Source organism: Mesitornis unicolor, unplaced genomic scaffold (assembly GCF_000695765.1).
Source record: "Mesitornis unicolor isolate BGI_N332 unplaced genomic scaffold, ASM69576v1 scaffold19732, whole genome shotgun sequence".
NCBI lineage: Eukaryota > Metazoa > Chordata > Aves > Mesitornithiformes > Mesitornithidae > Mesitornis > Mesitornis unicolor.
This window is the reverse complement of record NW_010167360.1, coordinates 1-71,396: the sequence shown is the minus strand read 5'-3', so window position 1 is coordinate 71,396 and position 71,396 is coordinate 1. Positions and strand designations below refer to the sequence as shown.

Here is a 71,396-nt window from a genome sequence, read left to right as displayed (position 1 = left end):
TTTCTTTTGTTCCCTGCACAATGAGCCCGCCGCCGCCTCCCCCCCCCACCCGGCGCTGCGGGGCGGCCCTGGGCCGCGCTGTCCCGGCCGGCTGCCTTTGCCCCCGGCAGGGCTCTTCCCCCGGTCCCCAGAGCCGGACTCAGGCACGGAGGCGGCCCGGGAAAGTTTTCTCTAAAGCCTTTTCGGCGCGGAGCCCCCGGGGGCGGGACCGCGCTTCTCCTGCGGGGGGCAGCGGCCCGGGGGCTCGGCGGGGCGGAGGGAGAGGCGCGGTTGTTTTGCAAGTTGGGAAAGGGGAGGGGGGTGAAAATATTCTTAAAACAGCCTGAAGTGAGGAGAAGGGGGCAGGCATCTGCGGCGATTTTGGTCCAAGAGATAGAAAGGCGTTAGGGGTCTGTCTGTAAAGAAAATATTTTGTTGGTTTTGTTATTTCCCCCAAAATGCAACACTTTGTTATGGTCACTTGATTTCATAAAGGGTATGGTAGTTATTAGTGGTTATTGGAATACCCTGGTATAGTGCAGTTAATAGCTTTAAAAAAGTGATGACTAAGAGCAAGTGGGGTAAAAGATACTCAAAACAATATACAGACCACAGAGGCAGGGAAATAAGAACTTTTTACTCCCACCTTGAAATGTAAAGAACAATAAAGAAATTCAGATTGGAAAGCCAGGAATTCTAAGGACACAGAAACAATGTTTGGATTATTATTTTTTTCTGTGCATAGCAGGTAGCTGCTATAATAGTAATAATTATCATAAAAAGCAAATAGGCTGAAAGTCTGCTAAGATTTCCCAAAAAAAGAGCATTCTGCATTCTGTGGGCAAAGGCAGGCGTCCGGAATTTCAATATTACAGTGTGGGGAAGGGCAGGAGGGAATCGCATGCTGCTGTGTTTATGAAGTGGGGGCACGTGCCTGCTCCTGGAATAAGCTGTCAACCTTTCTTGAACTTTCCTTGGAAGCCTTGGTTGGGGCTGGGAGAGGGGCTCTGAGCTGCTGGAACCCTCAGCTGATTAATTTTGTTAATTCTCCTTTTTTCCCCTCTGGTAGTTTCCAGTCCTGGCCCTCTGTGTGTTTGTATTCTCACTACAGAGGGGTCTTACGTCCGCTCTCTTGGCATGTGTTTATCTTTACTAATGCTTGTGGTCACACTGTGATTTAATTGAATGACTGGGGTTTACAAAGGTAAATATTTTATTGATGCACAGGATCAGGATTTCAAGCGTTGAGGCTGTTAAACTAGTGGTGGAAGCTTTCTATCCTGGAGATATTAGCTCCTCCCACTTAAAGTCTTAGAAAATAGAGATCTGTTTGTACTGGGAGAGAGGGAGCCTGTTCCCAGGATCACTGCATCATCATTTCCTGAAATAATTGCTCTAAGGGTTTTTTTTCCTCTTGTAACCCAGATGTCAATAGTGGTGCACCTCTCTTGGTTATTACGTTAGGCTCTGTTAATCCCAGGCCCTCACTGTACTTTTTTTCCCCACAAATCCATCTTGCTTTTGGTCAGTCATCAGACTGTTACTGCCTAAAAATATGCTAATATTTTTCTGACCTTTTTTTTTTTTAAAAAAAAAATATATTTACACAGGGACTATGTGTTTCTAACTACTGTGTGACCTGGCCTCTCCGCTTTAACAGTGGTCTTCTGAAATGTGTTCTTTGTTCTCCGTGCCTTGACTTCTTCCCTTCTTGGCCTTTTGCTATCTTATTTTTACACTCTGTGCTGCTGAAGTCGTCTATCTGTAGTTTGTCCCTGCCCAAATTCCTGAACTGTTTTTCCCCTCTTCAGCTTTTCTTGCTTGGCCTTTCTGTCACTCGCAGTTTGGTGTAGAGCAAACCATGCTTTTCAGTTTGTTTTCTTCTAATCACTTGTGTCTCCATGGATATTCCTACTTACAAACTACTTCTTGACGGTTCCACTTTCTCTCTTCATCACTCATGTTCTTTGAGTTTTAGGGTTACTGCTTCGTCTTACTTTATTTTTCAACTGTGGCTAACTTTCAGACAGCTGTAGCCACTGTTTGTTTCAACGACTTTTGTCTAGGAGCGATTCCCCAGTATCATCTCTGTGTCTTGGGCTCCTGCTTGTGGCATGGGGCAGGCATTAGTCACGGGAACGTGGTTCTGCCTGGTACAAAACTGTCCACTCTGGTGATGGCTCTTGTTTGCTGCTTGTGTTCCTTTTCTCCTACTTCCCTTAGGGGTGAATACTGGTGCCACTTTCTCTCCTTGGCCCTCTGACCTTGCTATCATATTTTAAAAATACTTTATTTCACATTAGTGCTAAGACTTGTTATACCTTCTGCATATTTAAGGTCATTTAAAGCCTATCCAACTGTAAAAACCTTTTTAACATGAGTGTTTTAAAAGGTTAAGTACTGAAGTACAGGCTACTTTGTGAGATGTCATGATCACAAGACTGAGTGCTGTGACCACCCAAAATTTTAGTGTGGGTTTAAAAAAAAAAAATCCTAGAATGATTTGGAAGGGACCCCAAACCCCCCAGTCCAGCCCCCATGTGCAGGGACACCTCCACCAGCCCAGGCTGCTCCAAGCCCCGTCCAACCTGGCCTTGGGCACTGCCAGGGAGGGGGCACCCACAGCTTCTCTGGGCACCCAGGGCCAGTGTCTCTCTCTATATCTGTATTTAAAAGCTTTTCAGATGCTCACTTTTTTCTACCCTGTTTGTCAGTTCAGACTGTGAGATCCAAATGTCTGGGTCTGGGTCCAGGTACATGGCACTTTAACTGTCTGGCACTTGTTGGAAAACGCTGCAGGAATTATTAGTGATGCGTAAAACCCCTACACTTGGTTGAGGTCCCAGGTGCTGGACTTCTAGGACTCTGGGAAATTACTCCCCCAATTTGTGTTCCTTATGTTATCAGCCTTTCCTCAGTATTTATTCTCTCTAAATGCATTCTGTAATGCTTTGTTATGCTGTAGGCATTCATTCTGCAGTCAAGATTGTCCCTTTAATTTTGGATAATTGTTTTTAGAAGAAATTAGTGACAGCTAAATAAATCAACTAACATTATTGTGTTCTCACTGTTTTCTCAATCCACTAGCCATAAACCAACTAGTTTTCTTTTGATCTGATAGTCTTTTAAACCAGCACACGTAGTTGGGGGGGCAGAAGTTTTTGGACTCACGTAGTAATGAAATTCTAATGAAAGCTGTGATTTTAGACGCAAAGTGGCACACACGAAGTTCCGTCAGTAGAATTAACAATGGAAGTGCAGTATGTCACTGTAGGCCGGCTGTTGTAGGTGGATGCGAGGTCTCTGTTTAGATGAGATTTAAAGGTTGAATTCTGTTGACGGTATGGCAGTGTATGTTTCTGGGATTTAGGTGTGACCATGTGATAGTTTCCTCGATGGTGGTGTAGGTGATGCATCACCCTTTTACAGGGGTGTATAAGATAAAATTTCATAGAGCTTTTGAAACTTAAAAATAACTACTCCTGAGCGTGCATTGGACAGAACGCCTGTGCCTGATGTGTTTTGAGCATGTGAAATCTGAGTTTCGGTCTCGGGGCTAAAGTGATTATTATTATTATTAAATTGCATGTTAATACCACATATGATTTAAAAATAATTTAGCAGGATTTATGCTACAGACTTCTGTCTTTTACAAGTACTGCTTACTGGGATAAAAATCTTCTTGAAAGTGCCTTTCTCCGTTTCAAATACAATGTAGGCTACTGCAGGTCACTCAAAGGGTGAGTTGGCTTTTTAGCATTAACAGCCTTTTTTGAAATTCAGTTAAAATGTTCATAAGGGAGACGTTGCCAGTCAGATGAGCTCAGCTTTTTATCCATGGAAAACCTTGTCCTGGGACCTCTGAAAAGGTTTTAAAAGTATGTGAAAGATTGTTATTGCTGATTTAGAATGTGAAGGTCCTTGAGGGTGGCATGGCTTCAGGACAGCATGTCTGGCCAGGCAGCTGTAGCTTGTGCTGTAGAAATACAGGAGCAGAATATAGTGCTTGCCTTAAAGATCCTGCCCTGTGCGTAAGGGGATGGAGACCACAGGTGGGAAGGAACAAGTACCTCACACAGCCCCTGTCCAGTGTTTTGAGGTAGCTCTGGATAGCTGTGGTCAGAGGGTGAAGGCTAAACGTAGAGCATTTTGGAAGCAACCTCCAAGCATGGAGAATGGCATGGATTACAAAAAACAGAAAATAAACAATGCAGACTTTTCATTAGCATAGGGATGTTATTTCCAACCTGCTCTCCTGTAAAAGTACTAGCTTATGTTCTGAAAGTTTTATCCTGTCAATATAAGTCGAGTCTGTACAGAAGTGATTCTCCTCGCTAGGTTTGAGATCTCTACATAGTTGGTGGGATATTGAGTTGTGTGGTATTTTCCATCTCTGTGCCCTCTTGTCCATGCAGTTGGACATGTGAAGCCTGCTCCTTCTCTTCCTTGCCCCTCGCTGACCCAGTTCTCCATTGCCTCTGCAGTTCTGTCTGCTTGCCCCCTACGGCAGTGTGCAGTGTGACCTCCTCTGGACCCCGAGTCCATAGCTCTTAGTAGTGTCATTATGGATCCCAAGTCGAGCTGCTTAATTTAGGCTATGCTTTGTCATTGGGAAACTGTGAATCAGACCTGCACAGTTTCATTAAACTTTCATATGAAAATTTCTACAGGCATCGAAGGGAAGAAGCACAGTGAGCACACGGAATGTAAGTGAATTATGGCTCTGGAGTAAGCAAAGTAATGGTATCAAGACAGTCTGGGGCATGCAGAAGTTACTTGATGTCCTTCAGAGAAGAGAAGATAGTTGGGTGACATCTAAATAGATCGAAACATTCTAGAAAATTCAATTTCCAGTCACAGGGATGGAAGAAGGCAGAAGAAACAAATTCATACTACTAATAAAACCTCATTATATGCATGATACTGGATTTTCTGTTTGGGATGTGAGCCATGACTAAGTGAGTTAAGCCTGGGTATTTTAAAGTGAAAAAGCATATTTAAGTTTTCTGATGGAAAAGTTTGGCCTAGAACTCTCATTCCTTGTCCGTTCTGCCTAGATTAAGGTGAAGGCTGACTCGTGATCTGTGCTCCAGATCAGAGTTGCCTTTTATGTTTGAAAAGTGATCTGGATCGGTGCGCTTTTTTTAGGTATTTTCTCATTGACATTTTCTTTTCCTCCGTTTTCAATGATGAAAAACGCTGTCCGCCTGTCACATAGCGGTATTTTTTAGTACCTATCAAATACCCTCTGCTGCAGGTATTCTTTTTATTCTTGTTTTGGAGGTAACCAGCATTGGCAGTCGTCTCTAAAATGTCCATGTGCACCAATTTTAGCCGAGAACATGTAGGATGATTTCTCTTCTTTTTAAAATCTCCTTACTTAAATTCACTGTTTCCCTTTCCTGTTTTTAAATACTGCGTGTGAGAACTGCTTTTTCAAGGTTGTCTGCATTGTACTGCGTAAGTTTTGATAACAGAGTTCTACCAGTTGAATTTAGAGTGGTTTCTAAACTGAAAATACTCCTCTGTCTTAGGACACAGTTGAGGGGTAGGAAGAGAAGTAACTGTAGTAACCACCTGAAGAGCTGGTTGATGGTGGGCTTCAGGAGAAGGTTGCAGAGTGCGGATTGCAATGCCATCTTCAGGTGTGATTTGAGACTTTCTCATTGGGGCAATGGGAGATGATGTGTTTTGGTGGTTGCCTGAGGATATCGATTAAACCGATGGCATTTCAGAGTGTTTAAAGAAAAGTTAATGTGTTGCCAAGAGGCATCTTTATTGGGACAGCTTAGTTGTCTGGGTCTATGGACATAGTGCATTCAAACAGATTCCTTTGGGTTTGTTTTCTTACTATGTTATGATTCACAGATTAGGTTGACTAAGTCTGGAGTAAGCAGTTGCTGGACACTGTTGGAGTGTTGCACAGAGCTGGCTCCTTCATGGCCTTGACGAGCAGTTTAAGATTGCCTGGTTAATCCTGGTAGTGCAAGCAGTTTTGTTTGGTGGGGAAAAGTAGTTTTCATTACTTTTTTTGTTTGTGATAGATATATTTAACTTTCAAAGCAAGTCTTAACTCTCTTGTTTATGCTGCATAGCAACATGTGAATCTTATACCTGTAGGAGAAATGGGAACTTTGCCATTTAAAACTTCTTAAAATACAGCAACCTGGACTTTTATGAGACATCATTACATGGAAATTTTACACTGGATGGTGAAAAAGATGAATTTTATCTGTATTTTACAAAGTTTGAACTTTGCCACCTAATTTGTGAACAATACGTTTTGAATTTTTCTAGTCAGTGATTTTGTAAACACGAAGACTTCCAAACAGAAATATAATGTGTACATAGGACTTGGTAAATATGTTCTGTTGTTTCTTATGCAGGGGGTGGAGTCAGAGAACAAAGCAGTCCCTTCTACAGTTAAAATGCAATTTGTTGTAGGTTTTTTTTCTTGAACTTTAGCTAAAGAGGTTGACTGTATTTCTCCAAATACACAGAAAAATAGTCTGACTGTATTCTTAGCATGGTACATTTGGGTTCCCATGGTGTTCAGACAAAAATAGTGCAGTTTTTATTTTTCCAAAGAGTTATACAGTCATTAATTCTTCAGTCATGACCATCCCTGTATGAGGGCAGTAATTTCTGTATCTGATTTTTCATACTTGTTTGTTGATGGCGGATGCTCAGAAATGCTCAGCAGCCAGCAGAATGTTTTCCCTGCTAAAATTTTGAAAAGAAGAAAAAAATTTAAAGTGCTTTTTTGTGTGTGTCCTGTGTTTCTGTTCCACCTGACGGGGAATCCGTCAATGACTGTGAATGTCTTTGGACAGGTTCCAGCAGCGCTGTAGTTGTGGTGACCTAAGAGCAATGTGGTATTTTCAGGAAGAAGCGCTATCATTTAATTCACAAGTATGAACTCTTACTTACTGTTTCAGATCTGAAAAAGGCTTGTGTGCTGAAACCCTCCGTCATTTTTTCTGTTTCTGCGACTTGGCTGAATAAAAGTCACTTTTTCTGTCTACAAAAGCTCGTTTCACAAAAAACATTGAAGGATAAGTAAATTTCTGGTGTTGTCACTGTGAACTCCTCATACAGTGTGTGTTTTGTAGGCATAGGTTCTCAGTTTTGCGCTAGTAACACTGCAGATGTGTCTCGCATCGTCGTGCCTCTCAAGCAGGCCTGTGGTCTCTCCAGATGCTGGTTTGTGTTCCGCAGGCTGGGAAGCGGGTGTAGGGTACCTGGGTGGTAGGTGGCACCTCTGCCAGGTGATCCAGTGGGTTCTGTATGAGGAGCAAAACTGCCAAACGTTTTTCTGACTGGGACGGTTTGTCAGGGCAGGGGTAGGACAAACTGTCTGGTGAATCTGCCTCTTGACTTTGGTGCGGTATTTGTGACATACATTGACCAGCTCATGGCACAAGCCCACTGCTGCAGTGTACGGTCTGGAAGGGGTTTGTGTTAGGGCTTGAGATGTGTGCAAGGAGACCTTGCAGTGTTGTCGTGTCCCCCTCGCACTGCCCTCTCTTGAAGTTTCCCTGGTTTTCAGTGTATTTAGTTACCTTTTTGCTAGAAAGTATACAGATCTTACACCAATATAAAACAGATCTTACAATCTCTCTCTCCATGATATTTGAAAAGTTATGGCAGTCAGGAGAGGTGATTGGAAGAAGGGAAACATCACACCCATTTTTGAAAAGGGTGGAAAGGAGGACCCTGGGAACTCCTGACCTGTCAGCCTCACCTCTGTGCCTGGGAAGGTCATGAATAGATCCTCCTAGAAGCTGTGCTGACACACACGGAGGTGATTCAAGACAGCCAGCATGGCTTTACTGGGGCAAGTCCTGCCTGACCAACCTAGTGGCTGTCTACGATGGGTTAACTGCATCAGTGGACAAGGGAAGAGCTATGGATGTCATCTCTCTGGATTTCTGCAAGGCCTTTGACACAGACCCCACAACATCCTTCTCTCTAAGTTGGTGAGGTTTGGATGTGATGGGTGCAGTGTTCAGTGGATAAGGAATTGGCTGGATGGTCGCATCCAGAGAGCAGTGGTCAATGGCTCCATGTCCAGATGGAGATGGGTGACAAGTGGTGTCCCTCAAGGGTCCATACTGGGACCAGTGCTGTTTAATATCTTCATTAATGACATTGACTGTGGGATTGAGTGCACCTTCAGCAAGTTCAATGATGATACCAAGCTGGGTGGTGAGGTTCGTGTGTCAGATGGAAGGGATCCATCCAGAGGGACCTGGAGAAGTGGGCCCAGGGGAACCTCAGGAGGTTCAACAAGGCCAAGTGCAGGGTCCTGCACCAGGGTCAGGACAATCCTTATTATCAGTACAGGCTGGGAGACGATGTGCTGGAAAGCAGACCTGAGGAAAAGGACTTGGGGTGCTGGTGGATGAGAAGCTGGACATGAGCCACCAATGTGCATCTGCAGCCCAGAAACCAACCCCATCCTGGGCTGCATCACAAGAAGTGTGGCCAGCAGGGCCAGGGAGGGGATTCTGCCCCTCTGCTGTGCTCTGGTGAGACCTCACCTGGACACTGCGTCCAGTTTTGGAGTCCCCAACACAAAAAGGACATTGAAGTGCTGGAGTGTGTGCAGAGGAGGCCACAAAGATGATCAGGGGCTGGAGCAGCTCTGCTACAAAGACAGGCTGAGAGAGTTGGGGTTGTTCAGCCTGGAGAAGAGATGGCTCCGGGGGGACCTTATAGCGACCTTCCAGGACCTGAAAGGTGACTGTAAGAAATCTGAGGAAGAGCTGTTCACTGGGGCATGTAGCAACAGGACAAGGGGTGATGGTTTTAAACTAGAAAAGGGTAGATTTAGGTAGCCTTTTAAAGGCTGTTGCAGCGGAAGGGCTTGAGCTGCAGGTGCTGGACAGCTGAACTTCTAAACACCTATGGAGTGGTCTCATCAGTTGGTCAGACTGAGCTCCCATCCCTCAGGAGGTGCTTAACTCGGGAGCTTGAATGTGCCAGTTTGTTAGAGCTTACTGCCAGTTGCTAATTATTTTAGTAGAAACAATCAGATCATGTTTAATCCAGAAATGGAAATATGGAAAGTGTAGCAGTCCAACTGTTAAATCTCCAGCTTCTGGCTGTTACTTTGAGCGACTGCCATATATTAATTTTAAGTGTAACACAGAAGTGTTTGTGCGCTTCATCTCAGTGTAGCGTCCTGTGTTTTTAAAAAGAGCTGTAGAATTTCTAAGCCAAAGTCCATAGAAGCTTTTTGTAATACCTGGTTTAAAAGTGAAATCATGGTCATTGTAATGTTGGCAAGCGTTTCTTCTCACCGGCCTCCTCCCAGCGTTCTCCCCTCACTCACGGATGCCAGTCCTACTTCTGCACTAGCAGGTACACTGCTTCAGTCAGGTCAGGAGTGAAAGGAGTAGAGGTTGGGCTGTTGAGCTTGTAGGGCTTGCTGTGCACTGTAAAACAAGGGTGATTTCTGGTGATACAAACGCAGCTGAGCTGAAAGACACTGTTTTGGCAGACATATGTTGGAGATTAACATTTATTTATACTTGTAACAAAACTTGACACAATCTTTTTCTAGTTTGCTCCAGATGAAGCATTAAGTTCCTTCATCCTTAAGACTCTGAGTTGTTAAAAAAGGTAATATGTTGGGTTTCAGCAGGCTTTTCCAAGGGCGTTAAATTAGTTACTTGTGTTTAGCCCTTTTTCTAGGGCATTGTATTTCTGCCTCTGCTGAGGACAGATGAGAGTGGAAGGAGGTGACCTTTTCATTCAGGTCTTTCCTAGGGAATTCACCCACGTGGAGCACATTTGCTGGATGTACACACCTCACAATTGCTTTGGTTCCCGCTTCTTCTCCTCCCTTTGGTCTCCCAGATACAATTTGCAGATGCTTCCCCTCTTCCTGCAGCTGTGAAGTAATGCTCATTAAGGAACGCAATAGGAAGTATTCCTTGTGGTTTAAATGACCTCCCTCCTGGTAGCAGCCTTTCCAGGACAGCTGTGATATTTTGTAAATAATGTATTAAAAGTGTTTCCTCTGTGTGTGCAGCCTATTAAATATAAGTGCTCGTGTTGACGGGGATGTTTAGTAAACCTTTCTGAAAGTAGAATAATTAAGAGCTGATGTCGTTTAGGGAAAGCCTCTTATTGGAGGCTTTGCAAGAACATGGTTTTGCTTTTGGTGTATTAATATACCCCTTGCAAAAGAGGGTGAGAAAAGACGAGGCAAAGTTTAGTAATACTAAGCTATTTGGGGCAGTAAAAATGAAGGACTGCATTGATAATTGTGGATTGCAGATAAATGCGCAACAAAATGACAAATTCAATTTAGATCAGATAAATATTAAATTATAAACATGGGAAAAGAGCCCACCATTTTTTATATTTTGCAGATCTGTACAAAGTGGTGGCACCAGCCAAAAGTGAGATGTTGGCCTTGCAGTAGAAAACTCGACGAGAACATCAGCTCAGTACTGAGTATCAGAAAAGCAAAGCAAGCGCTAAAAATCAAGACTGGAATATAGATTAAAGGGGAGAACTTTATTATCGAACCGTATAAAGCTGTGGTTCACCTGTATTGTTGCAGTTGTGGTCTCCCCATCTCCAAAAAGACCTGTGGCACAGTGAGGAGAAGGGGGGTTGGGCTTTGGCTGCCAGTGAGAGGGGCTGCTGGGCTGCGTGGATCTGCAGTCTGGTTACCCTTGGAAGTGGGGATGGGTTAGGGAATGGCTCAGAACCCTTCTCAGCTTTGTTTCCATGGTGGAGTTCGTCATCTTTGTCGGGGAAGATGTGGTTCATTTGCAGCACCCAATGAGTGTTGTGTCTTGGGAGCCTGTCCAGCGCAGCAGCTTGGAGCGTCCCAGGGCTTCGTACCTCCAGGTTCTGGGTAGCAGCTCAGGAGTGATCTTTCTGGGATGGTGCTGCTGACTTAATACCATTCCTGAGCATTAGAGTAACTTCATTTTTCGCAAATTTGCACCTCATGGTTCACTCTTTCGGGGGTTATTTTTGGTTGGTTCCTTGCTTGCTTTTGCATTTCTTCGCTTAACAATACTAAAGCTGAAGAGACTGATGGGTGCCACAGAATCCGTATCAGAGAGAAACTTTGAGGAATGAATATTCAATGAGATATGAGCTCAAGCTGAAAATATTCCCACAGCTCAGGCATTCATAATGTGTCTCCTGTGTAGGTTGCCTGGCATTTACCAAGGGTAGAACTTGCTCTGTGCTTTCCTTCAGTGGGAGCATGTGAAGTGTTTTGTCTTGTCTGTCCGCCTGTTTGTTTTTTTTTCCTCAAACCTTCTGAAAATTTAAATTTTCACGTATCCTCTTTTAGCATTCTCAGACATTCAGCAGTTTCAGCCAAATTTATTTTGGGAGAAATAAACTGCACAGTTGGTGATGAGGTTCGGTGGCTTTTTTAAATCTAATTAGCAGTTAAACTGGTACATTGTTTGTTTTGGTCCCATGCTGTAAAGCACTGATCATCATAGCTCATGCTTATCATCATAAGTCACTAAAAGAGGCAAAGGATGGCCCAAGGAGCACACCCAGCTGCGTCGCTGTGTTGGGTGCTGGTGGGGTTTTGGTTCTGGAGCACCGTGGATGTGTGGCTGTACGGCTGGTTCTGCAGTCCCGGAGCATTCAGTGGCAGTGCTGGGTGTGCGCCTCCTGCCCTGTCGGGGCACGGCTCTCTGCTGGTCCTGTGGACAGACTCGCATAGAAGGGATGGGCAGTTCGTGAGCAGGTTTTTGTTCTCAATTTACTTAAAAAAATACTACGTAATGATGTGACTCCAGCACCTCCTCTTGTTGTTTTGTTGCTCAAAAGCCAGTTCACATCAAGGTGCTTTACTGAAAGACAGCTCAGGTGGAGAGCTGGAGCAACCAGGGGCTGTTTGATTGAAGTTTCCTTGGCAAGTGAGTGATGAGAGAAAATACCTTTGTATTTGATAGGACTTTTAAAAAATGTCAGTCAGTTTTAATACACACACTTTGCTTTCTCTTCCCAAATGGTTTCATTGTATTCATCTGTAGCAGCGTGTTTTCACTTTGGAAAATCGGGGTGAGAATTCACTTGATGGTTTTAACTCATCCAACCAAGGCTCCTGATGGGGAGAGAGGTCTGAGCAAAGCTGAAAATCTGCTCCTTGGAAAGCAGGGGAAACCTGTTGCTGTAGATGATTGTAGATACTCCAGAGTTTAGTTTAGGTGTTAGAGTGTTTTTCTGGCCTAGATCTGGCTGGAAATAGCAAAGCAGTACTGTCATTGTCTGGATAGAGTTACTGGTTGGATTGCTTCTGTGCAGAATTCCGGTTACCTCTGTTCTTTCGTATTGTATCCTTCTGTGTATTGGGTTTGTTCTGAAGAAAAAGCCAAACGTTCTTCCAGGTATTTCCAGTTGAGAGAGCTGGGGATATCACCTTCCAGACTGGCAGTGCTGCGATGTCCGCTGTGTTGATCCTTCAGCAGCTGGTTTTTGTTAGCTTTTTATTCTGAACAGGAAGATGACAGAGCACATCCTTTCTTCTGACTTCTTCACGCCTGCCCAGGACGTGAGCTGGTGTTGACGCTCTGAAGTGCTCTGACAGCACCACTGTTTTAAGTATTACCTCACTGATGTGTCTGTGAATTGGAAAGCCAGGAGCTACCGCTCCCCAGGACGTGCCGATGGTTGCCTTGTGATTTGGCACGAGACCGGTCTATCGAGAGCAGTAGACTTGTTAACAATTCGGATAGATGCTAGGTGTGTTCTTCAGTGTTTGTAAAGAATTCGTGGCATCCACTCAGCATTTTGTTCCTTGCAAAGTTTAAAAACTTGTGCTTTATCCATGGCATCGACTGTCACAAAGCTGGGCTCTATTTTCAGTCCCGGCTACGTGAAAAGTAAAACAAAGTCTGCTGTGTCTTCTCTCCGTTTGGGGTCGATATTTCAGTATTTTTACATTCCTTTTAGAGTTTCTCTCTGCTCTGTTGCCATTTGTTCTTGCAGATTTCATTAAAAGCTCTGCAGTAGCTCTTCATGGGGGTTTACTGTTGCACTTTTGGTCAATTCATAGAAATCATCTGTGTGTTGTCGTTTTTTCAGTGGAAGAAACTGCTGAGGGCACAAGGGGATCAGTAGTTTTTTAGTTGAGTGTTTCTACAGGCTGTAGTACTACAACAGATTATGGTGTGGGTTTATTTTTAATTTAATGTTGTTCTAAACCTAGGTATGGCAGCTGTGGAAGTTTTGACAGGCTCTGTTTGCATGGTACATTTTCTTGTGACTTACTGAACTTTTTCAGGCCTTTTTTTGATAGTACAAAAAACGTACCCCATGCTATCCTGGAAACCTGACTTGAGCGCGTTGTAATTTCTCTCTTTCTTCTTTCCTTAGGCAATTTGCTACAAGACCCTATTGCTCCTACCAACTCCACGTGTCAGCATTATGTCTGCAAAACTTGTAAAGGCAAGAAGATGATGATGAAACCGTCATGTAGCTGGTGCAAGGACTACGAACAGTTTGAGGAGAATAAGCAGCTCAGTATCTTGGTGAACTGCTATAAGAAGCTCTGCGAATACATAACGCAGACTCCGCTGGCACGAGATATTATCCAGGCAGTTGACTGCTCTGCAGATCTCTTGGCTTTGCTCAAAGATGGGTCACCACTCCACGAAGAGACAGAAAAACCTTCCGATGCAGCCTTGGCTTTGTGTCTGACACATTCCCCAGTACCTTCCACCTCCGAACTCGCCACCGACCCTCCAGGTAGTTTTACGTCAATACCTGAAAGCACACACAACATTGATATCAGAGGTTCTGTCATCAACGGGTTGCCCAATTGTAATGGGCTTTCAGTAGATAAACTGGGAGTGAATATTCCTTCTCCCGAGCACGCGAACACCATTGATGTCTGTAGCACTGGCGAGTACATTAAAACTGAAGACCTCTCCAGCAGCCTGCAGCCGGTGTGCGACACAGTTTCCACGAGTGACTTGTGCACGACAGGCATCGACATCTGCAGCTTCAGTGAAGATATAAAACCGGGCGGCTCGCTCCTCCTCAGCGTCGAGGAAGTTCTCCGGAGCTTAGAAACCGTTTCAAACACTGAAGTCTGTGATTCTAATTTGCAGCCCAGCTTGGAAGCAAACATGACTAATGGCCCTTTCCTGCAGCTTTCTCCCTCACCTCTTAGCCATAACATTTTCATGTCCACAGATGCTTCTCCTCACGGCATCTCCTGTACAGCGGCGACGCCCAAGGTAGTTAAGTTAAACAGAAAGCGATCTCGATCAGAAAGCGACAGCGAAAAGGTGCAACCTCTCCCCATTTCCAGCATCATCTGCGGCCCAACACTGGGAGCGTCAGCTCCTGTAACGGTGAAACAGGAAAATAAAATGTCTTTGCAGCCTATTGCAACTGTACCTAACGGAGGCACCACTCCCAAAATCAGTAAAACTGTGCTCCTGTCTAACAAAAGCATGAAAAAGAATTTAGAACATGCCCCTAAGAAATCTCACCCGAAAGCCAAACCGGGGGTGCTGAAAACAAAAGACAAGGCAAAGGAGAAAGTTCCTAGCAGTAACGTTATGCCAGGAAGCCCAACAAAAACTGTGTATAAAAAGCCACAAGAAAAGAAAGGGTGTAAATGTGGTCGTGCCACCCAAAATCCAAGTGTTCTTACATGCCGTGGCCAACGCTGCCCTTGCTACTCTAACCGCAAAGCCTGCCTTGACTGCATATGCCGCGGCTGCCAAAACTCATACATGGCTAATGGGGAGAAGAAGCTGGAGGCATTTGCAGTGCCAGAAAAGGCCTTGGAGCAGACTAGGCTTACTTTGGGCATTAATGTGACAAGCATTGCGGTGCGCAATGCCAGCACAAGCACCAGTGTAATCAATGTGACAGGGTCACCAGTAACTACGTTTCTAGCTGCCAGTACACACGATGAGAAAAGTTTGGATGAAGCTATAGACATGAGATACGACTGTTGAACCTTTCTTTCTTTTCCCTGCCGCCAGGAGGGGAACTGCTACAGTTTTAAGGCAGCTATGGTTCTGTTTAACTTGCTGGAGCTCCTGCGTTTAGATCACTTGTATCAAGTGTTTTTCATTGCTATGTTATGTGTATTAGTGTCTGGGAAATAGTTGCAGATAATGGAGGAGTTACCCTAAAACTGTTTTTAGTTCTTACAGCACCTCATAGTTTGAGATCAATTGCTGATGTAAATGATTTTATCACGAGATCTTTGGCAAGGAATATACTGACCTCATTGTACTTGGTCATGCTTTGTGCTCAGTCAAAGCTTCTGCTTAAATGTAGAGAAGCGGTCTCTAGTTAGTCCATCTAAGCCGTGCTAGATTGTGATGCAGAAAAGCAATTCTCGGTTACAGTCACCACTATGAGAAGATCACCTCATGTTCCTGTAGGAAGCACAGCACTGAGCTGGAGAATGCAGTCTGAAAAGGGTAGAAAACCAGTTCTCACAATCAGAAATTATCTACTCTATGGAGCAATTGAAAAATTAAAAAAAAAAAATTAGTAAAGACATTGAGAAAGCAAATAGCCCAAAAAGCAGCCCGGTCTGCAGCCCAGGGTCAGGGGGATCAGTTGGTGAGATACAAACATTGAACACTGACTCGGCTGCACCGTCCCCTTGACCATAATCATCCTTTTTGTTGACTCCTTGGCAGCTCCCCAGGCCAGGTTCCTGATCCGTTGTGCCCTCTGTGCCAGCTCCGGTGGTCTGACATTACCGACTGTTCTGGCTGGGAAAAGAGAAGTACTTGTGCACAAAGAGGGCTCCAGGGTTTTTGTAATGTTTTTTTAAATTAGTTTTGGGTTTTTTTTCAGTTCCTGGTGATTTTACTGCTGTTGCCTCTAGAAAAGAGAGGGTTTTGTGGGTCACAGAGACTCCTTGGCTGGTTCCTCTGCTGCCAGTCGGTGTCGGGGATGCTCAGAGCCTTCCCAGCAGTGATCACCGCTGAGGGGGTGTTCCTTTATTCCGTTTGTACCAGACAGACCTGAGCCCGTCCCCTCGGGGCAGCTCTGCTGTGAGGCACCTTTCGGCTGGGGCAGAGGGTGGGCTGCTGTCTGAGGTCGGGTGTTTTGGATGGTTGTTGGGAGGCACAGTAAGCTGTATAACCCCACCAAGAACTGATCTCATTTGTCGTTAATATGTTGGAAGTAGCTTTGGAAGGTCAGTGCTTTTCAACCTGGGCTGAAAGGCCCCAAAATGCAAAAATAACACACAGTTTTTCAAGAGCTTATCCCAGTCTTAAAAGGAAAGTACCTCTGTAGGAATTCAGCTTTAAGCAAAAATAGTTTATCCCACTGTAGTCCCTAAAGAGGAGTACGAGCGGAAGAACTCAGTCTTGCATTTAAGGCTTCATTGGCAGCCTCAAAAATTACCTGGAAAGCAGAAGTTTCTCCTCTTTGAATGATACAGCACAAATTGAACGTGGTCTGACTAGAACACAAAACATCACCTTCTGATTTAAAAGGCAACTCCTGTTTCAGCAGCATGTTAAGTAGTACGTGGATTTCTTGAGTTACTTTACTGCTTCCACCCTTCCCTTTATTCACCCTGCGGCGCTTTCTGACCTGGCGTTAGGTGCGTTTTGATTTGGCACAAAGCACGTACAATGATGGTTCCTCACCTAAGAAATAAGCAAAAAGCGTTGGACACAAATGACACCTCCTTTTGTTTTGTAGTGTACCTGGTGTCATCTTCTGTGAACGTGGTCAGATCTTTTTGTTGGTTTTGGTTTGTTTCTCCCCCCGTCTTTTCTGTGGGGTGGGCAGGGTGGGGGGTTAAAGCCATAGGAAGAAAAATGTGATGTACGTGTCCAGTCTGTACTTTTCTGTTTTTGTTTTGCAAGAAGAGTTGAAAAATATTTTTGATAATGAGTAAATGGTGGAAAATGCTTCTTAGTATTCTTGTCTTTATTTGCCAACCCAAGTACCTAAGATCTGTGTTTTTTAGCCCTCATGAGATTTAACGATGTCCTATTAAAATGTATTTAGTTAAACTTGTATGTGATTTTTGTGTTGACCCCAGAGGATCCTACCAGTTTCTGATTTGGTGGTTTGATCGTGACCTACTAATGTAAACCTGTTTATTAGTCCACTGCGTGTGCGAGAAGTAGCCAAGCCAGGGTCTGACTGAAGGGGAGTGAACTGCACAGCATGGGGTGTTTCTGAATGCTTTTGCAGAGCTGTTAAGTTTTGCTGAGATTGTTGATGGTTCATTTATTAGGACTTTCATTAAATTAAATACACAGTACCTTTGCTCCAGAAACATGGGAGTACCTGGAATCTTTACCATCTCACTGCTGCATTCAATACGGTACCAAAAGGTGGAGATTTAGGGTGAGTGTGTGTTGGAACCGTGGACAGGAGAGGCCTGATGACTCATGTAAAATCGCAAATGGTAGATTCAGGTTGTTCCTAAAAACATTTCCTTTTATGCTGCCACGTTCTTGAAATGTATATTAAAATTCAAATTGATTTAATAAATGCTAGTTTTCTAATTCTATTTTGCAACTGCTAAAGGGCATCAGTGTGGCATATGTTGAACTTATTGTCCAATACAGCTTAGTCTGTCGATGACTAATTCTGTAATTGTTTAAATTAGGGTTGGCTCGGTTTGGTTTTCTTAACCTCCTGGCTAGCTGTTCTTGAACAAGCTGAGCAATGGCAAGGATCGTGAAGTTGCTGAAAATACTGGCAGTGGTTCTGGTTTGAAAAGCTTTGGTTTCCATTGTGGAGCAGCACAGCAGCATCCTGCGCTGGGACTCCCAGCCCTGGCTGTGGTCAGAGGCAGCCGAGGGAGGAGCCGGTCCAGGGCAGCCCCTGGCCACGTTTGGGGAGCGGGGGGAGGCGCTGGGGATGCTGGTGCTGAGCAGAGCAGGGATGGGTTGAGCTCCAGCCTGGCCTGGGCTGGCAGGGGCTCCCCTCTGCCATGGCTCTGCTGCTCCTCCTGCAGCGCTGGGGACTGGGGGAGCTGTGCTCAGCGTTAATGCAGAGGAAGCTGCTTGGGCGCTCCTTTTCATATAGGAAGCGTGTGGTATTTCAGCTTCCAAACCTGAATAAAATCCTGTAATTTGTAGAGCTGCATCAGAAAGAAAAGGCAGCAGTTTGTCAAGTGTTTTGCTATGGGAATCTTCCTGCCTGAACACGTTGCAAAGATGGGAAGAACAGAGGTGCTTCTGGAAGGGGTGGACTTGGATCATGCAATGTGCAGTAGCACAAAATCAGTGCTTTTGACCATCTACATCTGAACACGTGGAAGACGCTCTTTCCAGGAAGACAAGACATCTAAGCTTTTGTTTTGAGTGAGAAGGCTCTTTCCAGGTATCACATCAGTGAAATCACTGGTTGGGATTAAATCCCAGAGGGAAGAGGGATGGGGAAACAACACTGGCACAGTTGGATGGTGCTGACCTGGCTGCTCTTCCTGCAGCTCCTTCCTGGAGGTGACGTCCTCGCTCCCTGGCTTGTCAAACCCTGCGGTACGACGCCTGTGAACACTGGGGTGCAGCAGACTCCTCTGGTCTCTTCCCTGCAGATGTTCTGTGTGTGTGAGGTTTAAAACACGGTCACAAACTGAGGCAGGTAACAGACGCCTTCCTGTGCAGCTGCTGCCATTGGTGGTGTGACACCTCAGAGGCTGCCCCTTTCAAGCACCGTGGGATTCTGCATTGTCAGGAACCCTCAGAGTTACAGTGGAGCAGCCGTCTGCAATGACCCCTGCAGCGCTGCTGCCCCGGGCAGGTCCTGCTGCCACAGCAAGGAGGTGTCTGCACAGCGACACTGATGGGCTTTCCAGAACAGGATCATGCAGATGTGAAGGATGCAGAGATTCTGGTGTGCCCCAGAATAAAACCATTTTTACTGTATGCAAGAAGCACACCCCCCCCCCGACTTCTAAATACATTTAATTTTTATATGAATTATAACATAACTTTAGATTGCTAACTTTGAGAAGTGAAATGATGAAAAAGAGCAGCCTTACATGTAAGAATCATTCCAATTATGTGGCACAGCTGATGAAATCCACTCTGAAAGGTAGATAATACTATTTAAAATAGTACTGGTAATGTCACAAGCACATCTTTTTTGGGTTAAACACTGACCTGTCAGTCTCGCAGATGAAGTAACACGATAAAGCAGTGATTCTACTTCACCGTTTGCATGCAATGAGATCAGAAAATGCATTACTTTTTCTTCCTTTTTTTTTCCTTGTGTTTTGTTGTCCTTCATTCCAGTTGCAGAAGATCCAGGAGGTATCTTCTTTTTTCAGGACAGGTCGAAATGAGGGAGCTTGGCGTTTTGGTGGTTCAGCACAGGGATACTGCTCCGTGTTGAGGATGGAGATGAGAGGAAGAAGTGGTCGGGCTCCTTGTAATCCTCGGTGTTCTGAGAAGAAGGCCTGCACTTTGGGCTCTGGCTGACGGGTGCTGGGTGCTGTGAGCTCTGCAGCTGCTGAAGGTGACTTTGGGACAGCAGCTGGAGATGAAGTGAGCAGGGACTGCCCCACCACCACCAGACAGTTTGACTTTTTAAATTCAAAAGTCCTTTATTTGCCAAAAAAGAAGAAAATACAAAGTAGAAATACAAAGATAAAACCATGCCAGCACAAAATGCCTCCAAACTACTTTTATAAAGTATGAGAACCCGTGTTGTTAAATACTCAGTTTCTACAACCATCACCCAGTGACACAGAGACGAGATTAGAACAAAAGGGTACGTACTGCTGATGTGTTTTTCTTAGGGTAGCTCATGCTCTTCATTGAGGTTTAGTTTTGATTGCATAGACCTAAGATACCGCCAGTTATGAACACCCTATTCAAACATACATACCATTAGCATGATTCTTCAGCGACCTCGTTTCTTGGCCTTTCGGGCGTATTTTGTTTCAAGACCTAAGCGCAGTACCTTGGTCAGAGCATCTTGGGTTGACTCCTTGGCTCACAAAGGTTTTCCCACAACGGTTTCTGTAAACCCAAGACTGGGATTTCGTTTCGTTTGCCCACGCCGGTTTTGCCACCTGTGGGAGCCCCGCAGAGGGGAGCGGTGCCAGCGCCTGCCTTGGGCTGACGAGAGCTCTCAGTTACTGCTGGGATTTGAGAAGAAACAAACCAAGGTAGTACCACTGAGCAGTAATCACGTGGTGCTGTATCGAGCCATAGCGCCCATCTCGGTACTGCAGGGAGGATATTTGTGGATATAAAAATAAAAAGCAAGGGGTTTGTAAGGACACAGGACTTAATCTTGCTAGACAAAAGCAGACTAAGAGAACAAACGTTTTTTTTTTAATCATGCAAAACTGAATTTTACTCACTTTTCTGACTACTCATAAGGAAAAAGGAACTCAGCTCGTAAAAGACTTGAGTCTGAGCTGGATTAACAATGAAAAATGCATGATCTGTCTTTAAAGGTATGCAACATCTAGAGTGGCATTGGCTTGGAGCTGGGAGGCAAAGAGCAAAGTGGACTCCTCCAAGGTTTCTGTGCTGCCAGTCCTCGGTTGCTTTTGGTGCTGTGTGCTGCAGCTGAGCAGGTTCTGGTGTCTGCATTCACAGACATCCTTGTCTTCTTGAATTTTGACTATCCTGGGAAGAAAAGCTAAGTAGCAGGACAGGAGTTCCCAAATTTACCTTGCTTATGTGCTGCAGATTTAGAAACCCTCCATCCAGAGCAGCTGTGGGCAGGGCTGTCACAAATGGGATGCGCGAAGCCTCCTTTCCGAATTCATCTGTGGCTGCTTGAATTACCATTCAAGTGTATTAGTGAGAATGCATTGCTACTCATGGAGTAAAGAATACAAATTTCTACAAGTTTTGCACCGATACTGTGCTAGCAGTGGCCTCTGTAGCTTGTCTTTAGATTCACATACATAAGGCAAAACATTTGCTATAAGTTGTTTGATTTGTTTTTTTTCTGTGATTAGCTGCTTGTGTTGCCCTACCACAAAGCATTAATTGGGGTTGGAATCACGCTTGGCGCTTGATAACGGGGTTTCACTTGCTCAGCGGGTGAGTCCTCGAGTCCTGCATCTACCTCCCTTCTTGCTGTGCACTCCTGGGACTGTACATCCTTCCTGGAAAAGGACGCTGCTCTGGACCCCCATAGGGAGGAGGAGAAATGAATGTGATGTGTACAATCACCGTCTATGGAGACTGCAGAACTGAGCTGGACGAGGTCCTGAGGAACTGGCTCTGACTTTGAAGTGGTCCTGCCTTGAGTGAGGAAGGTGGACTACGGATCTACAGCGGTCCCTTCCCACCTGAATTACGTTGTTACTCTGCACAGGGCTGGGAAAGCTGCTTTCCTTGGAGGTGCCAGTGCTCTCCCAGGTTAAAGCCTCACAGAGACATCACTCAGTTATTGTGGAAGGAGACATCATGTACTTGGCAAATGGGATGTTCCAGTACTGCTGCTATGGAGGTAAAAGCCAGCAGTGCTGAAGTACCATGATGGTTCAATTCCAGCCTAGAACAGGGTCAGGTTCTTCTTGTTCCTTTGAGGAATCTTCGACTTTGGAGAGATGTAAAATTTTACCCAGCTACGAGACCATTTTGGCTGTAGATAGTGAAGAAAACAGGTGAACTGCTTTGTCTAGGTTCTGTCAGGTACAAAGAGGATGGAGCTGGTTACCGTTAGTGGTTGTGCCACTGCCACCCTGTGTTCCTCTCTGCAGTCATGTCCTGGTGTCTCCTGTGTTTGGGCCTTTGTGAAATCATCCCCAGTGAAGTTTTCCTGTGATGATGGAGATGAGATCCAAACGTGCTGGTGGTGTGCACTTGCTGCATTCAGAGAGGCTTGTCCTGGTTTGGTCAGAGTGCCCCTGGCTCACATCATTCATTATGGAATGAAGTGACCTTGGAGTGCTTTTGCTCAGAACCTGGGCCTCTAGAAGTTTCCCAAACATCAAAGCCAGGATCCTGGGCTCTGTATATGCATCTGGATATAACAGCAGCTTTGTTCAAGAGAAAGAGAACAGATCTCCAAGCCCAGTATACCTGAAAGCTTCCTCTCTTTCAGGCTTTGATCCTCACCTCAACCAGGCAGCAGCACATCCCCCCAGGTGTCGGGGGGCAGGCACTACGCTTCAGAGGCTCCTGGAAAGTTCAAGCTGCCCTGTAGTGACCAGCCAATGACTTATTACCATTTAGAGGTATCATCTAGGGTTTGATGTGCTGCTGTGATATCATCTACTGATACTGGAGACACCAGTTGTGATGCTAGGGGAAAAGCCAGTTTCATTCTGCACTTAAAGCAACAATTTGTTAGTTATGGTGTTTCCTCTCAGAGACTGGGGCCTCCTTCATGGGTGGAAAATAACTTTTTGGCAATGTTACAGGCTAATTCCTTTACCAGTTAAAAAGGACCCAGGTAACCAGGTTAGGGTTGTTTTTTCCTCCATTATCTCAGGTTGGTCTCTTGGAGAAGGCTGCAGGTCAGCAATACAACAGGGGAAGGACACAGGGCAGGGACAGCAGTTTCAGCACACCAGCTGAACAGCATGGAGCTGCTGTTTGCAAATACCCTAGAAAATACTTTTACAGAGACAGAACACTGGCCTGAGCAAGGTGGTCTTGCACACAGAAGAATATGTGGAAATGTTAAATATATCTCAGGTTCTTAGAGAAACACGACCTCGCGTAGTGCTTCAGCTGTCCACAGGTTATACAAATAAAACATGTCCAGTATCTCCCGTAAGAGCTTGTGGTTTACAGCGCAGAAGGGGACTTCGCTCTCCCCACACACAGGCACATTTAGCCTTGGTTTCCAAACAGTCAGAAAAAAAGAGAGCTTTGTTGTGACTTGCATTGTAAAAGATGTCTAGACGTACAATTAAATTGATTTGGCAGCTCCTTTGTCTCTCCTGGTCTAACGTCAAGGGGACAGAATGGCACAGGACTGACCAAGAAATGACCACTGTAGATGTTGCATGCGGTTGTTTCAGTTCATCACTAGATGCTGGCGTTTATTGCACATCTGGGGACATAACAGGGTTTATATATAAATGAAACAAGGTGCAATCACCATTTTTTAATGAGCGTGCACAATAACACATTGTAAAAAGCCTTTTTATAGAAATTACCTTATGGCAATTAGACAGGAAGAGAAAAAGGGTTCTCAAGTTACAGTGTACAAAATACACACATTGCTCCAATGACGGATTTAAGAAAAACTCCTAAGTGTTTTGGGACTGAACGCTATCCAGTTTGAAAGATATTGATTAAACGTCTTCCATTTCTCTATGCAGAGAGATCTGAGATAACAAGTTTATCTGGCTTGTCTCCAGTTTCAGAGGGAGATAAGACTTCATCTGTGTCATAGTCTTCTTCAAATGATCTGCAAAGATAAAAGGTATGCCTTTAAAAGCCGTATTTTGGTCAGTCCTTTCAAGTAAGTTACTTCAGTAGCTACTAAAGCAGCTGGCTAAAATGATGTGGCATGCAAGATGTTAACCTCGAGGAGGGTGTTTATAAGGCATTGAAAAGTGTGCAGTGATCAGGGTTCTGACAGCTGAGGTGACTTTGTGCTCCCATCCATCCTCACTTGTAACTTATGAAACAACTTGTCACCTTTCTCGTTATCCAATGTGGATCTGGTTTCAGTAACAATTGTCAGTAGCTCACAGTAGCCTGAATAGTTCAGTGTAGAAATGAAGTTGTCCAGCCCCACAGGAGAGGTGGCTTGCTTAAACTTGCTGAGAAACACCTGGTTCCCAAAGCATCTTCTGGCTCAGGATAAGTTTTGACGTCCACAGCAGAACAATTGTGGCCATGCTGTCAGGTTCCTCTCTCCCTTGGTTTGAGGTTCAATACCCAGAGCCTGGCATTTGTGGCCTGGGGAGGTCCGGCTGCAAATCCTGAGCTTGGGCAGCTGCACTCTTTGGGCTGGTTGGGTTCCGTGCTCTGCAGCAGAGGATGTTGCTTTGGGATCGCAGCCCATTCCTGTTCCTGAGCAAGGATGTTTTTAAGGTATTTGCCCTCCAGTCTCAGCACACTACAGGTTAGTTGCTCAGGCTTCCCAAGAAATTCACCCTCTTCCTTTTGCTCTGAAAGCAACGCTGCTTACGAAGGAAATGTTGCAGCAGGTGTTTCAATGGCGAGCACAGGAATAGCTCCAGTTTGTTCAGTGATAAACTGTGCTACAAAAAGGTTAACTCATTTGATACCCCTGCATGGATGGTGCCAAGCAGGGACTGTCCAGCACTTCTCATGCATTTTGTCACCAGGTGGTTCAGTGACATACATCTTGCCCCTTTTCCTTCCTTGTGCTGCTGGATTCATGACAGTGAGCAACTGAACCATGAGCCGCCTTGAGGGAGACAAGAACAATGGTCTGAGCTGCCCAAACCAACACCATCTGGTCCTGTGTCTCTGTCCCTCTGAGCAGGGCTGCTCTGCACTGTGCCCTTGCTCCTTGGTGCTCAGGTGAAGGGAGTTCTTCCCAATAAGCAGCTGATCAAAGATGGCCTCTTCCTCCTTATTTCCCTTCCTATGGAGTAAGATCTCTTGCCATGAAGGCAACTGTGGCTTCCACGTACACCATGGAATTTTATCTTCCATGTACGCCAGCTGGCTGAAGGTGGTTCTGGGACATGAAACAACCAGTGCCCACTCCTGCCAGCCAGGCCATGGCCTGGGCCACAAAGGATTTGTGCAAACCCAGTGTTTTTATCTGCAGTAAGAGCTTGCGTTGGTCAGGTTCAACTGTTGTCTCTGCCTTCAAACCACAGTGTGTGTACACATTCACCAGGGAACAGACTTCACTGAACCACATACACAGATGTATAGAGCAGAGCATGGCTGAGAAGTGTTCAGATCAGCTTGGGCTTCCAGTGAAATGTGACTCTTCGTGGTTGTCTCGAGCAAGGCAGCCCCTTTCTCTTCTCTTACTTTTGGTGACTGTAGCTCTCAGTAGTCAAAGTGTCCTTGAAGTCACCGAGTCTCTGCTGTGTCTTGAGATTCCTCTCCCAGGAGCAGTGCGCTCCCCTGGGCAAGCCTGCAGACAGCCAGACACTGAGTGGTTTTAGAAACTGCCATCCAGAAAAGGTATGGACAGGGCTAAGTCACAGATGTGGTACACACTAATTCATCTGTGACTGCAGAGTGATGGCTATTTTCATATTAATAAGGAAAATACCAGATTTCAGATTCTGCCAGCTAACTTAGCCAGAAATCTTCCTGTCTCTCACAGAGAAAGTTTTGTCCCTGCTCCCTTGTTCCGTCATCCTCAAAGGACAGCAGAAATAATGTATGTGCAAAACCTCAATGCCTGCTTCTGGCAAATTGGTCTGGGCATCCAGCTCTTTTTCTTTTTCCCTTCCTTTTCTAATTACGTGGTCTGTTGCTATGCTCCACAAATGAGATCTAATCCTGCTGCCATGACGACAGAGCCTTTCAGGAGCTCTTAAAAGCAAGCAGCAAGGTTGCTGACATGCTCTTTACGGGAAGACAGGGCTGTTTCAGACAGACTTCACCTGCCCCCTTTCCTCTGGTTTTGGTGAGTTTGGGGATTCGTGGTCCTGCAAAGCTTTTATGGCAGGCTCCTGTTTCTTTTCTGTGCTGAGGACACAGGTGTTGCAAAGCAGCTGTGGGGAACACAGCAATTTTATCTTCCATCCTGTGTTACCTCATCTTCCATTGTGAAGGCCACAGAAAGGCAAGGCAGCTCAAAGGAGACGGGGGAACAGCCCGTAGCTGCTTGGATGCACATCACAGGGCGAGAGGGAAACGGCTCTCAATGGCTTTGCAAATCCCTGTGGCTAATTAGTAGGTGCTACTGTTATCCCAAGCAATTTCCAGTGTGGGAAGTTTTGGAAATTATGCAATCTTCTCAGTACTCTTACTTCAATGGCTCTACAAATACTGTTCAAGAAGGGACGAAATCCTGAGTCATGCAAGACTAACATAAGGTAAGCATTCTTTGGACGTTTGTTATATTAACCTGGAGACTTCCAGAGAAATATTTTCAAGAAACTAACACAGACACAAATCTAAAAGATAAAGATACTGAGTCTCCAGTAAGAGCCTCTGCAGAAAGCCCTTGCCCACAGAGGAGTTCTGGAGCAACTGCTCTGCCCAAATTCATCGAGTCTAAGGACAGCTGGAGCATCTGTCCATAATTTTACATAAGGCTGCAAAAATGAGGGCAGGTATTGCAGAAACTGACAGTGTTTTAGAGAAAAAGTCTCAACAAGCTTAGTAAATGAATGAAAACATTGAAAGAGATACTAATGGGCATAAAGTTTGGCAGAAAGTAAAATTATTTGACCTAAGAAAGTCTCTGCTAGGTATAATAAATGTGACAGAGCTACAGCTTCTAATCTGTTATAGTGTGACACCGTCCATACGTCGCCATGACTAGCAGAAGTCATTTGATCTCTTTTTCTGTATGGCTGCCAAAAGAAAAAGGCTTTGCCCTTTTTCCCAGCTACCTTCATCGCTGCGGTGTGTGTAGCTGATCCAAACAGCTGCCCACAACACAGCCCCTTGTGACAAATACACCACTACTGTCTTTTGGAGCAACTGTTCCAGGCTTCACAGGCTCCAGTGTCGAGTCTAACTAAGAAGTTCACTCATCCACTACCTCTGTTAAAAGCAGCATCCCCATTCTCCTCCTAAACCTCAGCTGGAGCCAAGCAGTGCGTCCCCAGGGCAGCGCAACGCCCGTGCTTACCCTTCGTGTAGCTGCTCGTTGCCAGACTCCTCAGCCACAAGGATCTCGTACTCTTCAGCAGCGTATCTGTCCCAGTCAGAGGGTTCAGGGCCGTCGTTTTCAGTGTCCTAAAGAGATCACAGTCAAATCCACTCTGTCCCTACCTCTCCACAGCTGATTACAGCAGGTCTAAACATATGAAACAGCAATTCTAGGAATAGTAAGCAACTGTATAGAAACAGCCAGTCAGGAATTGCTTTAACGGAAAGATTCACAGTTATCTTAAACTATTTTAACATCTGCATATAAATGACTTTAAAAAAAAAATTTCTTACTCTATAAAGGCCAGCAAGTGATCTGAGCTGCCAACAAGCTGAGCCTGCTACACTTCAGAAATGCTCAACATCAATAAATGCACATTTTCTTTGCTCTCACTCAGCAAGCCCTGCATCTGTGCACTTCATAATTGGTTAAAGAACTTAGTGATTTTAAATCACTAATTAAATGTTAATTGTAACTGATCTTTTGAGGAACTCTTGAGTTTGCTAAGTTTGAGAGAAGGTTCCAGATTAGCATCCTTTGACTCTCTGCCATCTACTGTAAGATGGGGAAAATGTTACCCCTTGGCCCTCCTTGACTGCTCTTCCAATGATCCAGTTTAAACAAGCAAACAAAAGTGGGGTCATTCTGGATTGGGGTGTATTTAAGCCTTGAATCATGGAACCACCAAGTTCTTCTTACGGGTTATGTGGGAACATCTAGGAGGGAACCAGAGTTTATTTTGGCACCCCCACCACTTTACTCTAACCAGATAAGAGGCTTCCAGGAAACAGTCCTCAAGCTGTAGTCACATCTGGTTTCACTGGATATGCAAGGGGAGCCAGAGGTCAGGGACTTCACGGCAACAGCTGACAAAACTCATGTCTCTGAACATCCTCCAGTTTGTGGTGAGCAACAACTGCACGATACAGAAGCCACAATCTCCTCCTGTATTTCCTCTGCTTGGGAAGAGAGGATGAGGAATGACAGTGCAGCCAGACTGCTCACCAGGCACAATCTGCAATATTCAAACCTTCCATCTCATCTGCCTTGGCCTCTGTGCTGTAAGAAAGGTCTGTCCCTTTGGTTCTGTGTAGGCTATGGGAAAATTGCTAGTGCTGTTTTAAGGATCAGACTCCAACCTGGATGTTTAATAAACCTTCACAGGTAGCCTATTTATTTCTGACTGCAGCTGTGTAGGAGACAAATGGGGTCTCCAGTTTTGAATCTCACAGCCTCTTTCTAAACCAAGTTGTAGTGCAGCTGAGCCCCTCTCTTTCAACCTACTGAATCAGTGCAACTCAGCAGGCTCCAGGAATCCTCTCTGGAATCACAGTCTGCACTGTCAGAGCTGGTGTAGTAAGATCAGTGACGGCAAGTGAATCACAAGAGAGCAGTATAATTTGTGTTGGAAGAGACCCAGCAGGTCTCTACTCTCAGCCTCTGCTCAAATCGGGGTTTGCTATGAGGTCAGATTAGGGGGCTTGAGGCTTTGTCTAGTGACATCTCGAAAACCTCCAAGAACAGAGCTGCACAGCCTCTCTGGGCAACCTGCTCCAGTGTCTGACCACACTGCTTGTGAAAAAGGTTTTCTTACATTCAGTTGGATCTTCCCTACATCCAGTTGCATTTTGGAATGGGTTTGAGAAGGCCTGTGTTTAGAAATAAAGGTGATTTTTACCTTTTGCACTGCGAAGGGATCCCTCTGTTCATTGTCCAGATATTTCTCTAAATTAAAGAAGGTGTTGTAGAACACATGAGCCATCCTGCACCTCTTCAGGTCTCGCAGGGTTACTCTTCCTGCAGAAAAAGAAACCCCACAGTGTTGTGCTGAGTTCTTAGTGAGAGACTGGACCTGTTCCTTGTCAGTCTTACCAGAGTTTTAATTGTAACATCAGTATGCTACAATGTTACAAAATTTCTTCCCAAGTCAGTCAAGGAATTTAATGAAATGCAGTAAATGGGTACATTTATTAGGGTTAAACTTCACACACATATGGAGATCTTTCACATTTCACAGTAAATGTGAAAGAATGTGAATGGGGGATGGTCCAGTTTCATAATCTAGACTGTCAGCACATCCCACAGCTGGAATATACAGCACTGGTTGCTCCAGTTCCAGCAAGCTAATTCACAAGGTATTTCAAAACTCCTGATGCTTAACGTTGTGGCACAACAGCCATCATTCTGACTGTTACCACGTACAATTATCTCATCCCTGTGGTTCTAACACAAGGCTCTACCTATAGCTGGCTTTCACAGCAACATTACGTTCCCACTCTACCATAGATCAAAGAGGATGGAAACTCCCATTAAACAGGACTTACCTTCCCTCTCTGGCTTAACGAGATCAAGCATTTGACACAGCAAGTCGTGAAACGGCAGTGGTTCTATGCCCATCACTTCCATCCGCTCGCACTGCTCCTCATAGAAGTACTCCAGCTCGTACATGGAGAGCACTCCATCCCCATCCAGGTCCATGCACCGAAACCAGTACTCAATGCTAGGAGAGAGAGGAGTAGTGAAAGCAGAGCACTGCGCTAGGAAATCCACACAGCAGAGACTGCAGCAACACACATTCTCCTTTCCCCTGTCCTCTAAATGCTCTTCTGCCCAAAGGCTGCCGTAAGAGCAGGGATGAAGATACCCTTTGGGAAGGATCAGGGCTCGAGCCAACATTCACCAGTGCCTCCTGTTAGTCCCTGTGAGCACAGCCATGCTCATGGCCTGTTCCACCTGGGAGCTGCAGCTCAAGTGGCTCACATAGCTTCAGGTGTCCCTGCCTGATTCAGCAGCAAAAGTGGCCAAATACTACCAACTCTGGACCCAGGTCACCGTACAAACCATACACATGGGCAGGTTTTACAAAGTGACCCAGTGAAGTTCCCCTATAAACCCTTCAGCACTTGCTATGTGCATGAAGGGAACACACCTCTCTGCTGCAACACCTCCATGGATTTACCCCCAGAGCCAGTGCTCCATGGCATGGGGTAGCCAAAGGCACTGAAGACTGCCAAGACATTTAACATTACAAGAAAACTTTGCTTCTACGCAATTTCTCCTCAAGAATGGCAAATGATCTGACAGTAAGTTACTTTCTTCCTAATAATCGCTGGAACCCAAGCTGCCATCTCTTGCAGACAGTGGAAGGTGACAGAAGTTTCTATAATCTCATTGGTTCATCTCAATACTTTTACTAAGACACAGAAATCAGTCAGACCTTGTGGCACTCCTTTTGTCTTCCTCCGAAATCAGAAGCCATACAAAATTGGCGTAACTCATGCGGCCTTCCTTCTGAACTTCATTGCCTCTGGAAGACACAAAAACAAACCACCAAGCTCCTAAATACTCAGAATGTTATCAAACACGTTTTTCAAAAGCCCCAAATCATCGGTAAGAGAAAATGGGGCAGTGTCACCCATTTACCCTGCACTCCCTAGCACCAGTCCTTGTGCCCTTTCCCACAGGCATAGCACTTGCTGGCTTGTCATGGCAAAACTGAGGCTTCTCTACCACATCCCCTCTCCCACAGCAGCTGCTGTGCTGTTTTACCTTTTGGAGACTTTAAAGCAGCGTTCTTCAGCTATCCCTGTGCCACTGTAGGGCACAAACACGCAGTGCTTGCATGTTCTCTCTGGCTATGCCCCGCTTGTTCTACAAGGAGGTCTATAGGTTTAATTTGCTTTCTTAGGATAAGAAAAGACCAAGAAGTCTCACTCCATTTTCAGGCAGTTCCAAGTGGAGCACCACTGGAAACCATTCTGATCAGTGGGGAATTTTGAGAGTGTCCTGCATTACTGACCAGCCTGATAGAAATTCATAGAATTACAAAATGGTTTAGGTTGGAAGGGACCTTAAAGCTCATCCAGTCCAATCCCATGGGCAGGGACACCTCTACCAGACCAGGCTGCTCAAAGCCCTGTATAATTCCTTTCACTTCTATCCCCAACCAGGATGCTTTTTCTCACCTCACCACAGCGCCGCTGAATATTCGCTCAATAATCCTGTTTGATAAAGCTGGAAATAGAAAACATGGAGAAAATGAAGCTATGGGTCACAGGAATAATTACAATCGGTTGCTTAGGCTGAATCCACACAAAGCCATTTCCCATTGCTAAAAGAAAGCTCTGTCTATATTGCCTGTTTAGCCACTTTACTGGTCTCTGTTTAGCAGCATTTTGTAAAAAACAAGAGGTTCTCCCAGTGCATCTGCCTTTGTGTCCTCCCAAACACCATAATTCTCTGCAAATATGGCAACACTTATGTGATCTGGATTCTTGAATGTAGGCAGTACTAGGCCTACTTTGCTGAAGCAGGGCTTGTCGCATAAGAAAATGCTGCTGATAGGAGGTAATCTCAGTGTGTATTGCAAAAGAAGTTCAGCTACGGAGCAAAAATCACATTTCAAATTCCTATAAAACACTTCTTTTAGCAGAGCACAAGCTGTGGCGATCCTGCTGCAAGGAACGGCAGTGAAAAACGAGCATCGTTTTAGGTGAGCAGGAGGGCTTTGCCAGGCAGGAAATGTGCAGGAGAGATTGTTATGGCAGAGACACACCAGCCAAGCAGCAAGTACCAGTCTTGAGCAGGCTCTGCACACTGACCTGCTGACACACTTCCTTCAGAGCTCCACCTTCGCTCCATCACTTCTGGAGTCATGGCACACTTTGACACACCAGCCAGGCAGACTCCACCTGCACCACCCCTCCAATCCTACTGGCACAGTGTCAACAGGCTGCTGTACTGCTGCACTGATGGCTTTTCCCCTTCACCCTGCCCACAGCGTCCCTTCCACCCTTAGCTCCCCAGCACTCGGTGCTCTCAAGCTTCCTGTGTAACAAATACTCCATCCCCACATCCCAGGAGGGACCAAGTCTCCCACATCACCCATCTGAAGTTGGGCACCCTTCATCCTCATCCCATCCAGACCTCTTATCAGCTCTCCTGACCCCTGCGACTGCCACACTCGCCCAGAATCCCTACGTCCCTCCTTGCACTTGGAGCCTGTGGGCCACCACACTGCTCTGACACACACACACGCACAGCTCTGGCATAGCCATTCTCACACCCCCTGCCTTTCTTCTTACTTCAGCCCACTGTGATCTTGGCTCCTACAAAACGTTGTCCCCGTCCCCAGAGCTCCAGCAATGTCTGACACCTTGTCACACTTCCATATCCCCCTACATACTACAACACCTTACCACACATTTCACCTTTCCTGCACCTCTGCACAGTCACACACTGTGTCCAAACAACCGTTTCCCCAGATCTGATTCTCTGTCCCAGACCTACTTTCCCAAAGTGTGCAGCAACCACACAAAAGAGTCCAAGAAGGGTTTGTCTTTGGGATTACTCATGCTGGTCAGTAACTCAGACTTTACTGGAGACATTATATCACAAGTCCTAACAGGTAAACACATGAACATATCATGCTCTCAGGACATAAATAATCCTAAAAACAGCCGACCTGAGTGACTCCATCTAGCACAAGCATACAGAACAAATGTCTTTGGGTTTTTTAGCCCTGTGTAGATTTGTATTCCATTAACTAATCCGTAGCCCCTGAATGTTTGAAAACTCATAGCGTCTGCTCGACCTGTGGAAAGGAGCTGCCCTCTGAACTCAAGAGATGTTTTCCAGAGTGCATCTGCAAACTGAAGTTCACTGAGCTCTGCAATTTGTCTCACACATAACAAGACTGCACATCAGCAATCTTTGAAGTTCACATGGGCTTGTCCTTTTTGTCCCCACTGCCAAGTTCCTACAAAACCTTTAGCAAATAATAAGCAAGTTTCAAGACATGACTTTAGCTTATCCTTCTGGCAGTGACCCACATGTAAACAGAAGCTCCCTCTCCAGCTACTCATGCAGAAAATAGCATGTACTACACTTTTCTGTGTCTAAACCACTACAACTGGCTCTGTAAATCAGCATTTGTGTAAGAGATGCATGGCTCCATTTAAAATTTTGGAGGCATTAAATTAACCAAATTAAAGCTAGGCTTCACTCTTTAGTGGGAACATTCTATTTTCAGCAACCCCCTTCATCCCACCACAGCTTGCAGGCACCATACCTTGATCACTGTACCTAGCCAGATCTTTCTGGCTGATGTAAAGATCATGGTCAGTGTCCAGCTCCCAGAATTTACAGTATATAACATAGAAGTGCTCGTAGGAGAAATAATCTGTGATCTGATTTATGTCATCCTCTTCTTCCAAGAGAGCAAGAGTCTGAAAGAGTACAAATAAAGTGGGAAGTTAAATCTAGACAGAGAGGCAGGTCAGCGGCTGAAGTCCTCCAACCCCTGTGGAAGTTGGGTGAACACAGCTCTGAGAGCCAATCCAAAATGCAGCTTTTCACTATTGTAAGAGGTTTTGTTGCTGCATCCTCAACAGACAACTACAGAGCATCTGACTTGGCTATTTTGGTTAGCACACATGTGCACAAAGCTTCTGCCACCCCCGTGTACCATTTCTGTTAATTTTCAACTAAAGTGAAGAACAAGGCAGAGGAACAAGAACACAACTGCTGTCTCAGCTAGGATCCATTCTTTGTGAAACCTGCACCAGAGGTTCTCAAAGCCATTCACAATTCTCCACAGGACCCGAGATACACCTTTGTATGTCACATCCTTGCCTAGCTCCCCAAGGGCAAAATCAAGTCTTGCTGCAGACTCATGCATGGACTGGGGAAGGAGGCATGGATCCCAAGCAGATCAAACCAATCACACACACGTGATTTTCCTGGGCCATTGCCGACAGGAGTTAGTCTGGTTTAACTGGGAGACTTAGATTTCTAACCATGACATCTGTTAACATGTCTTGTTAGAAAACATTTAGTGACAGTGTCCTTGTTTCATCCCCACCTCTGTCCTTCCCACCGACAGGAAGGTATTGCATGTTTACCAGTGCTTGCCCTTCTCGTGCTGAGGCCACAGGACACCAGGCAGCCTTTTCAGCCTAATCAATGATGGCTGCAGGAATGTGAAAAGTCTAACAGACTCAAGTGAGCTATAGGTCTGTCCTCCCCTGCTCTCATAGACCCTCCAAAGGGAGGAGGTGAAACACAGCCTAAGAGCTATCCCAGAGAGTTGTCTCTCTGAGCAGGCAGGCTTAGTGGCCCTTCAATCCATAGCCATAAAGCCAGATCTTGTGCTTGGCCCTGATAGTTCAGCATCAACTTTCAGTCATCTCCACATCCTAGGAACCCAACTGCGTCTCCACAAAGCTGACATCCTGCTGTCCACCAGGTTCAGTCGTTTCAGGCAGCTACAACAGCACTGCCAGACCTGAACTATTCTGACCTGCTGACACTCAAGCCTAAAACCCTCTGATCAATCACTCCCCACCCTCCTCAGATTCTTTGTGGGTCTCTCAATTTCTCTGCAGACAGTCATCACATGAGGAGGCTTTTCAAGAAATAATTTTTTCTTTTATAGCTCATGCCAATATATGCCATTTACACACAGCAAAGAGCTGCCCAAGCAGAATCATGGTCTCAGAGCTGAACTTCCCTGCTGCAGGAGATTAAAGGCAGAGTAGATAAGCAAGGAGAAAAAGGAGGAGAGTGTATAAAAGGAGATAATGGGTGAAAAAAGATGCAGGATAAGTTGAGAGGACTTGTTTATAACAGAGGTTAGGGAGGAACTGGGATCAGAGGGCCTGGACTGGCATGAGACAATTCAAGGATCTTTTCAAGAGCTGACATGATGGAGGAGATGTCTGAAAGGAGGAGCATAAATTCATGCTTGAGGCTTTGGAGGAAGACAGCACTCTACATCTGGAACAGAGAACAGGATGCAGTAGGGAAGTCTCACTGCTTTGCTCCTTAACCTGTCAGCCCAAATACTTTCTTGCTTTTTAGGTTGGGCTGGAGGCAACAGTTGAACAGCTTTCGGGCAAAATACACAGACCAGAGATACAAATCCTAAAACCTCTGCCCAACACAAGGATACATCGCAGGACTGTTACAAGAACTGAGCTTCATTCGTCATTCTTGCTGAAGAAGTCTAGTGCAGACATGGAAACTGGCTCTGGAGACGCACAGTCTTGCAATTGCACAGCACAACTCGCCTGACCAACTGTCAGGGGGCTGATTGCCAGTGGGGAGTCAGGAAATTGGCTGTCCTCCCCACCGCATATTGCAGGCAAGCCACCAGCTACTCTTGGCTGCTCAATCAGCCACTTAACATAGGTGCACTGCTGCGCCTTGCTTCCCTTCCTCTTTGGCGAGATCGAGAGCCAAGAGCCAATCTGCCCGATGCAACTACAGAGTGGGGGCACAGTCACCCCCGACCTTCTGTCAGTGCGCCCTTGGCTACTCTGGTCCCTGATCCTCTCTCATCTCAACCCAGACAACTTCTCCCCTAGCCAGGTTCTCCCCTGGCATTGAGCATTTGGCCTCCCTCGCTATATGGTACGCAGCTATATGAACAAAGGTACGATGGATGATTTGTCTTGTTCAGGCAGAAACCAACATACTTGCAAGAAGTTGCTTTTCCTCAGCTCTGTTAGAGTGATCTTCCCAGACCAGGATCGATTGACAGTGTAGAATATTCTTTGTATAACCTGCAACACATGAACACTGCTCTTGAAATCAACTCGTTTGGGAATTTAAATGCAGTAGCTTTATTTTGTTTATTCACTCATCCTAAGGGGACTTTTTTGAAAACTGTTTTGTGATTTTTTTGTAGACACTGCTTATCTGTAATCCACTATGCATTCTGAAAGTAACATTTGTTTCTGAAACAGTATTACCCATTTCCACTATGCAAGTGTTTTCACTGCTCTTAATTCTCATTTTCAAGCACACAGATTTATGTCAAGAAATAGACTCAAAGTGCTGAAGAATCACTTTGAAACTGAGTTTCTCAGGCTTTAGGCACTGTAGCTTGCATGGATCTCAATTGAGACAGTATTCTGCACTTCTGGAAAAAAAAAAAATCAGGACTTTTGAAGAGAAAACAGGACATGTAAATGAAAGCCACCATTGACGTCTGACCCATTGTGTCTATAACAATGTGGGTCCACTAGGAGTTAGCAATAGAGGTTATCTGTTTGTATTTATCTTAGGTAGGTGCTCATCTCATTCACCTCCTTTACTGATCTGCCTCTGGTGAAAGTGAATAAAAAGCATAGGGTGGGAAACACACAGACTCTGACACCCCAAGAAAAACAGCGTGCAGTAGGAGACTCAGTACTCCCAAGTACCTCAGCAAGCAAGACGAACCCTTCCTAGCACACACCTTGTTAGCCTGTAAATATCACCACAACGTGGGGAAAATGCAAACGTGTGATCAAGCACATGCAAGAACAAACTTAACAGGCAAAACAACAGCAAAAACATCATCGACAAGAGAAATTAGAAATACCATTAATTTGACTACCAGCACTGAAACATATGGAACATAAATCTTGTCAACCAAACCTAAAACAAACAAACCTTTGATGTCTCTGACATGTTGTCATATTATTCCAGAATTTTGGTAAATCTTAATAGTGCATGCTATTCCAAAATGAAAATTAACTCTACACAACAACATGGAATTATAGGGATTAATCTGGTTAACAAATGAAATGGGATGGGTTTGTTTCTTAGCTCAAACTAGCTCTGAGTGGGAGATCACTATTTAAGGGCCATGCTTTTCCTCAGTCACACAGAGAGCTGGTTCGTAGCGCAGAACAGAGATTGCTGCTAAGTCTGCTTTGGAGACACAGATTGGTGAGACAGTAAATGCTGATGAGCACAAATAATTTTTGAGAGCAACAAGAATGATCTGAGCATTCAAAATATATCCTAGAGAGAGAACAAATATATTCAGCTTAGCTGAACACGACTCATTGGTGGCTATCCTGCTCCTTAAAAATGGGGAGATGTGGGCTTTTTGTCTCTTATGAAATAGATAACTTGAAGCTGAAACCAGCCCAATTCAGACTGGTAATTCCCAAAGAAACACTGCATGCTCTTGATCACCCCAGACTTCAATCAAGGATGGAGGTCCTTCCAGAGGTAGGTGTCAATTCAGTTAAAAAGAAACAATGAAACAAACAGAAAATCTGAAATAAAGCAATCACCAAGCAGTGTTCTATGGCCTGTGTAACACAAGAGGTCAGACTAGGTAACCACAATGATCTTTGCTGGTCTTAAGCACAACGAAGCAGCTTTATCGTTGTTTGTTTCTCCTGTAAAGCCTCTGGCAGCCACTGCCATTCTGGACTCTATTTTTGGACTTCATTTGGCTTTCGCTTCGAGATTGCACAACAGCTCAGACTGAAGCAGACCTCACCCCATACATCTCTATCACACCTGACAAGTTTGTAGCAATTCTTAAAGACACAGGGTTTTCACACCTTTCCAGTAACTCAGAAATCACAATCTCAAGAAGCAGAATACACCCTGACCAGCAATTTTTTTCTTTTCCTCTGCCTGCAGAGTAATAAAAGACACAGTGTCCTATTTGTGATAGGTAAGAAACTGTTCCTCTACCGAACCATATTGGTAAAGATATTCCATTTGCTCTCTCCTCACCTAGCTGTAGAAATAAGGCATTTGGAGGTAAAATGGGAACTCTTTTCATCTCTGTTACCATGTCCAGTCACTCAGTGAAGGCTTTGTTATTCAAATAATGGTCCAGTGTCAATGGATAGTACAATGTGTATATATCAGTATAAAATGTCAATACTTCTTTCCCAGTTGTGAAAAACAACCTAGAACGTAATTACACAGTCAGATATGATTTGCAGCATTCAAGCCACACTTGTCAACTATGCCTTCCTGAAAGCCCTAACAGGCTTCATTTTTCCCAGCATGGAAGACTATTTATTCTGAATTCAGTACAGAAGCCTTTGGAAGGGGGAGCCCCTTGTTATTTGTCCATCATCGTCATGTAATCTACCTCCAGGACCCAAACCGTTGACAGGTCAGTTCTAGACCTCTGCCCAATCTTCCCATAGAAGAACAAAAGCAATACCACTTCTGGAAAAACCCACAAAGCTTTATTAAACCCTGTAGGCCATCCTCCCCTTACACATCCATGTTGGTAATACTGCATAAGCCAAAGCATTTTTCAACAAGCGTATGTTTGGCCAAGTTGTTTTTAGTTGACTCAGCTTTTCAACAACCACATGCAGTGCTAACTCCGAGCCTTGTATGAACATTCTAGGAGTAACACTTTAAAGCTTTTACAATAAATGCCACGGGATGTTCAGCATTGTCTTCACCAGCTTCAGGAGTCAGTCTCTGTTGAAAGAAACACAAGTGGTTCAGTATACTGGCAATAAAACAACTCACAGATACTATACAGATTAAAGTGCAGCCTATTGTATCCAAAAGTCACTTTTAAACGGTAGGCAAACAAAAAAGTGAAACATGCATACACATCTTACCCATACTAGACTGTCAGCCTACTCTCCAGGTGGTTTCAAGAAACTGATGCTGTATCCAGCAATGAACACAAAAGCTAGCATCTCCTTATGTCCCTCATCTGTAACACAAAAATAAAATGTAACTCTTGCACTTGCAGCAAATACAGCATTCTGTCACTGTAAGTAGGTATAAGGCACTCTACCTTGCAGGGATCAAAAGGATCCAAGTAGTCTCAAAATCCAAGGACAAAGCTGTTTCCTTCAATACCTCCTGGTGGAAATACTGAATTTCGTAACATTAAAGACAGAAGTCCCAACCAGTCTGTGAAAGGAGATGTGAGAAACAGAAGTTCCTGGTGCCAGAAAGGACAGCAACTGCTGCGGTGGGCCAAGTACCGCCGCTCCAGATGGAGCCAAGCTGACCCAACAGACTGACTGTCTCCCAGGGTCTTGACTCTGCTCCAACTCGGTGATCTGGCCAAGGTGACACACGCTGAGCTGAAAAGGAACGTGGCTGTCGGCACAGACACCCAGGACAGCGTTGTCCTGCCAGCGTGCGGAGTCTGAGGGACAGCACAGCTTGGTAAGATTTGCTGCTACACACCATGCGCCTCCACCACCAGCACCAGTGTCCTGGCTGCCTGGAAGCGAGCCTAGGAAGCCAACCTCTGACAGAATATTGTGAGTGAGAATGCCTAAAGGCTCATACTGACATAGGAAAGCACAGGAGAGACACAAGCTTAATCAAGAAGCACCCTCTGTGTACTCGTAAGGGTCCAGTTCAGTGACTACTTTATGGTGGTTGTCCAGGCACAAGGGAAGTTGTGGAAAAGGAGAGGATGAAAAAGGTGTTGCCCTTTTCAGAAGCAGCCTGCACTTGTTATTTTGAAATTGAACCTCAGCTTCACAGAGCTGGTCGTTCGGACCAGAAAATGCACTGCACCCCAGTGAGGTTCAGCAACTGCAGCAATTGCTGCTTTGGGGCACCAAGGGTGATCATCTGGGAATTGCTCTACAAAGACATTTGTCTCTTGCCTTTATTCCCTCCTTTAGACTCCGAAAAATACAGGAACAGCATGCAACTTGAGAAGAGGAACCTGGAAAGGCAGATGCACAGAACTGCCTTTGTTACCATCCAACAGCCAGCACCAGGACAACCACACATTGGACACCTTGACCTGCTCACCAGCAAAGAACAACCCTGAATCGTTCAAGCTCTGGCCTCTCCATGTACTTTAAACACTAAATACCAGGGTAAGTGTGCCACGGGCACCTTCCACACTTGCCCATCATGTGCCTTTAATGCCTTGGCCATTGTTACATCCACTCCGGCCAGTTACCATGCCTAATGTATGTGTTGTCTTGCTGCATGGGGACTAAACACGTTGACAATACACTGATGTTCACTGTCATGTTCAAGTGCATCTAAGATTGAATCTTGTTATACGTTTTTATAAAACATCAGTGTGACAGTTCAGGGTTTGCCCAGAGCAACAGTGTCTTTCTGCCATCTGCTCCTTACAGGACAGGAACAAGCCTGTATCTGCCAGTAACCTCCCAGCTGCCAGCATGTGGTGCAGCTGCCCCACCATGCAGACCCTGGCAAGCAAATAGGAGAAACTTTAAGCTCTTGAGCCCTGTTGGGATACAGCTCCTATCAGGTCTGTCATTATTAGGCTTTGTCAGTGCTTCAGAGATAAAACAACCTAACATTTATACCTTTTATCCAGATTCAGACTCGACATGAGACAACCTAAAGGCTTAAAAAAGCACGAACTTTTTCAAGTAAAGCACCATGCAAAGTTTGAACAGAGCTACAGACCAAAACTCAACAACAAACAGTGGTCACAAAAGCTCAGAGCCTCTGAAAGATTAGATGGGCTTTCTGGCAAGAGCAAGAGGCAGGAGAGTTGGATGGGAGAGCCCTGTGAGCAATGGATGCTCTGTACCACTGAACAAACACAGATTCTCCATGCCTAAGCGATAGAAATTTCCCAACATACAGCCTTCCATGGCTCAGCAGCCCAGCAGAATGAGAGGTAACTCTCAAAGACCAAAGAAGAACCTCTCCTTTTCCTTCATCAGGATTAAAGGCCAAATAAAATGGTTTTATATATTTGCTTAAGACCAGAAAGAATCATTATGAACCTTTTCAGTAACCTCTTGTAGACACAGGCAGATTCAGTTTTCCTTTGGAAGCAGTTCTTATAACTCATGTCAGTAATATAAAAGACATTTGTGTTTTGAAATAATGGCAGGATTTGCTGAAGGGAGCAGTGACAAATCACAAAAGGGAGGTTTGGCACAGCAGTGCCGCAGGAGCCAGCCTACCGTCGTGATGTACCGGGAATGAAACTCTGGAGCATCCTTCAGGAAGGTCAGGCCAGGATGCGTTTCCACCACGTCCTGCAAGACAAGACCAAATGAAATGAAATAGATTTTCTACTCCTTTTAACATCTAGAAGTTACTGGGTTTACAAGCCAATGCTTTTGCTTACTTTTGAAACTGTTTTTGCAGCATTAGACTAAAATTGAAATGACATCTTTATAAAGTGAACCTTCTAGAATTTTAAGTAGAATACATTTTTTGGGCAATACGCACCTGTTGGGCCATTTTGATTTACTTAAGGACAGAAAAACAAAGGAAGAGAGTTAGTGAGTAAATGAAAACTCATTTTCATTGAGTGAGATAAAAAAATTAGTTAGTTGACCATGCAACTATATCCTCTCCAAGATTTTTTTTCTCCATTCATCGAAGATATTAACATTTATTAGAGCTAGGTGTCAGAAATAAGCATTCCTTGAAAGGTTGAGAAAGTTGCCTTTTACGTTCTCCACTACAGTGAAAACTCCTGTGAAGTCTCAGAATGCACACAGATATGATCAGTGTTTTTCCAAACTTTACTTAAACTACCTGTGGAGATGCCTCTTTCTCAAGATTGATTTTTTGTAAGCCAAACACTGGGTCATGATGCCAAACCTGCCTATAAATGCATGACCAAAAGCATGGAGGAACTTCTGAGATCCTGAATTTATCAGCTCAGATCCTGTATGAACCAATGTTTGTGTAATTTCTACATGTCTGACTCCTCAAAGTTTTGCTTTGTCTATACCATGATACAGCAAAGGGACAGAGCAGACAGAGAGCCCTCAGGGGTGTGACATGACCAGGTTTTGGCCAGTGTAATTTGATGTCTACTATGATGGTGAAATACAGTGTAATATTGCTGGTCTCTGGTTGACTGACAAACAAGATGGTGCATGCCTTTGATTGCACCAGTGACCAACAAGCAGAGCTGCTGTCCATCAGTGAAGGCAGTGCACCCAGTGGAGAGGAGATGAAGATGAGAAAATCTACCCATCACAGTGCCAGTTTTGTTTGGGACACAGAAATATCACGTGCAGACAAACATCTTTCCCCAACAAAGCATCTCCACACAGGCAACACACTGTGAGAAATCTAGGGATATATGGAAAAGCTTAGAATAAGGATCAACAGATGATCAGAGGAACAGATGATCTGATTTATAGAGAAACCATAAAGAAACCCTAAACCTATCTAGAGCCTGCCTAAATGGCCTCAAATAATTGAAGAATGATACTTTGCTGTGTTAAAGATATCACATGTGAGTAAAATGCAAAGAAATGAAATCAGGATGCACAGATTTAGCCCGAATATTAGGAAAAAAAAATAATCAGCAGTGAGACTTGTGTACAAGCAGAGTTAGAGGCATACACAGAACAACTGGAACTACAAAATTTTTTGCAGATTTCCATGTGATGTTGTACCTGGTAGTCTTGCTAGACAAATTCAACCATAATTGTCTTGTAAAGCAACTTTTACAACTTTTCTAATAAACTTTTATGTTGTGCTTGAGTACCAACAGCACCACACACTTCTCCTAATAACCACCTAGAGAAGTGGGGCAAAATTCAGCCTGGTTGCCAGGCACTGATAAATACAAATCCTGACAAGAAACTAATAAAGCTTTGACAATTCTAAGTGACTTAAGTGAGATACGTAGCTGGTTAGCACTCATGTCAAATCGTCCACTTCAGATGCTTATTTCTATTTCACTCCAAAAATAAACCCCACCCAGGTGCTGTTCAAACCAAAGGTCAAATTTAAAGACACGAAAATGAAGAAGTTACACGATAAACATAGCGCTCTCTCCCCATCCATTCACTGCCGAGCTGTCGCAGGTACCTGAAGCAGCAGGATGAAGTCCTCCTGTTCGAGGTAGTCACAGCCAGGCTTCGCTAGAAGGTACGTGAATCTGGATGCATCATCGTGGCAGTTACGCAGGACTCTATGAGAGAGATGAAGAGTTACTCCAAACACTTTGTACCTCGCAGGACAATCACACACTACAAGTGAATTATCACATGTTATGTGATACACTGCAAATTGTGCAGTTGACCTCAGACTACCATTTTCTTCAACATCATCCAGCAGCAGCAAGGCACTTCCACCCAGTGGAGCTTTTTTCCATGTTAACATTGCTACGGTGAACAAGGTTTCTTACTGAAGACTGTTCCTTCTTTAATTCCACAGCATCTTAGTAAGCAACCTGACTTTACCCAATGCTGCATGCTCACTGATTTCATTTGAGGTCAACAGGATCAAGCCACTGGGATGCCAAGACAGACACTCTCTCAGATTTAATCTTTTACTATAATTCATTATTTTGAGGATATTGCCAAACTACAGTGACTAAATTTTCAACTAGAAAAAATCCCTCCCCAGAAAGGACGAGAGAGCATCCCGTGTTAATTATGCTCAGCTGGCTGCTGAGCACCCCAGTCACAGGGCATGGCCTAGTGACAGAATCATTAGGACCGAGTATTTAGAGAAGCACGTAAACTCATTCCTTAGGTTGACAGTCTGAATCTACGACACCTATTCTTGTCTCTGCTTTCCTCCAATACAAAACACTGCACTGGTTAAAGGTATCACGGTTACTTAATTCACTCTGAACAGAAATACCCATGAAAATGGAAACTCCATGGCATTTACCAAATCACTACTGAACACCTGTAACAGAAGAGAACATTCAGATGTATCAAACACTAAGTTGTTCATATAGTCCAAGGGGAAAAATAAATTACTTGAAAGTTACCCTATATTCTTTACTAATTGTGAAAACAGAAGTGTACTGTTCATGCTCCTCCTGTCCTGAAAGTGTACGCAATTATACATTTTAAAAATACACATTATATATAAAGCATAGTACTGAAATCCCTGTAGTTTTCCTGCAGAGACCACACTGCTTGCCACTAATTCTGGCCTCATCACTCTGCCCAAAGCAGACTTTACAAAAAAAAAGTAACTCTTCAAATGAGATCAGTGAGCACGAAGTATTTTGAAAAGTCAGCTCAGCTTCAGCAATTGATAATACCTGGTTTAAAATTATGGCTGTGTTCAGATAGCTGTAGTCTAACTGCATTTATTTTGGTCTATCATGTTTCCAGAAAATAATTTGCAACTCAGAGGGGAAGAGGAGAAAAAAAAAAATAAAGTTTGTAAAAGAGCAGTTAAAGTGAGAAAAGCAAACAAAACTTGGCTTGGAAATGGTGCGGATAAAAGAATACAGAAGAGGGGCATGACCACAGTCTGCAAATATCTGAAGGACGTGAAAGTCAGAGGAGTGAAAATATGTGGTATCACACACAAGGGATTAATTAGGAGTAATTGCAAGAACCTAAGGAAGGAAAAAAATGTTGTCTGCGTCAAGAAAAACTTACTGATCACAGTCACCCCTAACATTTTTGCAATTTTGCCAGGGTGACTACAAGCTGTTTTGACAATATTATCACAGGAAATACTTTGGGAACTCAGGGTTAAAGGCCACTTCAAGAACAACCATTAAGTCAAAAATGAGAACTCTCTCTGGGTCTGAGATGGAGTCATGGTTTAGGTGTTTCACAAAGTAGAATCTCCTTGGTGGGAAAAAGATTTGGCAAAGGCCAAGTCCGCTCCATCTCTCACTTTGACTCCAAGCACAACGTATCCAGAGAACTCCATTTCAAGAAGCCTTGACAAAGGTGGGTGGAAGTGCCTGTCAAACCCCACAGATTTACTGTGCAGCATGCTTGAGGAAGGTAATAACTATTAAAGCTCCTAGAGTATCCACCTGTACGATGCTGCTTTATTTTACATTCCTAATTCTTGTCCCATAACATTATCACACGCCTTCCTGTTCCGTGCCCAAACCACACTCACTGGGTGCATCAGTGCAGCAGCAATAGAGCCCCAGACAAATACATCCAAAATCCACTGACATCTATTGGCTATCTCACAGAAAGCCGACATATTTCTAGTTAATTTCTGTTAATCTATTTTATATGCCAACCAGACCAAAACACCTAATCACCCACACAACTGCTTCCAAGTCTGTTGATGCAGCATGGAAACAAGTTCAGGGAGTTTTGGGGAAGAAAACTTAAGTTGACGGAAATTAAGCTATTTATTTTCTTCTAAAGAAGTAACAAGGATTTGAAAAGTCTGGTGAAAAAAGGAGGAAAAAAGAGACTTCCATAGCAGGCTGTTCTCTTTTTCCAGAAAGATAATTTTGCATTTGCTATACTCACTTTCTCCACATCGAAACAAATGAGTGTACAGATACACATCCTGTCCTTTCTCCTCCGGATGCATTGAACAGAGGTGCTTTCCAGTAGAGTGGGCAGCCACATATCTGTAACAAAACACCAGAAGAGAGAGGAATGCAAAAGCAGTCACAAGAAGATGCTGCTTGTTTACACACCGAATTAAACCACTGAGACTTTTACACAGGGGAAATAATGCAGTCAAAAAGCTATTTACTGTATGTCAAGGTCCAGAATCCACCAATAACTTTCTAACTTGTCATACGTCTTTTTAAGTAGCTAAGAACCACGTCCTGTCAGGCAAGGAAAAGGATCAGAGACAATCAAGCTCTTAAACTGTGTCTTTGAACTGTTCAGCAAGATTCTCTGCAAAGTGCAGTGAAGAGAGACAGGCACCTCCTTCCAGAGGAGCACTCACACCAGCCACCTCACTGACCTACCTGAGAACAGGATGAGCTCTGTATGGGTGTCAGTTCTTCTCACTGACACCGAGGGAACTTCACTTCTCCTTACAGACAATGATTAAATGCCCGAAGGTGAAGTGATTCCCTCCCCATGGTTTTCAGAGCTTTTGGAATGATAATCAATGAAAGCTCAAGCATTTTCTACTGTAACACCTCAGAAAAGCAAGCTTGAAAATGGCTCCAAACACGCAGCTGCCGACATCTTCAAGAAACCTCCTCTTTACCACCAAGATCTCTGCAGCCACCCTACGACTCCAGCGAGGTATCAGAACATCTGGAAAACAGAGGCCTTGGAGGCAGCACAGCTGATTCGGGCCAGGCACAGCTGAGAAGGATCTCACACCACGGGAAAGGAGGAATATTGTGAAGAAGTAGTTGATTTCTGCTTTCTCCACACAGCATCTTTCACCTCTCCTATTAAGCAAGACTATCCTGCAAGTCCATTCTTAACTCCTGTCTGCATGTGTTTTTGGCCACCCCAATCACATAAGAACTGCTTTCAATTTAACCACCCCTGCACCAAACAACTGTACCAGTACAGGTGTTTAGCTGCTCTGAGGAAAGAGCAACATTTACTTTCTTCTGTAAGTTTCTGCTGTTTTCTTGGTGTAGCTGGTTCTCCTGCATTTAGTTTAGAGCCCCCAAACTGATACCATTTCCAGTAATCCTACAGAACAGAAGCAAGCCTTACGACAGCTGAACGGCATGGAGCACATCCATGCAGAGACCAGACAGGAAGGCAGAGGTCTCTGCTACACCACCCTCCTCCTGCTTTTCTCAGCTTGAACATGACAGTTGCTCGTCCTGTCACAAAATCAGTTTCAAATCTTCTTTTGGTCAAGCAAAGAAGTTTTTCTGTTTGTGTTTTCAGAGATTATTTGCAAGTAATGCCACTCTAAAAACAAACAAACAACTAACACAGTCTCTCCTTTCAGAAAAGTTTTCCTTCTTGGAAAATAAGTGCTCCTCTTGGACAGAACGTCATTGCTCAATCCACAGCACCAAAGATGCATCTCGTCTGTTCAGTTTGCCCTGAGTGCGTCTGACAACTGCTAGTTTTAGAACCGCACTACTAAAAACCATGGTTGAAGGAGAAGAAAACAGAACCACCCATCTGCATCATGCTCCCACACAAGTGCTGTGCTTTGCTCCCTGAAGCCAGGAATTCATTAGCAGACTGTAACAACTCCAAGCCTGCCGACACCTGCGTTGTGGATATTGAGCATACACATCTCACTGGCTGAGGCTTGACTCAGCATTTCCCTCTTTATGTCCAAGGAGGTGTAGGTTGGAAACTGCTTTCCCCAGCAACACCCCATAGGCGTAGATGGTGTCCAGATTAGCGGGACAGCTAACCAGAGAAGGCAGCTGGCACTACCTGAAGCCAGAGGCAGGCCAAGTTCTGCTATTTAACGAGCCTAGCTACGGAGGAACAGAAACAAAAATGCAGTTTGTATCTGGTAAGAAACCTGAAGGAACCATTCTGCAAATCGAAGCAGAAAGAGCACACACATCAGATGTGATAAACAGCAAAATGAGCTCATTTTTGTTTACCATTTTCTTAATCTAAACAAAAACATTCAAAGTAAAAGGACATTTTTCACTAAAAATGAGAACAGCTGTAAGATACTTCATTATTTTTAGATCCAGTCTCTCTCTCCAAAAACCAAAAAACCTAGAGAATAGTTACCTTAGCAATTTTCCCCATTTCACAGATATTTGCTTTCTCATCTTCAAACTCTGTAAAGGCTTCTTCAATCCTGGCAATGATTTCTTCATGATTAGTGCAGACGTTCGGAAGTCCTTTAGGGAAGTAGAAACGTGGAATGTTTATTGACAGAGGGGTACTGCTCGTGGCTTTATTCACTGGCAGGAGAGTGCAAGGGCTGACCGCAGAGTTCAAGGGGGCTGGGGATGAAGTTCCAGGCTTCTTCTCTTGTTTACTTTGAATCTGAAAATACAGTAAATAAATAAATTTAACAGCAGAGCATAACAAGCAGGAGAAAATAGTTTGTACTCTTGGTGATTCAGAAAAAAACCAAAAGCCACCAACAATTGAATTATAGCACAGGGATAAAAATGCATATCTTGAGTAGCCAATTAAAAATGTCCTGCAATGTCAAGCATTGCAAGTTTAGGGTACGTCACATCCTCCTATTATGTATTTTCTGTGCATTTTATATATGTAGCTGTGGATTCTGATATACTGTTGAACCACATGAGAACACGCTCTGCAATTCAGCACCACCACAGAACAAGGACAGTGCTGTTTCTTCTCACGCTGGTCACTCTACTGTCATCCTGCCTTGCAAACAGCAAAGCATCCAAACCTGGTCTGTAGTATTTCCCCTCAGAACTGGAACACCCACACTAACGTCTTGTTTTGTGTATGGGCAAACATACATTCATAACGTGGATGCCTTCCATCCCTTAGGAACATCATTATTTTTACCAAAGTATCACTTCATAGATAAATTAAGAAACTATCTGCAAGACCATCTTCTAAATTTCAGGAAGCCTTTTATTCTTGAGCACTCCAAGACCTGATTTTGTTCGAGGTACTAAGTGCTGGCAAACCAGTACCTGCACTAGGAGTTACGTGCAGCCAGCACAGTTTGATTGATATGCATGATACAGCACAGAGTTAGGAGCAAAACGTAAAGGATCCGTTTACAACTCCAGTGGAAAGAGTCCTTTTGCAGGTGAAGCAAATACATCATTTCCTGAAAAACAAGGAGACAACTGGGAACTGAAACTCGGCTTTTCGCAAGCCTGTTTGAAAGTGGTCTTTTCCCCCACACCTACCACCTCTTTTCTTCATTAGCTCTACCATCCGATCACCCCCTCCTGCCTGTAATAGCCATGTGGCTTATACAGTGATCCCCACTAGATCACCTTGCTAATGGTTCTCTGCAGTCCTCTAGTTTTAGCTACCCAGCAATACTTTTCACAAAAGGCAGCATTTGTATTTCAGCACATAACAAGCTCCTGAAATAGGTAATTTTTCAGAGATGGGAGGGAATATTTCTTAAAATTTGAGAAGTGGTTATGGTACAAGCAGCAGAAATCAGACGCTAGAATGGCAAGGGATGACAAACTCCCTGCTCCCCCATGAATACTCACTTTCTTGGGAAATGTGCAAATTGCGCATTGCACAACGGTTCGATTGCAAGAGTTATTATTAATATAACAACATATGTGATAAGAGGCTAATAAGGCAACAGTCAAGTAAATACAGCTGCAACTTTCAGTTTGTTTATTCTAACTCTTTCAAAACAAAATGTTTTCAGGATAAAGTAGCCAAGCCTGAGCTCACTAAATACAGAAGAATGTATATGAGGAACTGACTAAATTCTTCGCCCTATTATTTTCCAGAAACTTGGAGCTTTTTTCTTAACACATACCGAATACCCCAACTTACCAGGGGTTTGCTTTCTGGAAGGTAAGTGAGAATTGTAAAAGCTTCCTTAAGCCCTGGTTTTACCTGCAGTCTAGAATACTTTATAAGCCATTCTTGAGAGACCTTTGAAAGGAGAGCTGGAAAGACCTTCCTCCTCTTCACTCCTCTGCTTCACTGCCAGTTCTTTAAATGGGGAGCACCTCTTTCTTCTCCCAAGCACTGTCTCATTTTGGGAGCAGGAATATGTGCACTTGACACATGCCAGCTGAAGCATGCTTCTGTATTGAAACTTCTCTGTACAGAGCACATTAACCTGAGCTGGAGTTTCTTTAAGTCCTCCTCTCCTGTGTCTCACAAGACAGGAAAAGCCGAAGATCACTTTCAGTCTTCAGGACTTCTGAGGCTATCAATACCAGTATTCAGAGCCTGGATGGCCCTCAATATAGCTCTCAGCTTCTGGAGAACAAGCCTGATTAGCACCATCTGTTCTTCCTCCCATCTGCCTCGACTCTTCCTACTCCCTCACATGCTGCACATCTTTGTGTCTGATTGAGTGGTGCTGCAGCTCCAAGTGGGCCTGGTCTGAGGCTCAAAGTGTTACTGGGACTGAAGAGGGCTGTGGGACAGGGTAAGCATCAGCCCTGGCTGCCGTCCCACAGTGTGACAATGCAGGTAGGTGATCTGTAACAGTGGCAGGGGTTAAGCTAGAAGGAAGCTGGTCACACTGTGAGAGCAGCAGCTCACTGGGTTAATAAAAGGCAACCCTTTTCTTTAATAAAAGGGCTTCCTTTTGCTCTTCACTTAGTAAAGTAACAAGAGCAACACCCCAACAGGCTGAGTGTGCCTGGAGAAGGAACATGTTGCCCAAAGCAGCCACTGCTGCCTGTTAGGGGTAGATGAAGATCCACTCTTCGCCCATGGCTGCCTGCTTCAGTGAGGGAGGCTAAGCCAGAGGGGTGAGCAGAGGTCCCTGAGTCAGGTCTTCGAGAACCCTTCATCGGGCTGGGAAACAGCAGGTTAATGGATGGGCCCCAAGTGCACAAGTCAAGCCAGTGCTTTGACTCAAGGAGAACTCACACACCACCACTTCTACATTCACCATCCACCTCCCGCCCTTCGTGCCCTGCTGAGCTGGTGCTTTCCCACCCAGGACCCCACTCTACCCAGGAGTTTGCACTTCCTGGATTCCAGCAGAGGGAAAGTCCCTGCTGGTGTCTCAGCTCCATATTCACACAAACAACGCAAAGCTGGAACGGGCAGCGAGGTGCCAACTGCAGCCACTTGACTTCTATAATAGGACTTCACAGCAGTTGTATTGAAGACCCATTTCTCAGAATCCGGTGTATTGCTCATCAATCCCTTCAATGCACACAGGCACTCCCAGCTGTCGGGACTGGGAGGAACTAGAAGAAATTACTCAGTTTAACAAAAAGGTCCACAGACCATAAGGAAGCAAACCAACATATTGTCCTCTCAAAGCACACTGGCTCTTCACAATATACCCACCTCCCTTACAGTACAAGAGAATGATAAAATTGGATTTCTTTTTTTTAAACCTTAAATGCTGTTTGCTTAGTAGAACACATTTCTCTAACAGGGACACGCATTTTCAGAAAGGACAACTGAGAAAGGAAACTACAAATACTATAATCTATCTTTTATCTTTGTTATCAACAGCTAATAGACTGTTTGGTGTTTTGTTTTGTTTTCCTAAAGAGGAAGGTAAGATTAAAGCCCGTTTTAAAATACTGCTCTATAGCATAGTGTAATTTACTTTAACTAAAACCTGTCTACTGTATCACCTTTTGCCAGTCATACAATTTATTTATGGACAGACTAAAAGTGACATCTGCATTATAAATAAACCAGACAGAACTACAACCTCACTGCAGCCTCACAAACAGAGCACAGAGACTGAAGCTCTGCCACCCAGGCCCGTCTCGCAGGGGCCTGCCAGTCCCAGCAGAAAACTCCACAGAAGGAAGCAGTGTCACAGCCCACGCTCAAACACTTTGTACTCCTTCCCGGCTCCAATCTCCAGCAGGATCCTCAATAATAAATTTACCAGTTTCTTGGGGTTTTTTCCAAATGGGATTCTGTAATCTTCTTTTCTAGGGCACAGTGACTCAGCCTGTTTTTTCACAGTCCACAGTTCTGACTTAATGTCTCCTTCCATTTTTTACAGTTCCTGTCTTGCTGAAGTCTGATGGTAACTGGACACAAGCCATCCTCAGAGAACATCACTTCACCAGCACTGATTTGTATCTATTGCCTGAGACTTGCTCTTCCTTTCCTGCCCTGAAGCCCTTTCCCATCATTGTATCTTTCTGCTGCATTTCTTACCCATCCCTACGGGCAGTAGGAACAGTAAAGGTTCAACAGCACAAACAAGAGAGGCTATGAGCAAATGCATTTCTGCATAGAATCTTTTCTTCTATAAATCATAAACTTGCCAGCAGAAACAAAGTCCAAGCACCCCAAAACAAAAATGAAAACATCTCCCATCCCTCCTGATCTGCAGATGACACTTACCTAGGGGGCAGGGAGGTATGACAAAGGCAGAACCTCGGGTGGAGGGGCTTTGACAAACGGTTTGGCCAGGCAAAGAGGAAGCTAAGGAGTCAGAAGCACAGGTCAGGGATGATGGAGCCAAACTCCATAGTGATATATGGTGTAAAATGGGCAACCGCCATAAACTGCAGCTTGGGAGGGGGGTCAGGCTGGAGAATGAATGTAACTGAGGGTAGTACAGTCTGCAGGAGGTCACTGAAGAGAGTGGGGGGAAACCCTATCCTTGAGGGATTTTCAAGACTCAAAAAGCCAGTGCTGATGTGACCTAGCATTAGGAATAGTCTCCCTACAAGTGAGATGTTGGTTTAGAGACCTCCCTACCAACACTGCTATGGGAGGCTCTCTGATCCTTCCATTCATAGTCCTGCAAAACATAAGCATGAGAACTGGAATTACCAGCTCAAGAGAGATACGGGTTTTACAAAAAACCTCCTCCTCCTTTGTCTTCCTGGCCAACATCTAATACATGTTTCACAAACCACATATACCTTATCTCTCTGCTCCCTATCACCACCTTATTACCTTTCCTCCTGCTAGCACTTTTTCTGTACTTAGCGAGCCCAATAGCCTCGACTTTTGGTTCATCTCACACTAACACATCCAAGCCACAGGGTATAGCAAAAATCAACACAATCACCACACTTAGCAGTGAAGATCGCTGCTCCTCCTTCAGCCCAGGCAGAGGGCTCCTGTACCAAAGGCTTGACCATTTTTCCAGCTGGTCTATGAGGAGATCTTCTCTCACCCTGGAAACCAGACCCTGGTGATGTCCTTAGGTGATCGGACTAACGCTGCAGAATGAGCTCAGCTGCGCTGCATGATTCTTTAAAGACTCTTCCACATTGCTCGTGGTCCCCGCCCAAGCTATTACTACACATTATTACTTCATGCAGTTCCCCTCTAGGGAGTGAAAAAACACGTTCCAGGGATTAACCTCACATACGTACTTTAACCTGTCACCAGAAATCACGAAAACAAGATGTGCTGCAATGAAGCCTGGAGCAGTTTTAATAGCTGTTTCTTCGGAAACAGCTGCACTGTTCAATTTCAACTTTTTAACTTCCTCACTGGGTCACTGGTTATTTAAATACAGATGAAGGTTAAGATGGGCTGATTTCAGCATATTGCAATCCCCTGTAAATCCGGGGTGTTTCCGTGCCCATTCAGTGTCCTAGTATAAATTACTCCAATCTTTTGCCATTTGTTCAGCAGCTGGGATTTACCAAGAAATACAGCCGTGGTATAATTTCCATTCCTTTGGCTACATCTCCATTATCTTCAGGGTCTTTTCCAACCTAAATGACTCTATGATCTCCTTCAGCCACTGCCCACAGACAGTAGAAAACCGCATAAAGCGGCGCCTTGCGATGGTAAAACCACAAATGGCAAAGTCAGGTTGGCTGGTCTCCACACAGATTTGTACAGTAGAGAGCACAACCCACCAAATACAGCAGAATGATGTGGTTGTTCCACATGCAACAAGACACTCCAGGAGATCACATACAAAAATACAGCTTTTTAATCACAAAAACACCACAGAAAATATTTATTAGTCTTACACTACCTCTCCCTATTATTAAGTCACTGCCCTTGCTGTTAATTTTTCCCCCTTGTTTACAAAGACACTTTAACTCTGCAATCGAAGCCTGGAAGGTTTATTTTTAAACCTGCTGGTATTTAGCTGCAAATAACTTTCTGCAAATAGACACGCCTAGAGGGGACACAGTTTGATTCTCCGATCCAATAAAAAAGACAAAGCCACAGAAAAAGAGAAAGAAACACCAAGCACTCAAACCTGGGCCTGCTGGAATGACTTCAGCCTCCTCTTGAACCGAGACGGAAGAACAAAGTCACAGCCCTTGGCCAGGAAAGCCAGCTCCCCTCCCAGGTCTGGGTCCCTCCGCAGAGAGCTCTCCTTGATCATCATCCTGGGTAGCTCCTGAGCAGATGCTGCCCTTTCCAGAAGGGGCACAGGGATGCTGGAGGAGACCACGGCAGGACCAGCAATGCTGCTTTCTTGGTTTGGGTTTTTTTTACAGGCAAAAAATGGCAAATGGCTTCAACATGCTATGTCTTCTCTCTCTTCACAAGGACAACATCTAGAAATCTTATCTCACGCTTGAAGCCAAACCTGCCTTTTTAAACCGATATTGAAAGTATCTTTCAGTACCACCAGGATCTTCTGCCTTCTTGTAATACTTTAATTGAGAAACATGATCTACAACAGAATCTATTTCCCTGCTGGCTACATGACAGACAATCTGTCCTTGGCTTGTAATAGGCCAGGGGTAATATGGGAAAGGAAGCACCCACCACCACTACCAAGAGCACTAAAATTAGATGCACTGCAGAAGTGGCTAAATATACCATCTTCCCCAATAGTTCTTACTTTCTGAGCTTCAGTGCTGAAACCTGAGGTGCAAACTTGCATCAGACTCAGCCAGAGTTCAACCCCACGCTCTCAGCCAAGATGTGTGATGCCAGTGGTTTGAGGTCCCTGCTTCTGAGGTGATGAAGCAGAAGATCAGCATTAGTTCCCACTCTAGACCAAAGACTGTAATTTTTTAAAAAACATCAATTTTTCCTTCTTTCTTGGAAAAAGCAAACCATCTAGTTTCTTTAACGCCAAGCAAGCACATAAGGATTATCTTGGATAGTAAGCTCAGGCATTATAAAGCACTTCTTACAAAAACAGTTTGGTAAGCACACCAAAATGCAGCATTCCTTTCATTCACTTTTCCCGTAACTCTCACAAGGCAAAGCAGTTCTCAGTGGAAAGAGTTACTCTTTCTCTGCATGACCTTGAGCAAGTGGACATCAAACTCTTGCTCAGACTTTGTCCAGGCCTATTAAAAGCGTGGTCTCCCTCTCCTATCATGACAACCGTGCTGAACAAAGGCCTAAATCCAGTTTTACCCCTCAAAATGAACAAAAACCTCGTCCCACAGCCTGCTTTCCCTGCTTGACTGAAAGTCCTAGCCAATTTATTTTCTAAGCTTAGTAACTCAGAACAATGTCCAATTTTTAGTTAGTAGGGTATGCTTTTATTAAGATACTGCATTCAAAATTAAAAGGTCCCACTAAGCCTCACCGACAGAAAGCTTTTACTGGACATGATGTCCTTTTCTTGGTTTACTGTAGAAGAGCCAAAGTTAATTCAAACACAGCATCACTACATGTGACTGGACTACAGACACACACAGAAATAGCACACCCCAAAGGATGCTCTTATCATAGATTGCTCTTGTGCAGTTAAATAGGCTGCTTACTAAAGACGAGAGACCCCCAGCTGGCTTTCACCAAAGGAATTTCTTTAACGTCTTGATAACGCTCAAGTTTGTTTTCTCTCCTGTTGCTTCTCAATCATCAGGCCATGGTCCCACAACCTGGGCTGCGGCATCCAGTTCTTTATGAAGGATTTGAACAAAATGTAACATAATTTTGTCCCTTTAGGTCACTACAGTTCTTTCTGAACTATGCACCCTGGGAGCTGAGAAAGCTCAGAAGTCCAGATGTATGCTCATGACTACAAGGCCAAAGAATCACAAGGTTATTGCAATGCCATCAGCTCACTGCCGCGTGCCCTGCAAATGAATACCACAGCTAACAGAATGGTAGGATGAGGATGGGAAGGAGAAAATCAGCCCCCCAGAAAAGAAAGAGACAGGCAGGAATGTTTTAACCGGAACAGCCAGTGTAAAGGCTACGCTGATCCACACACAACAGTTTTGGAATAAGTTTTGGTTTTTCTTACTCTGACAATTTTTTCTAAGCATTAAGGCAATGCCTAAAGAGCCCACAAGGCTCCACTTTACCGGGAGTCCTGCACATCTCGTATAGCAGCACGTCAGAAAGTGATTTATCTGAATCACCTGTGGCAAGTGTGTGTACTCCATCTTCAACTGAACTCCCCCTGCTCGCAGAATGCCATCCCCTGTACAGACTGCAGAGGGAATGGAGTGCAAAGAACCTCTCCTATCTAAGCTGCATCCAGACCAGCTACAGCGGGCTTTACAACATCTATGCAGGAAAGAGACAGACTGGTCTAACATCCACTAGCTGCTACTTAAAACAAACAAACAAATCAACCCAAAACAAACAAACAAGCCACAAATCCAAAACAGCCACATACTTCTCATTCACAAATTAACCAGTCGCAAAAGATCCTGGAAGTTTGGGGTTTTTTGCAGTGATTGCCTGTAAAAACACAAGTAATCTGGAGGCAAGGCCTGCTGTGCCTGAATTCCAATTGCTTGCATTATAGCAGGTTCCTAGCATGGTAGTTCCTGGCATGGTACTTCCTATCCTCAAAACAGGCAAAGTGGGTATAAATAAAAACAGAAATATACAGTACTATGAGAAATGTACAGTAAGAGAATCTTACATCAACAGATCCAAGTCAACTGGACAAAATCCCCAGCAGAAAAGTCTGGTAATGACAGCCTAACAGGTAGAAAAAAGCCCTTTTTAAATGTTTGGCTTTAGAAGTAATGAATAATTGACGTTTGAAAAGAACGCAGATGGTGTGTATAGCTTAACTAACAGATATTATCAATATGTGATCAAAACAATTTGTAATATATGCAAGATGAAAGCTGATTTTCCAGAAAAAGTTTTACATTATATTTTGGATGCATTTTGAGAAAATCTGACTATTCAATAACAAAGTTAAGTCACTGTGACACTATAGAAGCCACTTTTTACAGTTAATCGCCTCATACAAGGTCCTTCATAAGCATATCATTAAATTTGCAAAACAAAGTAGTATACAGAACTATGAAGCCACATTTTGAAGGTGCTGAGCTACAAAGTTGCCAGGTCAACCTTAATTTTATGTGATTTTCATTGAGTCTTAATCCCACTCAGAGCCATCTTTGGGCCAGCTGTTTAAGCATAGACATTTGGATATAAAAAAGCACAGCGTGCAGCCTCAGGACAACGCTTCAGAGCACAGCGAGTTAGAAACATCCCAGAGAGCCCCAGCAACACCCACCCCATCGGTCACTGAGGCCAGGCAGGATGAGATAGACGCTACCTAGAGCCAGCCCAGAGGAAACGCATGTCAGCGGGGAACAGCTTCTAGGTGCTTGACGCAGGGGCTCTGCTATCGGAGATAGAACACGGTCAGGTTTGACAAGGCAGGCTGAAACCACCTATCAACTCTGCAAAATCTGCTTCCAGATCCACAGTCCCTGTCCAGAAACAGTTTTATCACCCATCTGACCCCAGTGTGAGCAATTCCACTTACTAATCTGGCAGAAAACAAACTAAAATGTGTATCTTGTATACAAGCATCATTGTCAGTGTAAAGAAAGAGTCAGACCCATGCAATAGGAAGTAGCACCATGAGGGAGAGAGAAATGGGAAGCAGGACTGCTCTTTCTAGCTCACTACACAATAAGTAACCTTTTTGAGAAAAGATACTCAACAGAGGAAGGACATAAAGAAAAGAAGAAAAAAAGGCCTCTCTTTGTATCAAATCCTCGCTCTGGGATCTGCTCCCAAAATTATTCACAAACTTTATCCAAGAGCTCTTGAAATAAAATGCATTAGCAGAACCTGGAGCAGAGCCCTGCACTACTCAGCTTTGATTCTGAAAACAGGAGGACCAAGTTTCTTACAGACTTCTCTAAGGTACTTGCACAAGAGCACCAAGTATTCTGCGAGTATGGACTGAATTTAAATACTTTGTCCAATCAGCCATCCTGTACAAGTGGTAGACCAAGGGCACAGAGAGGTTAAGGTCAAAATCATCCACCACTGACTCCTACAAGGACTTTGCATAAGACCACATTTAACTCAAAAGGTAGCGGCACCCTTTACGTTCCAAAAAAACCCCATACGCTCTGCACTTCCACAGACCAGGTCTGAGAATCCCAACAGCCCCATCTCCACCTTCTTCACTACTCAATGGTTCTAGTTTCCCTCATCTCCTTCACACCTGCCAGTTCACTCAGGCTTCACTCCTTATTACCATTACCCTCCTATATAGAGACCAAAATATAGATATACATGTGTTTTTGCTAGCCTCTAACAGGCAACTGAGCCACTTTCACCGAACTATTTATCTCAAAAAGAGCATATTAAAAAAGTCAGCTTAAGACAGGCACACAGAACAGGAAATTTTAAAACAAATAGCTGGAGGTTTAGGAGATAAGCAACGGAAAACTGGATCTCAGAATGGGAAATGTTGGACAGTCGAAAACTATGCAATGCTTCCTGGCCTGCCTGCAAGAAGCACGATGCGTTCATTATGTACGCTGTAAAATTGATGGACTTCTTGAGTATTCATTTCCTAGTTCCGAAGTATCTTGGTTTTGAAAATGAAGAAGCAAGAAATTATTCTATTGATCTCTGTGGAGAATTATAATTGAGTTTATGATAAAGGAAAAGTCTGTTGCCAATATAAGTTAGCACAGATTTCAACAACAGATAGGCCAACTGAGCCAGCAGTCAGGTCTGAAGTGGTTCTCTTTCTTTTTTCATTGCTTAAGATTTGAGGGATATTAAAACCGTCACAACCCTCACAAGTGAAAGCTGCAGTGCATTTTCACTGGTGTTAGATCTGTGGGTTTTTGTGTGCACGCGTATAACTATTTGATAGCAGTTTTACGAGCCCTAAGAAAAGATAACAAATACTTCACATATCATTCATTCAGGCACATACGTGCAATACTGAATCAGAATCAACATGGAGCTCCAGCCAGATCCAGAGCTATCCAGGAATATGGATGTACTCCCTAGATGCTATACCTGGAGAGAGGCCTTGTGTCCATAGCTTGTGGCCACATCTGTACTATAAATGACAGCAAATCTCAGGGTCAGTGTAGGGCCAGCCATTCAGATGGCTTCTGCCCACCCTGCTGAGGGCTAAGTCCCTCTGAAGGGGACCGGCTGCATCTGCATTGGGCTCAGCCCAAGCCCTCTCCAGCTCCTCTGGGTCCCCAAGACAGTTATTCTCTCTTATGATCTCTGGTTCTAGGCATCTACACAGAGCAAGGGTTGTGCTGCTGCACACAAGAAAAGAGCTCTTGTAGTATGGATGCATGTTACATCCACATACATCCATACATATACATACACATACATCCACAGAAGGCAGACTGGGAGCAAAGGAACACACAGGCTAGGTAGGTGGTTAGAGAAACAGAAGCTGGTAAGGGACCAGGCTGATAAGTTACTTGACAGCGTAAACGCATCCAATTTTCAAGTATTACAGAAAAACTGCCACCAAGTTGTGTAATATTTTATCAAACATTTTTTTGAAGTTCACAAGTCAAAAATTTTGTAAATTAATATACAAGGCAAGAATAGCTATAAGAGATCACTTAAGAGCTTGGGAGAGCTTAATTCTACGCTCTTTGAGGAAAGAGACTCTCACTTGCTGGAGATATCAGACAAGGTGATGCTCAACATTTTCTGTAAGCAAAATGCCCAGAGAAACATCAGAAACACTTGGAGATCCTAGTCTAAAAAGACCTCAGCACTGTCATTTAGAGTCAGACAGGCATCACTCACCCCCTTTCAGAATAGCACCAAATACCTGTATTTTCAGGAAAATTGACAGTTTTGAAGACATGCACATCATGCTCCAACTGGAAGGAGCTATGAAAGTTCACTTATAGTCTGGAAAGTTTTTAAGTGCCTACACAAAAGGTAGATTTTGGAAAGTGAAGCCCTCTCTACACTTTTTGTGCACTTGGAAGTCTGGCACCAAGCTGTCTTGAAAATTTGGTGCTTGTTATCAAATGAAAGCACTGAGGGCTGGACACCCAGCCTTGGCTTCCCTCTAAAGCAGGCTCCCATTAAAACCCTTTTTCCTCGGAAAACCTGCTCCTCATTTGAGATACACACGCAATGCAGACTCCACAGTGACTCCATGCTCTGGCAACAGGGAAAAGAAAATCAAACCCCGCTAGTTTCCTCTGGTCATGGAGGACCTCCCTCTTTAGTAACTAGTGATGAAAAAACAACAAAAGCTGTTGCAGTCTGCGCAGAGATGGGAAAGAGGTGGAACGCTGAGCTGTCACTGAACTGGTGAGAGAGTCCAATACCCATGCTGGGGAATAAAATCATTAGCTGAAATACTGTTTGTACTCTCTATTACAAAGGATCCATTTCAACCACAAGCAAACAGCCTACAAGAGCACCAGTAGGAAAGGAACAAGCTCAAAGGTGAAACTGCCTGTCAGGGCATATTTTGTTTGCTTAGGCTTTTTAGCTTCCTTTTTTTGTTGTTTGTATTTAAACAAATGCTACACTTCTGCCAGGTTGACCATGTTATTCCACACTACAGCATCCAAAGCAGAATGAATCACTTAGCAGATGTAATTTCCCCCCTCCGCCCCCATTTTCCCATGTTTGTTTTACTTGCTATCCCATCCAAAGTTTGGTTCTTACCTTAACCACTTCAGGAGCCTGCTGAATTGAAGCTGGAACAGAGTCTCTGGAGGCAGCCCCAGCATAGCTTTTTTGTCCTGCAAGGAGAGGCTGTGAAGGAGTTGCTAAAGTTTCCTGAAGAATCTGCATCACTTCCCTCTCCTTGGACAAGCTTCCCTTGCCTGTCTGGAATTCCACCAGCTCCTGGGCAAAGTCCTCAATGCTTTCCAGGATACGCAGTAGAAGGGCTTTGTCTTCCTCCTCCATTTTATGACCATTGGTTTCCATGATTTTTGACAAAGGGGAAGTGGGGTCAACAGGTTTACTTTTGGGTTCAAGAGCCAGAGGTAGTACCTGCCTACCCTGCCAGCCAGGCGCCTGCACACAGGCAGGTTCCCTCTTCTTTAGAGAGGGTTCCCTCAAAGTACTCTCCATTTTCTGTGAGAAAGACTCCAAGTCCAGCAGCAGTTTGTCTATCTCATCCCTGTCCGTCTTACTGCTCATCTGTTCTCCTTTGGAGACATCAGCTTGGGAACCACCCAATACAGGCTCCAAAACTGGTTTTAAAGGAGTAATTTTCTCAGAAACATCTCCCACTCTGGCACGTTCTGCTTTAGCATCAGCAGTTAGATCTGAACTACCAGCTAGTTGGTAGCTGTGCTCTGCACTATCCCAGCCCCCTTTCTGCTCTGCCTTCTCTGTTTTCCCTAACGTTCTTTCCCCATCAGACTCCTCCTCGATGTACAGAGCCTCTGTGGAAGATGTGCAGCCAGAAGGGCTCGTGGCTGGTAACTGAGGTAGAGTACAAGGGTCTTTCACAGCTCTTGCGCTGTTCTCCTGTGGGACGCGGTAAAGAGAGTTTGAGGTAAAGCTCACAGTAGTTGTTTGGATGGACTGAGAGGTGCTGGTCACCTCGCGCTGATCACCAGGTAGTCCAAGAGGAACTGCATTTGAGGATGGCAGTTGAATAATATCTTCATATCTAGGTGGCTGCTCATCTCCAAATAGCGGGGGAAAGGGAGTTTGCTGCAAGCCATGAAAACAGTTAAGTAGTTCTGTCAAGTCACTGGGTTCCTTGTGTCCAGGTGGCTTGAGCTCAAAGGGTAGCTTTTTCAGGTATGACGAAAATCTTTTCATCAGATTCATATATATCATTTCTGAATTAGCCAGAGGATCACTGCTGTTGCCTCCACTAACACTGCCTGCAGACTTCTTTTTGATGCAATGTTTTATTATGTCTGTGCACTTTTTCAGATCCTCTGAGCACTTGAGCAAGATGTCTAAGCACACCTTAATATCTCCACCAGAAGAACCATCTAGCTTGTGCTTTTCCAAAATCTGGGTAATGAAGTTTTCTTCAGAGAAGGAATGAGTGGAAAAGGGAACCATGGGATTCATGCTGACTTCTGGAGCATCACTGCTCTCCTGCCATTTCTCCACAGGTGAGGGACTCTGCAAAAAGCCACATGGAGGACAGTTCTCATCATTGCTGAAGTGCCCATAAATGAAGTCAAAATCAAACGATCGTCTGCTGAATGATTCTGAGCGAACTTTCCTTCCCTTTCTGTAGGCCACATGACTGGAAGAATTTTTGAGCTTTTCAAAGGAGAATTCCTTTATTTTACCACTGGCAAGGTTTATCGCCTCACCAGTAATGTCTTTTAAACTGCTGGAGACTTGCACTGAAGAGCCCTTTTTGATTCTCAAATTATTTGGAAGGATTTGGTGATAGTCTTCATTTCCAGGCAAGGCAAGTCCATTTTCAGGAGCTGGAATTTTATGGTCTAGGTTGGCATCTTGGACACTGAGCTCTGCACAGACACTGTGGTGGGCAACTATGCACGTAACTCCTTGCTTAAACACTTGACAAGTCCCTGTGCAGTAGTGCACAGTGTGCTGAAAGTGCTGGTCTATTACCACACTGCTGTAGCAGTTCACCGAAGTGACCATAAGCCTGTAGGTTGCTGCCATGGCACGGATTATGCTTGGAACTGAGGCTTCAAAATTCACCATGAAGTTAACAGGAAAAAGCTCACCCCTGCCACTTTTCACAGCCACACCAGATTTAATAAAAAACATTCAAATGTCTGTTGAAAATACTCAGACTCCATGAGAAACTATTGCCTTGGAAAGCTCTAGTGAAGCCTGGGGTGGCATCAGCAGCACAGTTACAACAATCAGGCTTGACTTAAGGCAACTTGATGCTTGTAGTCCACGCAGAAAGCTTTGGTGATCAGAGCACAACCTGCTCCATTTTGAACAGTCCAGGTAGGTTCTCCAGCCAGTGTCATGAAATGCAGCCAGCTCTCAGGCAGAAGAGTCAAGACAGTGATTTTTGTCTGACCCTTCTTGTCTCTTTTTGCGTGGGTCAGTAAAAGATAGATACTCAAGTAGCATGTGCAGACAGAAAATCCACAGCGTCCTTGTGCGATTCCCCTCTCACACGGATAAGGTAGGTCCCTGCAACAGAAAAAAGGTGACAGTCATTATCGTTTCCATGTAACACGTAGGCTTGTCTACTACCAAACATATGGCACCAAACCGTAACAACCAACACTCAGGCTTGCACAGACTAAGAGTAGGATGATATTTTTCCTTCACACAGATCTACCATATAAGAGCACTGCTGAGGAACTAGCCTATATTTATACACAGGCTGTCTGTGTGTTGCCATTTTAACAGCTCTATTTTAACCACTCGTTAATTTTTTTTCAGACTTGCTTTTTTTCCTCCACAGACTGAACACAACATTACCTTTAATTCTAACAGAGCAAAACATTTTGATCGTGTTGTGAATTTGGCATTCATTTTCCAAGACTCAAAAGATAAGGCAAAGAGCAGTAAACACTTGCAGGATTTCCAAGCTCTCTGGATTACAAAAAGTTGCAAACAGCCTGGAGCAAAGTAGATGAATACCTCTAAGAATGCACGGCCTTTACTAAAGGCCACATGGGCTTCCACTAGCCTTTCACCAAGGTCTCTGGGACCATGGCAAGGTATTTTAAGGAGGAATAACTGGTTTTCATTCACTTACAACCCATAAATAGCAGCTTAATTTATTAAATAAGTCTGCTGGTGTAGACTTCAAGAACAGAAAGTAGCATTTGTGTAAAGTTTAAGCCTGTGAAAACTAGGAATTGGGTGTTTTGCACTTTGCATAGCCATCTCCAGCTGCATTTCACATCAACATGTTCAGAACTGCAGCAGAAAAAACAAAGGCTGCTTAGCTTTGTTATGACAGACTTAAGGGTTGTAAATTTTAGACATTGCTTCATCTTTAACACTTAAATAAATTAAAACACTCCAATGAAATTCTGAGCACCCTCTATTCCTGTACAAATAGAAATCCATTTCATAAACACAGTTAAATCACAGATAAACCACACTGCAGCACGGGTTTATTTTGTTGTTTTCAAAGGTGAATATCGAGCACTATGCGAAAGGCCAAACCCGCATCCGATGAGAGGACTGCCCACCATGCGTGTAACATCCCACCTACCAGTGTACAAGCCCATATGAAGGTATTGCACAAAAGGGAAGCATCTTAGAGTTTGGTGCTCTTGTCATTAGGATTGGAGATGGCATAAGACTGCTGAACAGTTACATTTTTTGTATTTTAAACACTTAATTTGAAGTTGAAACATGCTGGTTTATGAGTATTTGATGGAATCTGTAATGTGTAACAAGGTAGAATTGCACACTGCAAAGAAACCTTCCCGGTTCATTCTTTGGATTATATAAAGCATGGAAATGATTGCATCCAAGATGAAGAACTGCTCCACCCATCATGCTGGTATCTGAAACAGGCTGCCACCTGCCTATTAAACACCACTGGCCAAGTTACGCATTGTACCAGGGCCAGCTTCCCAGCACACTGCGGTGCCTGTCCCGCTCCGCTCCCCTCTACGCCCGCTGGCACTGCCCCAAAGCCCCACAGGCATGGGAGAGCCTTCCCGAGGGATGATCAGAGGTATGAGGTGTGCCCCAGCCCCAGCAGTGAGTCAGGGTGCCAGGGGAGAAAGGGCGTAAACAGAACTGTTTTTAAACCCTGGGGAGCTTATACCATTAGGCATAAACCTCAGTAATAAGACTCCACACCCTCCAGTCGCTCACTCTAAGGCCTCACTATCAGGTCTGCTAAATGCTCTCCTAAAAAAACCCAAACCAACAGTTAAAAAAGGGAAAATTGGCTCCCCAATTTCTTCACCTTATAGGACTTAATGGGATTTGTTCAGACAGGAAAACACATCCTTCCATGCCTCCAAAAAGTCTAACAATTCACAGACTACCCGAGAGTGCCTTCTAACACATACAGGGTAAGAGGTCTGCAGCATTTCTTTTTCTGAGCCTCCCATCAACTACAAACAAGCTTTCTGGCATTTCCTGAAATAAAAGTTCTACAATATTTAGAGAAAGCAGAGGTCTTCAGGACAGCAGATTTGATAAAGAATTAATATTGCTTCTGAAAAAGCACAGGACTTTCTCAGAGCTCCTTCTACACAGCAAGGAGAGATTGGTTTTCTTTCTACCAGCAAAGAATAGTCTGAGTTTATCCCTAATTTGTGAAACAATTACTTCTTAAATTATTTCTTAATTAGAGAAATAATATACGAGACTCACTGTCTCATTCTCCTATATCACTCTAAGTGTAATTTCCTCCCTACATACGTGCCCCCTCCGCTGGGACTCAGGCAGTTGCTTCAGTCCTTCCAGATGCCTTCAAACGAAACTTTTTGTGTTTAAGATTATTCCACAAGGAGTTCTTGGATTAAAAACTCTCTAGATTCCAAACCTAATCTGACTCCTTTTTAGTTCAACTTTCTATTTCCAGCTATGCCCAATAACATCGCTCTTCCCACCACCTCCACTTCGTACTTCCCAAATAATGGTTTGGGTGCCCTAAACCGTTGCTCAGCCCTGTTACAAACAGATAGCAGCCCTCCAGCCACATTTGCTGCATTCCCTAATCTCTTTCCAATTTGTCTGTTTTTCTCTGGTACTAACACACCCAGGAATCGACAGAATCCAGACACAAGCTTGTCAAGGCCAACACAAGCGTGCTACCTCCTGCCTGTTGTCAGCACCTTTTACTGCTGTGTCAGCGAAGGAAGTAATCAAAGAATCAATATCAAAAAGCCGGTATCTTAATTTCAACCAGATCAACTAATGTCTGCTCAGTAATTTTAACTACTTGACGACTTATTACCGTCCACAAAAACATGCTGAGGTTATTCAAGGTACTGGAGTACTTAACTCTAGCTATGCAAGACCAAAACCAAAGAATTGTATAGGAAGCACAGATGCATATAGATGCAGAGTAGAAAACTATTTTTTCAACTTCTTCACTGGCTTAACCAAGTTAGCACATGCTAAGATCACAGTTTTATTTTACAGTGATCCATCAAACATGATCCAGCATGCAAACCTAGTCAAGACAAAACCCACAAGAGTATTCCTGTTATCAGATCTGGGAACCTGGTCTCAAGCTTTTGTGGTGACTTTCGGTTGGTGACTAAAACTTACTATTTATGAATAGCAACAAGGGAAAGACTGAACACATTAGGAAACATTAATACTTTGGTCTTTTCAGCCTGTTGTTTCATTCCAGTTGTGGCTCTAGAACAGTCCCCAGTTCAGATACTCTGTAATTAGGACTGCTGCCATGAAACCAACCCCAACCCGGAGGATACAGGATTGGCTTCACAATATAAACTAGGAATGAATAGAGCTTCTTGTGCGATTGCAGAATAACTCTTTCTGTCTTTCCTATCTGCAAGATGACATGAATCACTTTCCAAAGGAAAAAATTATTGCAGATACTAATGATATAAAAGGTTATTCTATAAGACTGTATGAATAGAATTTCTTGTTAAGATTATGCTGGAGTTAAACTGAACAATGACAATCTGTCGGGATAGGGACTGTTAGCCAGTGCTTGACTTACTTGAAACTGAAGTCTAGAAAGCTACAGAACATGCCTCTACTGCCTCTGAAAGTCTCAAATTACGCAACAATCTTCTTGAAGTTATTTCATACTTTAGAGACTGCAATGGACCACGATGGCTACAAATCTGGACTTCCTTCATAACCCAGTCAGCAGATCTGACCTAGTCAAATTGAGAGCTCCTATTTGAACCAGAGTACATTTCTTGATATGCTCATCTGTTTCAATATTTAATTACACCCACTATAAAAAAGGGCTCACTTTTCCCAATTTTAGTATGTTCAGTATCAGGTTGCAGCTAGCAGGTATCAGGCTTTCTTAAGCTAGTTTAAAAAAAGCTTTTAAGAAGATGTGTTTCCTCATCTACAAGTACTGACACATGATAATGAAACCCGCTCTTAGCCTTCTCCAGGATTGCCAGAGAGAGTCTGGAGGAGAGACGTCTTCAAAGCCATTGCTATATGTCTGAATTCTGTCTGTAATTTGTTATTATTCTTACAAAAATGTAAGAGAGGCAGGATTCATCTAATCTAAGTCAGTTGCCCATAAATGACGTGTTAGGTGCTCTCTGAAGGCAATGCAGACACGAAGGCACCTCAAAATCACCCCACTAAGCTTAAAAAACAATCTAATTTTGAGATGACAAGTTACATTAGATGAACCCCATCCTTCAGGTTTAAACAAGAACACAAGAACAACTGTACCTGTTTCCAACAGTGGCTATATGCCAATGCTCAAGGAACAGTAATAGAAAAAGATACACAATACTTCCCAGGAGTACTCTCCTGGCCTCCAACTGTTCTTAGCTCATGACAGTTGTGAAGCTGGAAGTAATTTAGTAACCTTCAAAGGACTTCCCTCCCGTGTGCTTGGGCATCCCCTGGATTCCACAGAAAATTCTGCATCTGCAGCATCTTTTGACAAGACATTCCACCACCTACCACGGCTCTAAGTTCTGCCACTCACCAGCTTCAATATGTCAATATCTTGTGCTGACAGAGCACAAACTCTAGATCTGTGTGCACATTGTCCACAGCATTCCCGAGTTCACAGAATTTCATGTCATCCCTCTGCCTTCTCTTTTCCAGCATTACTAATCCTCACTTTCTCAGTTGTTCTTGTATAGAAGCCATTTTGCACCTTTGATAATTTCCATTGCTGCTCTTATAAGCTTTTCTGGAGATGGCTGAATACCTCCCTGCCTATGGGAAGCAGTGAATTAATTCCTTGTTTTGTTTTGCTTGTGTGCACGGCTTTTGCTTTACCTAATGAACTGCCTTTATCTCAACCCAGCAGTATTCCCACTTTTACCCTTCCAGTTCTCTCCTCCATCCCACTGGAGGGGAGTGAGCAAGCAGCTGCGTGGGGCTCAGTTGCTGGCTGGGGTTAAACGACAACAAACACCAGTCACCTTTTGTTCCCACTATCCTAATTTTGTGATTCTCAGCAGATACTGTCACTTCATTACTCAGATCATTCGTAACTACGTCGAGCAACACAAACCTGAACACAGATTCCCCTGGGATTCCACTAGCAATCACTCTTCACTAGAAAAACTGATAGTTCTTCCTACATTTTTAATGAGGTATTAATTACTGAAAAAGATACACTCCTACTCCATGACAGTCAATTTCCTTTAAGAACTTTGTTAAACTCCTGAAAATCCAGAAGCAGCAGAATCCTCACTTGTTTGCGTCTTGTGTCTTCTTGTCAAATTGCTTCCGACCAACTAACTTGACCAGCTGAGGCTGCACTTCAGCACTCCTGCAGTGAACCATGAGGGTCACCGCAATGGGAGCGCTGATCAAGGCAGGCTTTGAAGAAGACATGACCCTGAGAATCACCATCCACGAGAGGACAATAGATACCACTTTGCAGTCAGTATGGATTTGGAGAAGAAAATTTTTACATTAGGATATCTGATTCGGTAGATTTACCCTAGAAACAGCAAAAATCCCCCAACACTAACTTCAGTACAACCTCTCTATGTTTACAGCAGCAACACAAGTATACTAGAAATTCTGTTGTGGAAAACCAATGTATGGGCTTTGCAAAGCTCATCAGTACAGCTATCAGCCGGAGAGGAGGACAGTTAACGATATCAAGAGAGATTGCACCCCTTTCAGCTTTTCTGAAGTACCTTTCTTCAACTTTCCCTTTCAATAGAGACTTGGAACTAAAACTGACCAGACAGGAATCTGTGTCCCATGAGACTGGTTTCCAGTTATACAGATGAGACGGCAAGAGTGTAAAACCTCACACAATTTTTCCACATAACACCAGAATGTTAAGTATAAATAATTTGCCAACTAATTATTGTTCCAGCCCCACGTCTGTACAGAACCAGAATTTAACTGTAGCTCATTTAGCAGGCCCCTAATACATGTTGAAGCTTAGGAAGGCATGACTTTAAAAAAAAAGAAAGTAATGGAAAGAATAAGCCTAATTGAGCTTTGTCATGCTAACAGAAAATAAGGTGACCAACCAGAAAACACTGGAGGTGAACAAGATCCAAAAGCATGTAATAATAAAGTTCTTTCTGACATCTGCCCCTGTTAAAGTAATGTCTCTTGGCTGTTTATAACCTTATATGGAAAAAAAGACAATTTCCTATTAGCAAGATACATTTCCCCTGGAATCAGTTAATTTAGTATTAACAGTGTCCAATTACTTGACACAATTAAAGTTATTGCATTAAAGTGTTAAGATAACACAGGAAGAGTTGTGTTGAAGACGGCACTCCCTCAGTCATTAACCTTTGTTGATAGTGAGGTTACAATCTACAAATTCCCTGAAACCACTTCGGAAACTTACTTGTAAGTCAGGTAAAATTTCTCCTGTAGCAGACTAGCTGTCTGTAATAGATCTTTAATTTAATAACAAATAAAGAAAAAAATAAATTCAAAAATTCATTCATTACCTATTTATTCAAAGCTCATACATTTCTCACTGCTGTCCTATCTGACTTCTTACTGTCTTACCTGTATCGTACTATTTTTTATTCACTTTTTTCCTCATGCATTCAAGATTTCCAGTAAAGCTCTCTCTGTCTAAGGTGAGAGCCCATTTTTCCAGGGTAGTTTCAGTTCCCAGTCCATACCTGGCCCCAGCTGGAGACTACAGCTCTTCCATAGGTGAGAAATGAGAACACTGAAGTGCCAAGCTGGAGAGAAATGCCCCGGTTCTGTGCTGCCTGCTCATCCTCTCCTCTGCGGCACAGTCACAGGCACAAAAAGCAAGCAGTCATTTCCACCAGCCATACCTTCCACAAGCCCAATCCTGCCAGCTTCCACCTCACACTCTGAAGAGGAGCAGCTGTTGAAAGGTAACAAATTACGCAGAAAGGTGCAGCATGTCCTAGCATTCAAGAAGTCTGGCACTGCTACAGCTTTTACAGCTCATGACTTTGATAAGCCACACCAGAGGCACAGATCAGTGCGATCAAAGCAACACATAACTTAAGGCAGCTTAACTTTTCTATCCCCTTTCCTCTACCAAAGAAAATTAAGGGTATTTTAGCCTGACATCCCAGTAAGACAGAGAAAGTAATTTCCCTGTATCTTTACTGTCCCAGGGAGCTTTACAAAACAACATAAAAATGGAATTTCTATTAGTTTCCCTCTTTCCCCCGTGTATTTAAACAGAAGCAGATTAAAAAGACAATTGATACACACAAAAAACAGATAGATGGAAAGATTCCCTTATTCTAATTTGAATGAACAGCAGTGTTCACATTCATGAAACTGAATATTCATCAAAATGAACAGTCATTTTTAACAAGCTTGCTTGTTACACGTGTGACCTCAGGTATTGCTTACTGCATCCTATTCACACACTACTCTGCAATCAGAATTCTTACTTTCTCCATCAGTATAGCATTTACATGCTATTTCAATATTAACTTATTTTTCAGTATTATCCTCATTTTACCCTGCAAGAATTGTGGCAAAGAAAATACACCAGTTTTTCGTGCTCAAGACCTGACTTTCCAAAGTATGTGACATTACAGAGAGTTTCATATGGTCAAAGCAGAGCACCTGCCCTTACAGCTGTACATCTGCAAATCAGATCCAGGGACATAAGCAGCAGAGGAAATACAACTGTGAAGTCTGGTGGAAGAAGCCTGTCCCACGACACATGAAACCAGCTCTTTAAGACAGCACTTGGCTTCCTTAATTATGAAAGGGAAAATCCCTGTCCTCCTGCAGCTCTACTTTGCTGTCCAGTTTCTGACAGAATTGGAACACGAGATCCAAGCTCTAATTCGGTCTTCAGAAAAGCACAGTTCTGTGTGACAAGTGAAACCCAGGCTTATGAGGGAAGAACAGTACGCAGCCACATCAGTAAAAACACTATTGGAAAACATTTATAAGAAGGAGGTGAGGGAACACTGCACAGCAACCTCTGTACTGCACCAAGATACATAAAAGATCAGAGTTACTGTTTAAAGTCACATTTTCTGTTTAATTAAAAGGGTAAGAGGTGTCCACAGGAAAGACAAAGAAAGGTCCTTGCAAAAACAAATAGAAAAACCAAACCACAAATTCCACTGTGCAGCATCATATTTACACCTCCAGGGCTACAGAAGCAAGTGTTAGACCACAGGGCTCCACTACAGAGACTTCTGAACTGCCTGAGCCACAACATTCATCACCTGCTCCACAGGCTGCAGCTGAAAGATGTGAAATAGATGCTTTACCAGTGAACCTCTGCAGTATTTGGCAGCCACGCTCGGGTCAACTTTAACTTGAGGCATTTTGCCCATAGCTACCTTTAACACTGCACCTCTGCGCAAATTATGTGTACAAAATAACGTGACACATGACCATGGTTGCAAAGGTCGAGGTAGTGGAAACTGGCTGGGTGCCCTCAGGGAACTTCAACTTTTCTCTTCTACATTAAGTCAAATGTAAATCAGTCTCAACAGATACACAATGTTACCACTTTCAGATATATAATTACTAAGGAAAAAATACCTTGCAACCCATCACTGTCTCTCACTTCAACCTCTCAGAATCCAGTAGACATTAAACACAATTTTACAAAACAGAGAAGTCTAATAGTACTGACAATCTCCTCAAAGCTCTCGTGAAAATAACCTCCCCCTACATAGCCTGTGAGACCAGACCTGTCAAGCTCGAGAGATTCGCAACGAATAATCAAGAGAAGTGGCAGCTATTTTAAGTAAATGCTTGGAAAATTTATTTCCTGAAGCAGGCATTGGGTCATGTGAGGCAAAGCCAAGAGACCACCACCAAGAACAACATACCCAGCCTTTCCGGGAGCACTTCAGCAGCAAACAGCTTAGGGACTGCTCGCCTTTCTCTTGAATCCTTCCCTTTGCACTGCTAGCCTGCCTTTAGAGGAGAGATGGAGGCATGGAACAGAACGCCTTCCAGGGCTTCCTTCTTTAGTGTGAAGAACAGAGGTAATAAAATTAGTCCTGGGCTTAAAAATATTTACTTTACTTGAGACCAGCGCAGTCTGTCATGACCTTCAGAGAGAATTACTCCAGTAAGAACACAACTTTTAGTAAATGATTCCATTAGTTATTCAACCTCAATTTTACAAATTAATGCCTAAGTTAATCTTGGAGTTGTCTGCCCATGAACCAAGAAGACCAGCAGCCAAAGCTGTTCCCTTTCTTAATCATGAAGAAATACTTCAGGAAAACATAAAAATCCTACTTTCATGATGACGGATTAACAGTTGCACTGAAAAAGACCAGAGGTCCAGCTACCTGGGGCAAGCATTCCCAAAAAAAGAACAGCCTAAGCAGAGGTGATTCTCAGGTGTTAAGCTCCTGCTTCACAACAGTCAACAGCTTCGGGCCATCCTCAACTGGAAACTACACCCAGATCATCGAGCATAAAAGCCGTTATGCTTCCCAGCACTTTGCCAAAACTCTTCAGAGACAATTCATAGCCTCAGCCCCCACAGCACCACCAGAAATTTCCTCTTTCTCCACCCTGGCTGTTACCCGGTAACTCCACTCAATC

The 71,396-nt window shown here is 44.0% G+C and overlaps 2 protein-coding genes across 2 annotated transcripts; one reads left to right on the top strand and one right to left on the bottom strand.

Annotated features, from left to right (window-relative positions):
• Window positions 1-13,172: 13,172 nt before the first annotated feature.
• MSL2 (male-specific lethal 2 homolog (Drosophila)) lies at window positions 13,173-15,359 on the top strand. Its single transcript, XM_010178673.1, has one exon. The coding sequence runs from the start codon at window positions 13,428-13,430 to the stop codon at window positions 14,943-14,945; it is 1,518 nt and encodes a 505-aa protein (XP_010176975.1). The 5' UTR covers window positions 13,173-13,427; the 3' UTR covers window positions 14,946-15,359.
• A 7,639-nt stretch (window positions 15,360-22,998) lies between these two features.
• Window positions 22,999-61,466, bottom strand: LOC104533988 (serine/threonine-protein phosphatase 2A regulatory subunit B'' subunit alpha-like). The gene is made up of 13 exons (XM_010178672.1): window positions 59,475-61,466; window positions 46,794-47,054; window positions 44,625-44,728; window positions 42,241-42,343; window positions 40,365-40,439; window positions 35,151-35,237; window positions 32,744-32,900; window positions 30,639-30,687; window positions 29,891-29,980; window positions 28,998-29,173; window positions 28,352-28,470; window positions 26,653-26,759; window positions 22,999-23,316 (listed from the first exon to the last, which is right to left on the bottom strand). The coding sequence occupies exons 1-13, from the start codon at window positions 61,464-61,466 to the stop codon at window positions 23,220-23,222; spliced, it is 3,417 nt and encodes a 1,138-aa protein (XP_010176974.1). The 3' UTR covers window positions 22,999-23,219.
• Between the last annotated feature and the right edge of the window lie 9,930 nt (window positions 61,467-71,396).

Excerpts from the sequence above, each read along its gene's own strand:
- MSL2 (XM_010178673.1), top strand. The coding sequence starts at position 13,428 with ATGATGATGAAACCGTCATGTAGCTGGTGCAAGGACTACGAACAGTTT.
- LOC104533988 (XM_010178672.1), bottom strand. The coding sequence starts at position 61,466 with ATGGTGAATTTTGAAGCCTCAGTTCCAAGCATAATCCGTGCCATGGCA. Across the intron at positions 47,055-59,474 it reads AGGCTCCTGAAGTGGTTAAG|ATTCAAAGTAAACAAGAGAA; the intron begins GTAAGAACCAAA and ends CTGTATTTTCAG. Across the intron at positions 29,981-30,638 it reads TTCAGCGGCGCTGTGGTGAG|AGGCAATGAAGTTCAGAAGG; the intron begins GTGAGAAAAAGC and ends TGTGTCTTCCAG.